The 70,881-nt window shown below is 42.7% G+C and overlaps 20 non-coding genes and 2 pseudogenes across 20 annotated transcripts; 13 read left to right on the forward strand and 9 right to left on the reverse strand.

Annotated features, from left to right (window-relative positions):
* Positions 1-5,103: 5,103 nt before the first annotated feature.
* LOC135049286 (U1 spliceosomal RNA) lies at positions 5,104-5,267 on the forward strand. Its single transcript, XR_010241048.1, has one exon. It is a non-coding gene; the product is annotated as a U1 spliceosomal RNA (small nuclear RNA).
* A 152-nt stretch (positions 5,268-5,419) lies between these two features.
* Positions 5,420-5,582, forward strand: LOC135049388 (U1 spliceosomal RNA). The gene has a single exon (XR_010241145.1). It is a non-coding gene; the product is annotated as a U1 spliceosomal RNA (small nuclear RNA).
* Positions 5,583-6,239: 657 nt separating this feature from the next.
* LOC135049212 (U1 spliceosomal RNA) lies at positions 6,240-6,403 on the forward strand. The gene has a single exon (XR_010240979.1). It is a non-coding gene; the product is annotated as a U1 spliceosomal RNA (small nuclear RNA).
* A 6,732-nt stretch (positions 6,404-13,135) lies between these two features.
* LOC135049255 (U1 spliceosomal RNA) lies at positions 13,136-13,299 on the forward strand. The gene has a single exon (XR_010241020.1). It is a non-coding gene; the product is annotated as a U1 spliceosomal RNA (small nuclear RNA).
* A 152-nt stretch (positions 13,300-13,451) lies between these two features.
* Positions 13,452-13,586, forward strand: LOC135049626 (U1 spliceosomal RNA; annotated as a pseudogene).
* A 702-nt stretch (positions 13,587-14,288) lies between these two features.
* Positions 14,289-14,452, forward strand: LOC135049182 (U1 spliceosomal RNA). Its single transcript, XR_010240949.1, has one exon. It is a non-coding gene; the product is annotated as a U1 spliceosomal RNA (small nuclear RNA).
* A 152-nt stretch (positions 14,453-14,604) lies between these two features.
* LOC135049511 (U1 spliceosomal RNA) lies at positions 14,605-14,767 on the forward strand. The gene has a single exon (XR_010241258.1). It is a non-coding gene; the product is annotated as a U1 spliceosomal RNA (small nuclear RNA).
* Positions 14,768-15,438: 671 nt separating this feature from the next.
* On the forward strand, positions 15,439-15,602 carry LOC135049200 (U1 spliceosomal RNA). The gene has a single exon (XR_010240967.1). It is a non-coding gene; the product is annotated as a U1 spliceosomal RNA (small nuclear RNA).
* A 152-nt stretch (positions 15,603-15,754) lies between these two features.
* On the forward strand, positions 15,755-15,917 carry LOC135049661 (U1 spliceosomal RNA). Its single transcript, XR_010241370.1, has one exon. It is a non-coding gene; the product is annotated as a U1 spliceosomal RNA (small nuclear RNA).
* Positions 15,918-16,588: 671 nt separating this feature from the next.
* LOC135049510 (U1 spliceosomal RNA) lies at positions 16,589-16,752 on the forward strand. The gene has a single exon (XR_010241257.1). It is a non-coding gene; the product is annotated as a U1 spliceosomal RNA (small nuclear RNA).
* A 6,631-nt stretch (positions 16,753-23,383) lies between these two features.
* On the reverse strand, positions 23,384-23,499 carry LOC135049052 (U5 spliceosomal RNA). The gene has a single exon (XR_010240821.1). It is a non-coding gene; the product is annotated as a U5 spliceosomal RNA (small nuclear RNA).
* Positions 23,500-23,785: 286 nt separating this feature from the next.
* On the reverse strand, positions 23,786-23,902 carry LOC135049162 (U5 spliceosomal RNA). Its single transcript, XR_010240929.1, has one exon. It is a non-coding gene; the product is annotated as a U5 spliceosomal RNA (small nuclear RNA).
* A 270-nt stretch (positions 23,903-24,172) lies between these two features.
* On the reverse strand, positions 24,173-24,288 carry LOC135049673 (U5 spliceosomal RNA). Its single transcript, XR_010241378.1, has one exon. It is a non-coding gene; the product is annotated as a U5 spliceosomal RNA (small nuclear RNA).
* Positions 24,289-24,432: 144 nt separating this feature from the next.
* On the forward strand, positions 24,433-24,596 carry LOC135049253 (U1 spliceosomal RNA). Its single transcript, XR_010241018.1, has one exon. It is a non-coding gene; the product is annotated as a U1 spliceosomal RNA (small nuclear RNA).
* Positions 24,597-28,434: 3,838 nt separating this feature from the next.
* LOC135049167 (U5 spliceosomal RNA) lies at positions 28,435-28,547 on the reverse strand. Its single transcript, XR_010240934.1, has one exon. It is a non-coding gene; the product is annotated as a U5 spliceosomal RNA (small nuclear RNA).
* A 275-nt stretch (positions 28,548-28,822) lies between these two features.
* LOC135049129 (U5 spliceosomal RNA) lies at positions 28,823-28,938 on the reverse strand. The gene has a single exon (XR_010240896.1). It is a non-coding gene; the product is annotated as a U5 spliceosomal RNA (small nuclear RNA).
* Positions 28,939-29,213: 275 nt separating this feature from the next.
* On the reverse strand, positions 29,214-29,329 carry LOC135049072 (U5 spliceosomal RNA). The gene has a single exon (XR_010240841.1). It is a non-coding gene; the product is annotated as a U5 spliceosomal RNA (small nuclear RNA).
* Positions 29,330-31,784: 2,455 nt separating this feature from the next.
* Positions 31,785-31,900, reverse strand: LOC135049135 (U5 spliceosomal RNA). The gene has a single exon (XR_010240902.1). It is a non-coding gene; the product is annotated as a U5 spliceosomal RNA (small nuclear RNA).
* A 270-nt stretch (positions 31,901-32,170) lies between these two features.
* On the reverse strand, positions 32,171-32,286 carry LOC135049674 (U5 spliceosomal RNA). The gene has a single exon (XR_010241379.1). It is a non-coding gene; the product is annotated as a U5 spliceosomal RNA (small nuclear RNA).
* A 144-nt stretch (positions 32,287-32,430) lies between these two features.
* On the forward strand, positions 32,431-32,594 carry LOC135049265 (U1 spliceosomal RNA). Its single transcript, XR_010241029.1, has one exon. It is a non-coding gene; the product is annotated as a U1 spliceosomal RNA (small nuclear RNA).
* A 23,630-nt stretch (positions 32,595-56,224) lies between these two features.
* On the forward strand, positions 56,225-56,387 carry LOC135049470 (U1 spliceosomal RNA). The gene has a single exon (XR_010241223.1). It is a non-coding gene; the product is annotated as a U1 spliceosomal RNA (small nuclear RNA).
* A 2,078-nt stretch (positions 56,388-58,465) lies between these two features.
* Positions 58,466-58,644, reverse strand: LOC135049648 (U1 spliceosomal RNA; annotated as a pseudogene).
* Between the last annotated feature and the right edge of the window lie 12,237 nt (positions 58,645-70,881).

Genomic DNA, 70,881 nt, shown 5'->3' on the forward strand with positions numbered 1-70,881 from the left:
CTGATTAACATATTTGTAGGGATGGTTTTTCACCTATTACTAAATTAAACTTGCTTCATTGGAAAGGCAGCAAGATGCATCCTCATTTCAATATCTACTGAAATAATACAGGTTGACACCAGGAAACATTAACGCCACTGCATCCTTGCTGCTTTCTCATGTGGAAGTCTGTTTAATGTGAAAACAAGGTGATATCTAATTAGCACACAGGTAAGGAATTAAGAAAATCTTTATTTAAGGGTAAAGATGTTTCTCACAAAATCATTGCCCCAATGCATCATTGAAATTCAAGCTGGAAAGATGATTTTAATATATCACTTGTACATTTTGTATTGCTCTTCTGGTGACAATGTAGTTTGTTTTTGTCAATTACCATTTTAATAATAGGGTAAAGAAAATTAAGTGGATTTTTGAAAGAAAACAATACTGTCAATATACTATTAAAACAAATTAAAATGGTAAACGTTATTGTACTTTAAGTAAAAATAAAAGCTAAAATATCAATCCCAGTTTTGGATTACTTTAATGAACAAAAAAAAATGCATATAGCAAAGGATAGTTTCAATCTGCCTACCTCTGGGTTATGGGCCCAGCATGCTTCCATTGCAGTACTCTGCTGCACATGTAAGTGCAAGAGATCCTGAAGCACTCACTCATCATGCGAAAGTACCAATGTGTTTCTTCATTGGTTGCTGGAAGAAACATCTTACAAAAACTCTCCAGATTATTGACTTTTTAAAGTTTTTCTAGGAAACGTTCTAGATGAATGCTTATTAGTCTTTGTCAGTATATTCTTTTTGCAAAGTGTCTCTGTGGCGCAATCGGTTAGTGTGTTCAGCTATTAATCAAAAGGTTGGTGGTTCAATCCCACCCAGGGACGTAATTGACCTTGTGATCAGATTTTGGTGATATTTAAGTAGACAAGTCAAAATTGCAAACCCCCTCTTATGGTGTAGGGTACCTGGCCTTCTCTGATGTAATCAGAGTTAGATTTGATTAAGTGATTTTATAAAAAAACAGCTAGGAAGCACAATTTAGCAGTGGGTTGCAGAGAAAAAGAAAAATGCTGGCAGAAAAATACAATTGAGTGATTAAACAGCTCTTCATTTTCTGGCTTTATTTTTATGATAACAAATTTGTTCTCTGAAAAGTGTCCACAAAGCCAAGTATCTGATTAACATCTTTGTAGGGATGGTTTTTCACCTATTACTAAATTAAACTTGCTTCATTGGAAAGGCAGCAAGATGCATCCTCATTTCAATATCTACGGAAATAATACAGGTTGACACCATGAAACATTAACGCCACTGCATCTTTGCTGTTTTCTCATGTGGAAGTCTGTTTAATGTGAAAACAAGGTGATATCTAATTAGCACACAGGTAAGGAATTAAGAAAATCTTTATTTAAGGGTGAAGATGTTTCTCACAAAATCGTTGCCCCAATGCATCATTGAAATCCAAGCTGGAAAGATGATTTTAATATATCACTTGTACATTTTGTATTGCTCTTCTGGTGACAATGTAGTTTGTTTTTGTCAATTACCATTTTAATAATCGGGTAAAGAAAATTAAGTGGATTTTTGAAAGAAAACAATACTGTCAATATACTATTAAAACAAATTAAAATGGTAAAAGTTATTGTACTTTAAGTAAAAATAAAAGAGCAAAAATATCAATCCCAGTTTTGGTTTACTTTAATTAACAAAAAAAAAATGCATATAGCAGAGGATAGTTTCAATCTGCCTACCTCTGGGTTATGGACCCAGCGAGCTTCCATTACAGTACTCTGCTGCACATGTAATTGCAAGAGATCCTGAAGCACTCACTCATCATGGGAAAGTACCAATGTGTTTCTTCATTGGTTGATGGAAGAAACATCTTACAAAAACTCTCCAGATTATTGACTATTTAAAGTTTTTCTAGGAAACGTTCTAGATGAATGCTTATTAGCCTTTGTCAGTATGTACTTTTGCAAAGTGTCGCTGTGGCGCAATCAGTTAGTGTGTACGGCTATTAATCAAAAGGTCGGTGGTTCAATCCCACCCAGGGACGTAATTGACCTTGTTATCAGATTTTGGTGATCTTTAAGTAGACAAGTCAAAATTTCAAAAACCCCTGTTATGGTGTAGGGTACCTGGCCTTCTCTGATGTAATCAGAGTTAGATTTGATTCAGTGATTTTATAAAAACAGCTAGGAAGCACAATTTAGCAGTGGTTTGCAGAGAAAAAGAAATATGCTGGCAAAAAAATCCAATTGAGTGATTAAACAGCTCTTCATTTTCTGGCTTTATTTTTATGCTAACAAATTTGTTCTCTGAAAAGTGTCCACAAAGCCAAGTATCTGATTAACATCTTTGTAGGGATGGTTTTTCACCTATTACTAAATTAAACTTGCTTCATTGGAAAGGCAGCAAGATGCATCCTCATTTCAATATCTACTGAAATAATACAGGTTGACACCAGGAAACATTAACGCCACTGCATCCTTGCTGCTTTCTCATGTGGAAGTCTGTTTAATGTGAAAACAAGGTGATATCTAATTAGCACACAGGTAAGGAATTAAGAAAATCTTTATTTAAGGGTGAAGATGTTTCTCACAAAATCGTTGCCCCAATGCATCATTGAAATTCAAGCTGGAAAGATGATTTTAATATATCACTTGTACATTTTGTATTGCTCTTCTGGTGACAATGTAGTTTGTTTTTGTCAATTACCATTTTAATAATAGGGTAAAGAAAATTAAGTGGATTTTTGAAAGAAAACAATACTGTCAATATACTATTAAAACAAATTAAAATGGTAAAAGTTATTGTACTTTAAGTAAAAATAAAAGAGCAAAAATATCAATCCCAGTTTTGGATTACTTTAATTAACAAAAAAAAATGCATATAGCAGAGGATAGTTTCAATCTGCCTACCTCTGGGTTATGGGCCCAGCATGCTTCCATTGCAGTACTCTGCTGCACATGTAAGTGCAAGAGATCCTGAAGCACTCACTCATCATGGGAAAGTACCAATGCGTTTCTTCATTGGTTGATGGAAGAAACATCTTACAAAATCTCTCCAGATTATTGACTTTTTAAAGTTTTCTAGGAAACGTTCTAGATGAATGCTTATTAGCCTTTGTCAGTATGTACTTTTGCAAAGTGTCTCTGTGGTGCAATCGGTTAGTGTGTTTGGTTATTAACCAAAGGGTTGGTGGTTCAATCCCACCCAGGGATGTTATTGACCTTGTCATCAGATTTTGGTGATCTTTAAGTAGACAAGTCAAAATTTCAAACCCCCTCTTATGGTGTAGGGTACCTGACCTACTCTGATGTAATCAGAGTTAGATTTGATTAAGTGATTTTATCAAAAAACAGCTAGGAAGCACAATTTAGCAGTGGGTTGCAGAGAAAATGAAATATGCTGGCAGAAAAATCCAATTGAGTGATTAAACAGCTCTTCATTTTCTGGCTTTATTTTTATGCTAACAAATTTGTTCTCTGAAAAGTGTCCACAAAGCCAAGTATCGGATTAACATCTTTGTAGGGATGGTTTTTCACCTATTACTAAATTAAACTTGCTTCATTGGAAAGGCAGCAAGATGCATCCTCATTTCAATATCTACTGAAATAATACAGGTTGACACCAGGAAACATTAACGCCACTGCATCCTTGCTGCTTTCTCATGTGGAAGTCTGTTTAATGTGAAAACAAGGTGATATCTAATTAGCACACAGGTAAGGAATTAAGAAAATCTTTACTTAAGGGTGAAGATGTTTCTCACAAAATCGTTGCCCCAATGCATCATTGAAATTCAAGCTGGAAAGATGATTTTAATATATCACTTGTACATTTTGTATTGCTCTTCTGGTGACAATGTAGTTTGTTTTTGTCAATTACCATTTTAATAATCGGGTAAAGAAAATTAAGTGGATTTTTGAAAGAAAACAATACTGTCAATATACTATTAAAACATATTAAAATGGTAAAAGTTATTGTACTTTAAGTAAAAATAAAAGAGAAAAAATATCAATCCCAGTTTTGGATTACTTTAATTAACAAAAAAAAAAATGCATATAGCAGAGGATAGTTTCAATCTGCCTACCTCTGGGTTATGAACCCAGCATGCTTTCATTACAGTACTCTGCTGCACATGTAAGTGCAAGAGATCTTGAAGCACTCACTCATCATGGGAAAGTAACAATGTGTTTCTTCGTTGGTTGATGGAAGAAACATCTTACAAAAACTCTCCAGATTATTGACTTTTTAAAGTTTTTCTAGGAAACGTTCTAGATGAATGCTTATTAGCCTTTGTCAGTATGGACTTTTGCAAAGTGTCTCTGTGGCGCAATTGGTTAGTGTGATTGGTTATTAACCAAAGGGTTGGTGGTTCAATCCCACCCAGGGATGTAATTGACCTTGTTATCAGATTTTGGTGATCTTTAAGTAGACAAGTCAAAATTTCAAAAACCCCTGTTATGGTGTAGGGTACCTGGCCTTCTCTGATGTAATCAGAGTTAGATTTGATTCAGTGATTTTATAAAAACAGCTAGGAAGCACAATTTAGCAGTGGTTTGCAGAGAAAAAGAAATATGCTGGCAAAAAAATCCATTTGAGTGATTAAACAGCTCTTCATTTTCTGGCTTTATTTTTATGCTAACAAATTTGTTCTCTGAAAAGTGTCCACAAAGCCAAGTATCTGATTAACATCTTTGTAGGGATGGTTTTTCACCTATTACTAAATTAAACTTGCTTCATTGGAAAGGCAGCAAGATGCATCCTCATTTCAATATCTACTGAAATAATACAGGTTGACACCAGGAAACATTAACGCCACTGCATCCTTGCCGATGATAACCTCAAGTTGGGTCATTCGGTGCTGCAGAGTCGTACGCACTCTTCCACCCGTTCAAGAGCTTTGGTATAACCCCATGGTTCTTAATGTGACCCCAGCATCCTCTAGGTCGTATGAGAAAATAGGATTTTAATACCTACCGGTAAATCCTTTTCTCTTAGTCTGTAGAGGATGCTGGAGTTCCCTTGTGCTGCCTCAGTTGAATCTCCTTTACTTGACAGAGATGTGCCTGAGCAGCGGCCCTCCCCAGCCCTATCCCAAATCATACTTATTTTGCATAGGAGATACCATGGTCATGAAGATTATTCTCCCAGGGTGAGGTTCATTCATTGCATTCTGGGTATGCTGACCCCTGTGATTTCCCCAAATGTGGGTAACTCGACTGCATTATTTGTGGTAGTGGGGGACTGTGTTTGTGTTTTCCTCTGGTCAGCTCTGGTAAAAGTCAGATTTCTTTGTTTCAGATCTTCCTCTAGCCTTGTTCTTCTTTCGAGAGTTCCCTTGTGCTGCCTCAGTTGGATCTCCTTCACTTGACAGGGGGGTGCCCGAGCAGCGACCCTCCCCAGCTCAAGCCCAACTCCTACTTACCTGCCAGGTGAGATACTATGATCATGAAGGTGTTTCTCCCAGGGCAAGGCTCACCCATTGCACTCTGGGTGTGCTGCCCCTGCGATTTCCCCAAATGTGGGAAACTTGACTGCATAATTTGTGTTTCCCCTGGTCGGCTCTCGTATAATTCAGATCTCTTTGTCTCAGGTCTCTCTCCAGCCTAGTTTGCTGTCTGTTTCCACTTCTTTTTTCTTGAGCCCCTCCCTTTTATACCCTTGTGCACTATCCTGACTTCTCCTCCTGTCTGCTTACTTTGTGCCTTCCAATGCACAATGCAAACTACACACCCTTTTACTTGCCTTACAGAGCAGCTCTGGAGCTGTTACAGTGCCAAGCTGCTGTAAGAAATCAGCTTGAATGCTTCAGGGGCTGGGGCATTGTCAACATGAGCCCCACACCGAAGGAGGGTGGGGGTGTTTAATGCGAACTAAGGGTCATCCAAGCGCCGCAAAAGGCCGCCATGCCCTGCATACCCCTTTTCTCTTTTTTCATATGCAGATGAGGGTTCCAGCCAACTTTGGCCCACTGCTTGGATGACATCACCGTATGCAAATCCATCTTCTGCAGAACTTCCCCCAGGAATGCTTGTACTAGTTGTTGCATTTGGTTTGTTGTTTGGGGGTGCTTCAGTATTAGGCAGCCTTCTGCCCTCCCATGTTCATCTGAAAATATGTGTTCTCCCTGCAGTTGTTGTCTCCAGATGAGAGTTCCCTTGTGCTGCCTCAGTTGAATCTCCTTTACTTGACAGAGATGTGCCTGAGCAGCGGCCCTCCCCAGCCCTATCCCAAATCATACTTATTTTGCATAGGCGATACCATGGTCATGAAGATTGTTCTCCCAGGGTGAGGTTCATTCATTGCATTCTGGGTATGCTGACCCCTGTGATTTCCCCAAATGTGGGAAACTCGACTGCATTATTTGTGGTAGTGGGGGACTGTGTTTGTGCTTTCCTCTGGTCAGCTCTGGTAAAAGTCAGATTTCTTTGTCTCAGATCTTCCTCTAGCCTTGTTCTTCTTTCGAGAGTTCCCTTGTGCTGCCTCAGTTGGATCTCCTTCACTTGACAGGGGGTTCCCGAGCAGCAATCCTCCACAGCTCTGGCCCAACTCCTACTTACCTGCCAGGAGAGATACTATGATCTTCACTGTTAGGGCAATCAGGATGTGGAATTCCCTGCCAGGGAAGGTGGTAATGGCGGACTCTGTAATTGGATTTAAAAAAGGAATGGATACATTTCTGAATGAAAAAGCTATCCAAGGTTATAATACTTAAAATATCAACATGGTTAATCCAGGGGTAACATGAGTTGTAGTAGCTAACTAGTCATAAAACATTATTCAGCAAGTATGTAGAATCATCACAACTTAAAACAGGTTGAACACGATGGGCAATTTGCCTCTATTCAACCTCAAAAACTATGTTACTATATGTTACTATATTACTATGTTACTGTAGTATACAGAACACCACAATGCAATGAGCAGTGATAGTGAGCACTGATGAGGATACTAGAACTGACACTGAGCAGCAAGATGCAGCACTGGACTATTAGTAATGTACTGTAGTATGCTGAGCACAACAATGCAGCACAAGACAATGAGCAGTGATACTGAGCACTGATGAGGATACTACTGAGAACTGACACTGAGCAGGAGAGACACACTACTAGTATTACTGAGCAGCAATAAGTATCCACTGATACTGAGCACTGATATTGAGATTTCCACTGAGAGAACATAGCCACGTCCTCTCCGCTCTCTCTTCAATGCACGAGTAAAAATGGCGGCAACGCGCTGCTCTTTATATGGAATCCGAATCTCGCGAGAATCCGACAGCGGGATGATGACATTTTCCCTTGTTCAGGTTTTCCGAGTCAGGCGGGAACAACCGAGCCTGCCTCGTACCAGTGTAAACCACGTGGAGTTCGTGGGGAATTCGGTTCTCGGAGAACCGAACCCGCTCCTCTCTACCTTATACCCATCAATTTTTTTTATTTTCAATCTAAGCCCCTGCAGTTTTCTGTAAGCATCTGCTTTGCTATGATGATCAACAAGTCACAAGGGCAAACACTCAGGGCTTGAGGCGTAGATCTTAGGACCAGCTGCTACAAGCATGGCAGAGGTGTCACTATCACTGGTGACACCCAGAGAGGTGGCGAGGGAGATTGTAATGCAGTGCGCGCAGATAAGCAGCGCAATGGTAAAAAGGAGGCATGGTTTCATAGGTAGGGGCGTGGCCTGGTGGCCTGAATCTACATTTTGTTGCTCCGGGTGTCCCGGGGGTTGGGGGCTGCACCGGGGACTAGTGTGTGAGCGGTGCTGGCTCCTGCACAGTGACATGGCATGGCCACTAGAGATGTGCACCGGAAATTTTTCGGGTTTTGTGTTTTGGTTTTGGGTTCGGTTCCGCGGCCGTGTTTTGGGTTCGAACGCGTTTTGGCTAAACCTCACCGAATTTTTTTTGTCGGATTCGGGTGTGTTTTGGATTCGGGTGTTTTTTTCAAAAAACCCTAAAAAACAGCTTAAATCATAGAATTTGGGAGTCATTTTGATCCCAAAGTATTATTAACCTCAATAACCATAATTTCCACTCATTTTCAGTCTATTCTTAACACCTCACACCTCACAATATTATTTTTAGTCCTAAAATTTGCACCGAGGTCGCTGGATGACTAAGCTCAGTGACCCAAGTGGCCGACACAAACACCTGGCCCATCTAGGAGTGGCACTGCAGTGTCACGCATGATGGCCCTTCCAAAAAACACTCCCCAAACAGCACATGACGCAAAGAAAAAAAGAGGCGCAATGAGGTAGCTGTGTGACTAAGCTCAGCGACCCAAGTGGCCGACACAAACACCTGGCCCATCTAGGAGTGGCACTGCAGTGTCACGCAGGATGGCCCTTCCAAAAAACACTCCCCAAACAGCACATGACGCAAAGAAAAAAAGAGGCGCAATGAGGTAGCTGTGTGACTAAGCTCAGCGACCCAAGTGGACGACACAAACACCTGGCCCATCTAGGAGTGTCACTGCAGTGTCACGCAGGATGGCCCTTCCAAAAAACACTCCCCAAACAGCACATGACGCAAAGAAAAAAAGAGGCGCAATGAGGTAGCTGTGTGACTAAGCTCAGCGCCCAAGTGGCCGACACAAACACCTGGCCCATCTAGGAGTGGCACTGCAGTGTCACGCAGGATGGCCCTTCCAAAAAACACTCCCCAAACAGCACATGACGCAAAGAAAAATAAAAGAAAAAAGAGGTGCAAGGTGGAATTGCCTTGGGCCCTCCCACCCACCCTTATGTTGTATAAACAGGACATGCACACTTTAACCAACCCATCATTTCAGTGACAGGGTCTGCCACACGACTGTGACTGAAATGACGGGTTGGTTTGGACCCCCACCAAAAAAGAAGCAATTAATCTCTCCTTGCACAAACTGGCTCTATAGAGGCAAGATGTCCACCTCATCATCCTCCGATTCATCACCGTGTACATCCCCCTCCTCACAGATTATCAATTCGTCCCCACTGGAATCCACCATCTCAGCTCCCTGTATACTTTGTGGAGGCAATTGCTGCTGGTCAATGTCTCCACGGAGAAATTGATTATAATTCATTTTAATGAACATCATCTTCTCCACATTTTCTGGAAGTAACCTTGTACGCCGATTGCTGACAAGGTGAGCGGCGGCACTAAACACTCTTTCGGAGTACACACTTGTGGGAGGGCAACTTAGGTAGAATAAAGCCAGTTTGTGCAAGGGCCTCCAAATTGCCTCTTTTTCCTGCCAGTATACGTACGGACTGTCTGACGTGCCTACTTGGATGCGGTCACTCATATAATCCTCCACCATTCTTTCAATGGTGAGAGAATCATATGCAGTGACAGTAGACGACATGTCCGTAATCGTTGGCAGGTCCTTCAGTCCGGACCAGATGTCAGCATCAGCAGTCGCTCCAGACTGCCCTGCATCACCGCCAGCGGGTGGGCTCGGAATTCTGAGCCTTTCCTCGCACCCCCAATTGCGGGAGAATGTGAAGGAGGAGCTGTTGACCGATCAAGTTCCGCTTGACTTGATAATTTTCTCACCAGCAGGTCTTTGAACCCCTGCAGACTTGTGTCTGCCGGAAAGAGAGATACAACGTAGGTTTTAAATCTAGGATCGAGCACGATGGCCAAAATGTAGTGCTCTGATTTCAACAGATTGACCACCCGTGAATCCTGGTTAAGCGAATGAAGGGCTCCATCCACAAGTCCCACATGCCTAGCGGAATCGCTCTGTCTTAGCTCCTCCTTCAATGTCTCCAGCTTCTTCTGCAAAAGCCTGATGACGGGAATGACCTGACTCAGGCTGGCAGTGTCTGAACTGACTTCACGTGTGGCAAGTTCAAAAGGTTGCAGAACCTTGCACAACGTTGAAATCATTCTCCACTGCGCTTGAGACAGGTGCATTCCACCTCCTATATCGTGGTCAGATGTATAGGCTTGAATGGCCTTTTGCTGCTCCTCCATCCTCTGAAGCATATAGAGGGTTGAATTCCACCTCGTTACCACTTCTTGCTTCAGATGATGGCAGGGCAGGTTCAGGCGTTTTTGGTGTTGCTCCAGTCTTCTGTACGTGGTGCCTGTACGCCGAAAGTGTCCCGCAATTCTTGTTGCCACCGACAGCATCTCTTGCACGCCCCTGTCGTTTTTTAAATAATTCTGCACCACCAAATTCAAGGTATGTGCAAAACATGGGACGTGCTGGAATTTGCCCAGATATAATGCACGCACAATATTGCTGGCGTTGTCCGATGCCACAAATCCACAGGAGAGTCCAATTGGGGTAAGCCATTCTGTGATGATCTTCCTTAGTTGCCGTAAGAGGTTTTCAGCTGTGTGCATATTCTGGAAAGCGGTGATACAAAGCGTAGCCTGCCTAGGAAAGAGTTGGCGTTTGCGAGATGCTGCTACTGGTGCCGCCGCTGCTGTTCTTGCGGCGGGAGTCAATACATCTACCCAGTGGGCTGTCACAGTCATATAGTCCTGAGTCTGCCCTGCTCCACTTGTCCACATGTCCGTGGTTAAGTGGACATTGGGTACAACTGCATTTTTTAGGACACTGGTGAGTCTTTTTCTGAGGTCTGTGTACATTTTCTGTATCGCCTGCCTAGAGAAATGGAACCTAGATGGTATTTGGTACCGGGGACACAGTACCTCAATCAAGTCTATAGTTGGCTCTGAAGTAATGATGGATACCGGAACCACGTTTCTCACTGCCCAGGATGCCAAGGCCTCAGTTATCCGCTTTGCAGCAGGATGACTGCTGTGATATTTCATCTTCCTTGCAAAAGACTGTTGGACAGTCAATTGCTTGGTGGAAGTAGTAAAAGTGGTCTTACGACTTCCCCTCTGGGATGACCATCGACTCCCAGCAGCAACAACAGCAGCGCCAGCAGCAGTAGGCGTTACACTCAAGGATGCATCGGAGGAATCCCAGGCAGGAGAGAACTCGTCAGAATTGTCAGTGACATGGCCTGCAGGACTATTGGCATTCCTGGGGAAGGAGGAAATTGACACTGAGGGAGTTGGTGGGGTGGTTTGCGTGAGCTTGGTTACAAGAGGAAGGGATTTACTGGTCAGTGGACTGCTTCCGCTGTCGCCCAAAGTTTTTGAACTTGTCACTGACTTATGATGAATGCGCTGCAGGTGACGTATAAGGGAGGATGTTCCGAGGTGGTTAACGTCCGTACCCCTACTTATTACAGCTTGACAAAGGCAACACACGGCTTGACACCTGTTGTCCGCATTTCTGTTGAAATACTTCCACACCGAAGAGCTGATTTTTTTGGTATTTTCACCAGGCATGTCAATGGCCATATTCCTCCCACGGACAACAGGTGTCTCGCCGGGTGCCTGACTTAAACAAACCACCTCACCATCAGAATCCTCCTTGTCAATTTCCTCCCCAGCGCCAGCAACACCCATATCCTCCTCATCCTGGTGTACTTCAACACTGACATCTTCAATCTGACTATCAGGAACTGGACTGCGGGTGCTCCTTCCAGCACTTGCAGGGGGCGTGCAAATGGTGGAAGGTGCATGCTCTTCACGTCCAGTGTTGGGAAGGTCAGGCATCGCAACCGACACAATTGGACTCTCCTTGTGGATTTGTGATTTTGAAGAACGCACAGTTCTTTGCTGTGCTTTTGCCAGCTTAAGTCTTTTCATTTTTCTAGCGAGAGGCTGAGTGCTTCCATCCTCATGTGAAGCTGAACCACTAGCCATGAACATAGGCCAGGGCCTCAGCCGTTCCTTGCCACTCCGTGTGGTAAATGGCATATTGGCAAGTTTACGCTTCTCCTCCGACGATTTTTATTTAGATTTTTGAGTCCTTTTTTTACTGATCTTTTGTGTTTTGGATTTTACATGCTCTGTACTATGACATTGGGCATCGGCCTTGGCAGACGACGTTGATGGAATTTCATCGTCTCGGCCATGACTAGTGGCAGCAGCTTCAGCACGAGGTGGAAGTGGATCTTGATCTTTCCCTATTTTTGGAACCTCAACATTTTTGTTCTCCATATTTTAATAGGCACAACTAAAAGGCACCTCAGGTAAACAATGGAGATGGATGGATACTAGTATACTTATGGATGACGAGTGACTGACGACACAGAGGTAGCTACAGCCGTGGACTACCGTACTGCGTCTGCTAGTATAGAGATGATAATTAATGATATAAAAAAAATATATATATAACTACTGTAGGTATATATAATATAATGACGGACCTGGTGGACACTGTCAGCAGACTGCTAAACTACTAGTATGAAGAAGATAGAAAAAAACTTCCACCACAGGTAGGTAGGTATACAATTATGGACGAGCACTGACGACACAGAGATAGCCACAGCCGTGGACTACCGTACTGCGTCTGCTAGTATAGAGATGATAATTAATGATATAAAAAAATATATATATATAACTACTGTAGGTATATATAATATAATGACGGACCTGGTGTAATTCAGATCTCTTTGTCTCAGGTCTCTCTCCAGCCTAGTTTGCTGTCTGTTTCCACTTCTCTTTTCTTGAGCCGCTGCCTTCTATGCCCTTGTGCACTCTCCTGACTTCTCCTGTCTGCTTACTTTGTGCCTTCCAACGCACAATGCAAACTACAGGTAGTGCTGCAGGGCCCACACCCTTTTACCTTGCCTTACAGAGCAGCTCTGGAGCTGTTACAGTGCCCAGCTGCAGCAAGAAATCAGCTTGAATGCTTCAGGTGCTGGGGCATAGCCAACAAGAGCCCCACACCGACGGAGGGTGGAGGTGTTTAATGCAAACTAGGGGTCAGCCAAGCGCCGCAAAAGGCCGCCATGCCCTGCATGCCCCTTTTCTCTTTTCATATGCAGACGAGGGTTGAAGCCAACTTTGACCCACTGCTTGGATGACATCACCATATGCAAATCCATCTGCGGCAGGCCTTCCCCCAGGAATGCTTGCACTAGTTGTTGCATTTGGTTTGTTGTTTGGGGGTGCTTCAGTATTAGGCAGCCTTCTGCCCTCCCATGTTCATCTGAAAATATGTGTTCTCCCTGCAGTTGTTGTCCCCAGATGAGAGTTCCCTTGTGCTGCCTCAGTTGAATCTCCTTTACTTGACAGAGATGTGCCTGAGCAGCGGCCCTCCCCAGCCCTATCCCAAATCATACTTATTTTGCATAGGAGATAACATGGTCATGAAGATTGTTCTCCCAGGGTTAGGTTCATTCATTGCATTCTGGGTATGCTGACCTCTGTGATTTCCCCAAATGTGGGAAACTCAACTGCATTATTTGTGGTAGTGGGGGACTGTGTTTGTGCTTTCCTCTGGTCAGCTCTGGTAAAAGTCAGATTTCTTTGTCTCAGATCTTCCTCTAGCCTTGTTCTTCTTTCAAGAGTTCCCTTGTGCTGCCTCAGTTGGATCTCCTTCACTTAACAGGGGGGTGCCCGAGCAGCGACCCTCCCCAGCTCTAGCCCAACTCCTACTTACCTGCCAGGTTAGATACTATGATCATGAAGTTGCTTCTCCCAGGGCAAGGCTCACCCATTGCACTCTGGGTGTGCTGCCCCTGCGATTTCCCCAAATGTGGGAAACTTGACTGCATAATTTGTGTTTCCCCTAGTCGGCTCTCATATAATTCAGATCTCTTTGTCTCAGGTCTCTCTCCAGCCTAGTTTGCTGTCTGTTTCCACTTCTTTTTTCTTGAGCCCCTCCCTTCTACACCCTTGTGCACTATCCTGACTTCTCCTCCTGTCTGCTTACTTTGTGCCTTCCGATGCACAATGCAAACTACAGGTAGTGCTGCAGGGCCCACACCCTTTTACTTGCCTTACAGAGCAGCTCTGGAGCTGTTACAGTGCCAAGCTGCTGAAAGAAATCAGCTTGAATGCTTCAGGGGCTGGGGCATGGCCAACATGAGCCCCACACCGAAGGAGGGTGGGGGTGTTTAATGCGAACTAAGGGTCATCCAAGCGCCGCAAAAGGCCGCCATGCCCTGCATACCCCTTTTCTCTTTTCATATGCAGATGAGGGTTCCAGCCAACTTTGGCCCACTGCTTGGATGACATCACTGTATGCAAATCCGTCTTCTGCAGACCTTCCCCCTGGAATGCTTGAACTAGTTGTTGCATTTGGTTTGTTGTTTGGGGGTGCTTCAGTATTAGGCAGCCTTCTGCCCTCCCATGTTCATCTGAAAATATGTGTTCTCCCGGCAGTTGTTGTCCCCAGATGAGAGTTCCTTTGTGCTGCCTCAGTTGAATCTCCTTTACTTGACAGAGATGTGCCTGAGCAGCGGCCCTCCCCAGCCCTTTCCCAAATCATACTTATTTTGCATAGGAGATACCATGGTCATAAAGATTGTTCTCCCAGGGTGAGGTTCATTCATTGCATTCTGGGTATGCTGACCCCTGTGATTTCCCCAAATGTGGGAAACTCAACTGCATTATTTGTGGTAGTGGGGGACTGTGTTTGTGTTTTCCTCTGGTCAGCTCTGGTAAAAGTCAGATTTCTTTGTCTCAGATCTTCCTCTAGCCTTGTTCTTCTTTCGAGAGTTCCATTGTGCTGCCTCAGTTTGATCTCCTTCACTTGACAGGGGGGTACCCAAGCAGCGACCCTCCCCAGCTCTAGCCCAACTCCTACATACCTGCCAGGTGAGATACTATGATCATGAAGGTGCTTCTCCCAGGGCAAGGCTCACCCATTGCACTCTGGGTGTGCTGCTCCTGCGATTTCCCCAAATGTGGGAAACTTGACTGCATAATTTGTGTTTCCCCTGGTCGGCTCTCGTATAATTCAGATCTCTTTGTCTCAGGTCTCTCTCCAGCCTAGTTTGCTGTCTGTTTCCACTTCTCTTTTCTTGAGCCGCTGCCTTCTATGCCCTTGTGCACTCTCCTGACTTCTCCTGTCTGCTTACTTTGTGCCTTCCAACGCACAATGCAAACTACAGGTAGTGCTGCAGGGCCCACACCCTTTTACTTGCCTTTCAGAGCAGCTCTGGAGCTGTTACAGTGCCCAGCTGCTGCAAGAAATCAGCTTGAATGCTTCAGGGGCTGGGGCATAGCCAACATGAGCCCCACACCGACGGAGGGTGGAGGTGTTTAATGCGAACTAAGGGTCATCCAAGTGCCGCAAAAGGCCGCCATGCCCTGCATACCCCTTTTCTCTTTTCATATGCAGATGAGGGTTCCAGCCAACTTTGGCCCACTGCTTGGATGACATCACCGTATGCAAATCCGTCTTCTGCAGACCTTTTCCCAGGAATGCTTGTACTAGTTGTTGCATTTGGTTTGTTGTTTGGGGGTGCTTCAGTATTAGGCAGCCTTCTGCTCTCCCATGTTCATCTGAAAATATGTGTTCTCCCTGCAGTTGTTGTCCCCAGATGAGAGTTCCCTTGTGCTGCCTCAGTTGAATCTCCTTTACTTGACAGAGATGTGCCTGAGCAGCGGCCCTCCCCAGCCCTATCCCAATTCATACTTATTTTGCATAGGAGATACCATTGTCATGAAGATTGTTCTCCCAGGGTGAGGTTCATTCATTGCATTCTGGGTATGCTGACCCCTGTGATTTCCCCAAATGTGGGAAACTCGACTGCATTATTTGTGGTAGTGGGGGACTGTGTTTGTGCTTTCCTCTGGTCAGCTCTGGTAAAAGTCAGATTTCTTTGTCTCAGATCTTCCTCTAGCCTTGTTCTTTTTTCGAGAGTTTCCTTGTGCTGCCTCAGTTGGAGCTCCTTCACTTGACAGGGGGGTGCCCGAACAGCGACCCTCCCCAGCTCTAGCCCAACTCCTACTTACCTGCCAGGTGAGATACTATGATCAGGAAGGTGCTTCTCCCAGGGCAAGGCTCACCCAATGCACTCTGGGTGTGCTGCTCCAACGATTTCCCCAAATGTGGGACACTTGATTACATAATTTGTGTTTCCTCTGGTCGGCTCTCGTATAATTCAGATCTCTTTGTCTCAGGTCTCTCTCCAGCCTAGTTTGCTGTCTGTTTCCACTTCTCTTTTCTTGAGCCGCTCCCTTCTATGCCCTTGTGCACTATCCTGACTTCTCCCGTCTGCTTACTTTGTGCCTTCCAAAGCACAATGCAAACTACAGGTAGTGCTGCAGGGCCCACACCCTTTTACTTGCTTTACAGAGCAGCTCTGGAGCTGTTACAGTGCCCAGCTGCTGCAAGAAATCAGCTTGAATGCTTCAGGGGCTGGGGCATAGCCAACATGAGCCCCACACCGAAGGAAGGTGGAGGTGTTTAATGCGAACTAGGGGTCATCCAAGCGCCGCAAAAGGCCGCCATGCCCTGCACACCCCATTTTTATTTTCATATGCAGACGAGGGTTGAAGCCAACTTTGACCCACTGCTTGGATGACATCACCATATGCAAATCCATCTGCTGCAGGCCTTCCCCCAGGAATGCTTGCACTAGTAGTTGCATTTGGTTTGTTGTTTGGGGGTGCTTCAGTATTAGGCAGCCTTCTGCCCTCCCATGTTCATCTGAAAATATGTGTTCTCCCTGCAGTTGTTGTCCCCAGATGAGAGTTCCCTTGTGTTGCCTCAGTTGAATCTCCTTTACTTGACAGAGATGTGCCTGAGCAGCGGCCCTCCCCAGCCCTATCCCAAATCATACTTATTTTGCATAGGAGATACCATGGTCATGAAGATTGTTCTCCCAGGGTGAGGTTCATTCATTGCACTCTGGGTATGCTGACCCCTGTGATTTCCCCAAATGTGGGAAACTCGACTGCATTATTTGTGGTAGTGGGGGACTGTGTTTTTGCTTTCCTCTGGTCAGCTCTGGTAAAAGTCAGATTTCTTTGTCTCAGATCTTCCTCTAGCCTTGTTCTTCTTTCGAGAGTTCCCTTGTGCTGCCTCAGTTGGATCTCCTTCACTTGACAGGGGGTGCCCGAGCAGCAATCCTCCACAGCTCTAGCCCAACTCCTACTTACCTGCCAGGTGAGATACTATGATCTTCACTGTTAGGGCAATCAGGATGTGGAATTCCCTGCCAGGGAAGGTGGTAATGGCGGACTCTGTAATTGGATTTAAAAAAGGAATGGATACATTTCTGAATGAAAAAGCTATCCAAGGTTATAATACTTAAAATATCAACATGGTTAATCCGGGGGTAACATGAGTTATAGTAGTTAACTAGTCATAAAACATTATTCAGCAAGTATGTAGAATCATCACAACTTAAAACAGGTTGAACACGATGGGCAATTTGCCTCTATTCAACCTCAAAAACTATGTTACTATATGTTACTATATTACTATGTTACTGTAGTATACAGAACACCACAATGTAATGAGCAGTGATAGTGAGCACTGATGAGGATACTAGAACTGACACTGAGCAGCAAGATGCAGCACTGGACTATTAGTAATGTACTGTAGTATGCTGAGCACCACAATGCAGCACAAGACAATGAGCAGTGATACTGAGCACTGATGAGGATACTACTGAGAACTGACACTGAGCAGGAGAGACACACTACTAGTATTACTGAGCAGCAATAAGTAACCACTGATACTGAGCACTGATATTGAGATTTCCACTGAGAGAACATAGCCACGTCCTCTCCGCTCTCTCTTCAATGCACGAGTAAAAATGGCGGCAACGCGCAGCTCTTTATATGGAATCCGAATCTCGCGAGAATCCGACAGCGGGATGATGACATTTTCCCTTGTTCAGGTTTTCCGAGTCAGGCGGGAACAACCGAGCCTGCCTCGGACCAGTGTAAACCACGTGGAGTTCGTCGGGAATTCGGTTCTCGGAGAACCGAACCCGCTCCTCTCTACCTTATACCCATCAATTTTTTTATTTTCAATCTAAGCCCCTGCAGTTTTCTGTAAGCATCTGCTTCGCTATGATGATCAACAAGTCACAAGGGCAAACACTCAGGGCTTGAGGCGTAGATCTTAGGACCAGCTGCTACAAGCATGGCAGAGGTGTCACTATCACTGGTGACACCCAGAGAGGTGGCGAGGGAGATTGTAATGCAGTGCGCGCAGATAAGCAGTGCAATGGTAAAAAGGAGGCATGGTTTCATAGGTAGGGGCGTGGCCTGGTGGCCTGAATCTACATTTTGTTGCTCCGGGTGTCCCGGGGGTTGGGGGCTGCACCCGGGGACTAGTGTGTGTGCGGTGCTGGCTCCTGCACAGTGACAGTGCATGGCCACCGAGCATGACGCCTCCATTCTTGACCATGCTGTAATTGCAGTCGCACTGCAGTTCAGCGTGATCATATAAAATGGTGTAGCCTCCTGCTGGTGCAGACTGTATGTGCGCGCAGGAAGCCGCCACCATTTTTGTGATCACAGCGGCTGAATGTGATGTCATACAGCCGCTGTGACCACGCCCCCTGTGTCTCCTCCGTTGCAGACCCCATTTTGAAGCCTTGCCCCCGCACCGCTCCATCCCTGACTTGGAAATGGAGTGTTGCTGACCCCCCTCTCCCCCCCCCCCCCCGCCCCGATTGACAGGCAGAGGCGATCGCATTCTCTGCGGGGTGCCGCAGAAAATGCAGGCACATGCGTATGCTCTTAGCAATTTTTGCAGTTGGATCGCTTATTGTGATTGCAATCCAACCTGAATCAGGCCCTATTACCTATCACAATGCGCTGCGGGCAGTACAAAATTGGGTTAATATAGGAGTAAAACTCCCAGACCTGTGCTCCTTAACTGTACCTGGTGGCTAGTGGAGCGGCTGCCCAGTAATCAGTGTCCACGCCAGTGCGCACACGGTCCACCCCCTACGGCCACGCTCCCCTTCATCAGCGGCCTCGTGATCCGGAAGGGCGGTGTGTGTGTGTCTGACCTTAGGAAGAAACTGGAGCCTCCGCTGCAGTGACCCAGCAACCAGGGCACGGGAGTATACAGCGCCGCTGGGAGTGATGAAGCTGCAGTAAAGATGTCTATTAGACCTAGCCTGCTGCAGCCCTTGTAGATTCTCATAAAACAAGTTCTTCTTTTCTTGTCAAAATTAATAGCTAAGAATAGGCTGCTTGAGGCAGGCCCCTGTTAAGAGGCCTGCTACTGAAGGCACCAACTACAAACTGAGCTCCCTGTTCATGGAAGCGGGGTTATAGAGGAGAATGCACTGAGCATCTTGGGAACAGTCAAAAGCTTTGAGCCGGTTGGTGCCTCAGATCAAGATCCTACTCTACACCCCAATGTGAATCCTTGTGGAGTCCAGTGTACCCCACAGAAGAAATTAATGTGTCACACCCATTGGCAGCAACCTTAGAATAGCTGCTGACGGGCACAATTGAGAAAGGAAGGGGGGGGGGGACATTTGAATCCAGCACATAGATGCAATTCAAATATGTAATTTGTACCTTCCTATTTTAAAATATAATGGATGAACCTCACCCTGTGAGAACAATCTTCATGATCAAGAGATCTCATATGCAAAATAAGTATGAGTTGGGATAGGGCTGGGGAGGGTGGCTGCTCGGGCAGCCCCTCCCCCGTCAAGTTAAGGAGATTCAACTGAGGACGCACAAGGGAACTCTCGTCTGGGGACAACAACTGCAGGGAGACCACATCTGTTCAGATGAACATGGGAGGGTGGAAGGCTGCCTAATATTGAAGCACCATCAAATATCAAACCATATGCAACAACTAGTACAAGCATTCCAGGGGGAAGGTCTGCAGAAGACGGATTTGCATACGGTGATGTCATCCAAGCAGTGGACCAAAGTTGGCTGGAACCCTCATCTGCATATGAAAAGAGAAAAGGGGCATGCAGGGCATGGCGGCCTTTTGCGGTGCTTGGATGACCCCTAGTTCGCATTAAACACCCCCACCCTCCTTTGGTGTGGGGCTCATGTTGGCCATGCCCCATCCCCTGAAGCATTCAAGCTGATTTCTTGCAGCAGCTGGGCACTGTAACAGCTCCAGAGCTGTTCTGTAAGGCAAGTAAAAGGGTGTGGGCCCTGCAGCACCACCTGTAGTTCGCATTGTGCGTTGGAAGGCACAAAGTAAGCAGACGGGAGGAGAAGTCAGGATAGTGCGCAAGGGCATCCTTTTCTCTTAGTCCGTAGAGGATGCTGGGGTCACATTAAGAACCATGGGGTATAGACGGGATCCGCAAGAGACATGGGCACTTTAAGACTTTCAAAGGGTGTGAACTGGCTCCTCCCTCTATGCCCCTCCTCCAGACTCCAGTTATAGGAACTGAGCCCAGGGAGACGGACATTTCGAGGAAAGGATTTATTGTTAAACTAAGGTGAGCATCTTACCAGCTCACACCTTAAGCATGCCGCAGAACGTGGCATTCAACAGAACACAAGCCAACGGCATGAACAATTGCAGCAAAAAGCTGACCAGAACCATAACACAACATGTGTATAACCACAAGTAATAACTGCAGACACAGTATGGACTGGGACGGGTGCCCAGCATCCTCTACGGACTAAGAGAAAAGGATTTACCGGTAGGTATTAAAATCCTATTTTCTCATACGACCTAGAGGATGCTGGGGTCACATTAAGAACCATGGGGTTATACCAAAGCTCTTGAACGGGTGGGAGAGTGCGTACGACTCTGCAGCACCGAATGACCCAACTTGAGGTTATCATCAGCCAAGGTATCAAACTTGTAAAACTTAGCAAAAGTGTTTACTAAATAGCTGCTCGGCAAAATTGCAATGCCGAGACTCCCCGACCAGCTGCCCAGGATGAACCCACCTTTCTAGTAGAATGGGTCTTCACCTATTTCAGTAACGGCAATCCTGCTGTGGAATGAGCATGCTGAATCTTACCACAGATCCAGCGCATAATGGTCTACATGGAAGCAGGACACCCAATCCTGTTGGGAGCATACAGGACAAACAGAGCCTCTGTTTTCCTAATCTGAACCGTTCTGGTGACATAAATTTTCAAAGTTCTGACCACAGCCAGAGACTTTGACTCAACGAAGGTGTCAGTGGCCAAAGGCACCATGTGGAAAGATGAACCACCTTCGGCAGAAATTGTTGACGTGTCCTCAATTCTGCTCTATCTTCATGAAAGATCAAATAAAGGCTCTTGTGATACTGCATGGTTTGTACTGTTTTCCATGTGCTCCCAGATCTTTCAAGCAAGTAGCATGGTCAAGAAAGTTCTGTTTGAAAAGTAACAACATTTACTGTCATTGTTATAGAATTTGGGAGAAAAAACAAGAAGAAATCTGCACTGTTGACGCACTGGACAGAATGAATGAATCATAAAATATAACCTTTATTAAGTATGTATTAAAATTGGATAAATATTAATATTATTATCCCAAACTGCAGTGAAACATAAAGGTTAAAATCACAGAACTAACATACATGTGCATAAGAAGAATAAAGAGATGTGAAAAAAAGGTTTAAAAAGCGTGTCCGTGTGTGATTATTTTTGAAGGCACAACCCTGGCGGGGTTGTTTATATAGATATATATGTTGCTAATAATCACTTTCTAGCGTAATGTTATTAAATAGCTGTTAGTATCTATGTCGTCAGGTACCACTGGGTCGTATCCTATATACTCCCTTCACTCAATAGGGGTTACCTCCCGGGAAGCCATCCCCATTGGCGAATTTGTGGGGGTGATTGAGTATAACCGGTAAGCTAACCTCCAATTTGTGGGGTGCTTAGGTAGATGGGGATCACTTATTTCTCTGTGTCCCCTAAGACTATATTCCTAAATTCAATACCATAGGGGGATAGCTTTCTATATCGGATAAGGAATCACTTGATAGGGAAATCTCTATGCATCATGGAAAGATCATATTTATTAATATCCAAACTAAAAAAATGATGAATAGCTTTAATTTAGCTGTTTAGATATAGTTAATTGGCGAGATATACCAACAGGTGCGGTTGCCTTAAGGAATATGGCAATTCCAATATAAATAGCAGCCCTCCTTCATATAATCAGCCAGATCTTATTAAATCTGGTCCAGATATAGCCGTTCAGATATACTTAATTGACAACATATATCAATCGGTGGGGTTGCCTTAAGGAATATAGCAATTCCAATTCTCATATAAATAGCAACCTTCCTTCATATATTCAGCCAGATCTTATTTAATCTGATCTAGGCGTAGGCAATAATGCTTTCCTTAGAGGTATAGCCACCTCAATTCTTATTAGGAAGCAAAGTGTCTGTCATAATGGTTTATCCAATTCATCTAAGAAATAATATATTCCATGTGTCAGAGATTCATTACTCTCTATTTACACTGTTAAAGAGTTAATTCTTATTATGTTACAGTGTAATGAAATTATCATATAGGGAGATGTGGCAATTCCATGTGCTATATATATAATAACCCTTAGTGGTCCAGATTCCACAATGAGGAATTTTCTTATAAACCGCTGAAACACACAGCTGTTTGACTGACTTCCAAATATATCTATCTCACTTTGTAACAGTCTTATGATAGAGAAACTGTTACATATTCGGTCACTTAGTTATCTAAAGGTAAACAGACTCAGTGTGAGGGTAATATAATATATCAAATGCGCTGTCAATAATCGTGGTAACTGGTGTAATAATGTGGTATATTGAGTATGCTAGTAAGGCATATAACTGCTCTCCAGCCTTTAAGTGTTACCAATCAATTTGTTACACTGTAAAGGATTTATGGTGTCCTGTTAGGACATGCAGCTGCTAGGCTGACTCAAAGATTTATCCATTTGTAACAATTATGTAACAGTTATATACATGTTACTGGTATTACATAGAAATAGTATGACACAGGCCAGCAGTCCCATGTGTCTAGATTCCACAATAGGAGATTTTCTTTGTCTTATAAACTGCTGGAACACACAGCTGCTAGACTGACTTCAAATATATATATTACTTTGTAACAGTCTTATAGTAAAGAGACTGTTACACACTGTCATTTAGTTATCTCAAGGTTAGCAGATTCTGTGTGAGGATAGTGTTCTGTTAGAACATGCAGCTGCTAGGCTGACTCATAGAAAATGTATCCATTTGTAACAAATGACACATACAGCATTAAATTAATATCTATAGCAGCCCATGTGACATCTCTACTCTTATCATAATTGTCTGGTTATTGCCAATCTGGACAGCAGGAGTGATATATATTCACTAGTCCCAATATCCCATCATATAAATATACCCACACTGATATACTTTCTTATCAAGAGTTATTAGTAGCTATCTGTATGCACTTTAGACATTGTAATTGCTAAGTGACATCATATCTAGTGTATTCCTTTCTTATAGCTCAGCTTCTATTCCCTATTAGTGGAGACTAACAGCTAACATCATAATCATATATTTTTGTTTTATAACATTTCACATGAGTCAAATACACGAGGACACGCCGTGCCCTACACGCGTGTTTCACTGCATCTATGGCAACTTACATTAAAGCTAACAAGAAAGCACACTCGTTCTGTCTTTAAACAGATAAAAGAAACCCCAATAATATGGGGCATGCAAAAATTTAGATAAAACTCAGTTTTGCTCCTCTCCACGGAAATCTTTAGTAAAAGGCGAAAGATTTGTTCGTTCTGAAGAGAAACCAGAGCATGACCAAGATTCCACCTGTCGCCTGAGTGCCATGCCAGCAGTCCTCATTCAGCTCAAAGTGAGCACCCAATATGAAAGAAAGAAAGCAGATTTCTCACCAGGCTTCCCCTTGCTATAAGCATGGTTTGTACTCTTTTCCATGTGCTCCCAGATCTTTCAAGCAATTAGTATGGTCAAGAAAGTTCTGCTTGAAAAGAAACAGACATTTACTGTCATTGTTATACAAATAAACTTACATTAAAGCCAACAAGAAAGCTCACTCGTTCTGTCTTTAAACTGATAAAAGAAACCCCAATAATATGGGGCATGCAAAAATTGAGATAAAACTCAGTTTTGCTCCTCTCCACGGATAATCTTTAATAAAAGGCGAAAGATTTGTTCATTCTGAAGAGAAACCAGAGCATGACCAAGATTCCACCTGTCGCCTGAGTGCCATGCCAGCAGTCCTCATTCAGATCAAAGTGAGCGCCCAATTTGAAAGAAAGCAGATTTCTCACCTGGCTTCTCCTTGCTATAAGCATGGTTTGTACTGTATTCCATGTGCTCCCAGATCTTTCAAGCAAGTAGCATGGTCAAGAAAGTTCTGTTTGAAAAGAAACAAACATTTACTGTAATTTCTATGCAAATGAGCTTTCATTAAAGCACACTCATTCTATCTTTAAACCGATAAAAGAAACCCCAAAAAGATGGGGCATGCAAAAATTGAGGTAAAACTCAGTTTTGCTCCTCTCCACGGAAATCTTTAGTAAAAGGCGAAAGATTTGTTCGTTCTGAAGAGAAACCAGAGCATGACCAAGATTTTCATCTGAAAATATGTGTTCTCCCTGCAGTTGTTGTCCCCAGATGAGAGTTCCCTTGTGCTGCCTCAGTTGAATCTCCTTTACTTGACAGAGATGTGCCTGAGCAGCGGCCCTCCCCAGCCCTATCCCAAATCATACTTATTTTGCATAGGAGATACCATGGTCATGAAGATTGTTCTCCCAGGGTGAGGTTCATTCATTGCATTCTGGGTATGCTGACCCCTGTGATTTCCCCAAATGTGGGAAACTCGACTGCATTATTTGTGGTAGTGGGGGACTGTGTTTGTGCTTTCCTCTGGTCAGCTCTGGTAAAAGTCAGATTTCTTTGTCTCAGATCTTCCTCTAGCCTTGTTCTTCTTTCGAGAGTTCCCTTGTGCTGCCTCAGTTGGATCTCCTTCACTTGACAGGGTGTGCCCGAGCAGCAATCCTCCACAGCTCTAGCCCAACTCCTACTTACCTGCCAGGTGAGATACTATGATCTTCACTGTTAGGGCAATCAGGATGTGGAATTCCCTGCCAGGGAAGGTGGTAATGGCGGACTCTGTAATTGGATTTAAAAAAGGAATGGATACATTTCTGAATGAAAAAGCTATCCAAGGTTATAATACTTAAAATATCAACATGGTTAATCCGGGGGTAACATGAGTTATAGTAGCTAACTAGTCATAAAACATTATTCAGCAAGTATGTAGAATCATCACAACTTAAAACAGGTTGAACACGATGGGCAATTTGCCTCTATTCAACCTCAAAAACTATGTTACTATATGTTACTATATTACTATGTTACTGTAGTATACAGAAAACCAAAATGCAATGAACAGTGATAGTGAGCACTGATGAGGATACTAGAACTGACACTGAGCAGCAAGATGCAGCACTGGACTATTAGTAATGTACTGTAGTATGCTGAGCACCACAATGCAGCACAAGACAATGAGCAGTGATCTGAGCACTGATGAGGATACTACTGAGAACTGACACTGAGCAGGAGAGACACACTACTAGTATTACTGAGCAGCAATAAGTAACCACTGATACTGAGCACTGCTATTGAGATTTCCACTGAGAGAACATAGCCACGTCCATTCCGCTCTCTCTTCAATGCACGAGTAAAAATGGCGGCAACGCGCAGCTCTTTATATGGAATCCGAATCTCGCGAGAATCCGACAGCGGGATGATGACATTTTCCCTTGTTCAGGTTTTCCGAGTCAGGCGGGAACAACCGAGCCTGCCTCGGACCAGTGTAAACCACGTGGAGTTCGTGGGGAATTCGGTTCTCGGAGAACCGAACCCGCTCCTCTCTACCTTATACCCATCAATTTTTTTATTTTCAATCTAAGCCCCTGCAGTTTTCTGTAAGCATCTGCTTCGCTATGATGATCAACAAGTCACAAGGGCAAACACTCAGGGCTTGAGGCGTAGATCTTAGGACCAGCTGCTACAAGCATGGCAGAGGTGTCACTATTACTGGTGACACCCAGAGAGGTGGCGAGGGAGATTGTAATGCAGTGCGCGCAGATAAGCAGCGCAATGGTAAAAAGGAGGCATGGTTTCATAGGTAGGGACGTGGCCTGGTGGCCTGAATCTACATTTTGTTGCTCCGGGTGTCCCGGGGGTTGGGGACTGCACCCGGGGACTAGTGTGTGAGCGGTGCTGGCTCCTGCACAGTGAAAAGGCATGGCCACCCAGCATGACGCCTCCCTTCTTGACCATGCTGTAATTGCAGTCGCACTGCAGTTCAGCGTGATCATAAAAAATGGTGTAGCCTCCTGCTGGTGCAGACTGTATGTGCGCGCAGGAAGCCGCCACCATTTTTGTGATCACAGCGGCTGAATGTGATGTCATACAGCCGCTGTGACCACGCCCCCTGTGTCTCCTCCATTGCAGACCCCATTTTGAAGCCTTGCACCCGCACCGCTCCATCCCTCACTTGGAAATGGAGTGTTGCTGACCCACCTATCCCCCCCCCCCCGCCCCGATTGACAGGCAGAGGCGATCGCATTCTCTGCGGGGTGCCGCAGAAAATGCAGGCACATGCGTATGCTCTTAGCAATTTTTGCAGTTGGATCGCTTATTGTGATTGCAATCCAACCTGAATCAGGCCCTATTACCTATCACAATGCGCTGCGGGCAGTACAAAATTGGGTTAATATAGGAGAAAAACCCCCAGACCTGTGCTCCTTAACTGTACCTGGTGGCTAGTGGAGCGGCTGCCCAGTAATCAGTGTCCACGCCAGTGCGCACACGGTCCACCCCCTACGGCCACGCTCCCCTTCAACAGCGGCCTCGTGATCCGGAAGGGTGGTGTGTGTGTGACTGACCTTAGGATGAAACCGGAGCCTCCGCTGCAGTGACCCAGCAACCAGGGCACGGGAGTATACAGCGTCGTTGGGAGTGATGAAGCTGCAGTAAAGATGTCTATTAGACCTAGCCTGCTGCAGCCCTTGTAGATTCTCATAAAACAAGTTCTTCTTTTCTTGTCAAAATTTATAGCTAAGAATAGGCTGCCTGAGGCAGGCCCCTGTTAAGTGGCCTGCTACTGAAGGCACCAACTACAAACTGAGCTCCCTGTTCATGGAAGCGGGGTTATAGAGGAGAATGCACTGAGCATCTTGGGAACAGTCAAAAGCTTTGAGCCGGTTGGTGCCTCAGATCAAGATCCTACTCTACACCCCAATGTGAATCCTTGTGGAGTCCAGTGTACCCCACAGAAGAAATTAATGTGTCACACCCATTGGCAGCAACCTTAGAATAGCTGCTGACGGGCACAATTGAGAATGGAAGGGGGGGGGGACATTTGAATCCAGCACATAAATGCAATTCAAATATGTAATTTGTACCTTCCTATTTTAAAATATAATGGATGAACCTCACCCTGTGAGAACAATCTTCATGATCAAGAAATCTCATATGCAAAATAAGTATGAGTTGGGATAGGGCTGGGGAGGGTGTCTGCTCTGGCAGCCCCTCCCCCGTCAAGTTAAGGAGATTCAACTGAGGAAGCACAAGGGAACTCTCGTCTGGGGACAACAACTGCAGGGAGACCACATCTTTTCAGATGAACATGGGAGGGCGGAAGGCTGCCTAATACTGAAGCACCATCAAATATCAAACCATATGCAACATCTAGTACAAGCATTCCTGGGGGAAGGTCTGCAGCAGACGGATTTGCATACAGTGATGTTATCCAAGCAGTGGGCCAAAGTTGGCTGGAACCCTCATCTGCATATGAAAAGAGAAAAGGGGCGTGCAGGGCATGGCGGCCTTTTGCAGTGCTTGGATGACCCCTAGTTCTCATTAAACACCCCCACCCTCCTTTGGTGTGGGGCTCATGTTGGCCATGCCCCATCCCCTGAAGCATTCAAGCTGATTTCTTGCAGCAGCTGGGCACTGTAACAGCTCCAGAGCTGTTCTGTAAGGCAAGTAAAAGGGTGTGGGCCCTGCAGCACCACCTGTAGTTCGCATTGTGCGTTGGAAGGCACAAAGTAAGCAGACGGGAGGAGAAGTCAGGATAGTGCGCAAGGGCATCCTTTTCTCTTAGTCCGTAGAGGATGCTGGGGTCACATTAAGAACCATGGGGTATAGACGGGATCCGCAAGAGACATGGGCACTTTAAGACTATCAAAGGGTGTGAACTGGCTCCTCCCTCTATGCCCCTCCTCCAGACTCCAGTTATAGGAACTGTGCCCAGGGAGACGGACATTTCGAGGAAAGGATTTATTGTTAAACTAAGGTGAGCATCTTACCAGCTCACACCTTAAGCATGCCGCAGAACGTGGCATTCAACAGAACACAAGCCAACGGCATGAACAATTGCAGCGTGGCCTAAGTAAAAGGGGGTGTGACTTCGCGGGAGGACCCGCGATCGCGAGTCACGCCCCCGTTTTCGGCACTGAGGGGGCATGCCCAGCGCTCTGTGAGCCGCTGGCATGCCACCTCTCCCTCTGACTTCAGTGAATAGACGCTGTGCGCATGCGCACAGCGTCTATTCACCGCTGCTCTGCTAAGCAGGGCAGCGACAGACAGAGCCTCCCAACTGTCCTCCCCACCGCGGGACACTGCGGCCCGCAGGTGGGACAGCGGGACAGTCCCCAAAAAACGGGACTGTCCCGCGAAAATCGGGACAGTTGGGAGGTATGATATGGGGCATGCAAAAATTGAGATAAAACTCAGTTTTGCTCCTCTCCACGGAAATCTTTAATAAAAGGCGAAATATTTGTTAGTTCTGAAGAGAAACCAGAGCATGACCAAGATTCCACCTGTCGCCTGAGTGCCATGCCAGCAGTTCTCATTCAGCTGAAAGTGAGCACCCAATTTGAATGAAAGAAAGCAGATTTCTCACCAGGCTTACCCTTGCTATAAACATGGTTTGTACTCTTTTCCATGTGCTCCCAGATCTTTCAAGCAATTAGTGTGGTCAAGAAAGTTCTGTTTGAAAAGAAACAAACATTTACTGTAATTTCTATGCAAATGAGCTTACATTAAAGCACACTCGTTCTATCTTTAAACAGATAAAATAAAACCCCAATAAGATGGGGCAAGGAAAAAATGAGATAAAACTCAGTTTTGCTCCTCTCCACGGAAATCTTTAGTAAAAGGTGAAAGATTTGTTCGTTCTGAAGAGAAACCAGAGCATGACCAAGATTCCACCTGTCGCCTGAGTGCCATGCCAGCAGTTCTTATTCAGCTCAAAGTGAGCACCCAATTTGAAAGAAAGAAAGCAGATTTCTCACCAGGCTTCCCCTAGCTATAAACATGGTTTGTATTTTTTTCCATGTGTTCCCAGATCTTTCAAGCAATTAGTATAGTCAAGAAAGTTCTGTTTGAAAAGAAACAAACATTTACTGTCATTTCTATGCAAATGAGCTTACATTAAAGCACACTCGTTCTATCTTTAAACCGATAAAATAAAACCCCAATAAGATGGGGCATGCAAAATTTGAGATAAAACTCAGTTTTGCTCCTCTCCACGGAAATCTTTAGTAAAAGGCGAAAGATTTGTTCGTTCTGAAGAGAAACCAGAGCATGACCAAGATTCCACCTGTCGCCTGAGTGCCATGCCAGCCAGGGCCGGCTCCAGGCCTACTAGCACCCTGAGCGAGAAAATGTAAAAGTGCCCCCCCCCCATGCGCGCGCCGAAGGCGCGCGCGCCCTTGGAAAAGTGGGCGTGGCCTCTTGAAAAAGTGGGCGTGGTCTCGTCCCCCAGCAGTGCCAGCTACACATGACATGCCCTCCAGCAGTGCCAGCTACACGTGCTAGTGTTCACTTTTTAGGGCAGGTTGCTGATCACAGGGAGGGCACATTTTTAAGTTAGGTGGGCAAAATGATGTACATACTGTAATGCTTGTTGTTCCCATTTCCACACGCTAAAGCATGGACAGTGCGCGCGTAAGGCGCGCAGCAAAAATTTAGGGGAGTTACTTCGTGGGGAAGGTGCGTAGCCACATTATAGTGGCAATTCACATTACACCACACAGTAGTGCAGCTAATACACATTGCACCAGGTAGAACCTCCTATAAGAGCACGTTAGACACATTGCGCCAGGTAGAGCACTGAGACACACTGCCCAGCCACAGACGCCTAGCGGGAACACTACATGATATGCCCCCCAGCAGTGCCAGCTACACATGACATGCCCCCCAGCAGTGCCAGCTACACGTGACATGCCCCCCAGCAGTGCCAGCTACATAAATGGCCACACAGTTCCAGATGGATAAATGCCCCCACAGCGCAGATATGCCCCCACAGTGCCACATACATTAATGCCCTCACAGTGCAAGATATGCCCCCACAGTGCAAGAAATGTCCCCACAGTGCAAGAAATGCCCCCACAGTGCAAGAAATGCCCCCACGGTGCCAGATACATAAATGCCCCCACGGTGCCAGATACATAAATGCCCCCACGGTGCCAGATACATAAATGCCCCCACGGTGCCTGATACATAAATGCCCCCACGGTGCCAGATACATAAATGCCCCCACGGTGCCAGATACATAAATGCCCCCACGGTGCCAGATACATAAATGTCCCCACGGTGCCTGATACATAAATGCCCCCACGGTGCATGATACATAAATGCCCCCACGGTGCATGATACATAAATGCCCCCACGGTGCCTGATACATAAATGCCCCCACGGTGCCTGATACATAAATGCCCCCACAGAGCCAGATAAATGCCCCCACAGTGCCAGATATGTCCCCACAGTGCCAGATATGCCCCCACAGTGCCAGATATGCCCCCACGGTGCCAGAAATGCCCCCACAGTGCCAGATAAATGCCCCCAGTGCCAGATAAATGCCCCCACAGTGCCAGATAAATGCCCCCACAGTGCCAGAAATGCCCCCACAGTGCCAGAAATGCCCCCACAGTGCCAGAAATGCCCCCACAGTGCCAGATATGCCCCCACAGTGCCAGATATGCCCCCACAGTGCCTGATATGTCCCCACAGTGCCAGAAATGCCCCCACAGTGCCAGAAATGCCCCCACAGTGCCAGATAAATGCCCCCACAGAGCCAGATAAATGCCCCCACAGAGCCAGATAAATGCCCCCACAGAGCCAGATAAATGCCCCCACAGTGCCAGAAATGCCCCCACAGTGCCAGAAATGCCCACACAGTGCCAGAAATGCCCCCACAGTGCCAGAAATGTCCCCACAGTGCCTGATATGCCCCCACAGGGCCAGATATGTCCCCACAGTGCCAAATATGCCCCCACAGAGCCAGATATGCAATGCCCCCACAGTGCCAGAAATGCCCCCACAGTGCCAGAAATGCCCCCCACAGAGCCAGAAATGCCCCCACAGTGCCAGAAATGCCCCCACATAACCAAAAATGCCCCCTGTGTGCCAGAAATGCCCCCACAGTGCGGATCTCCCCCCCCCAAAAAAAAAAATACCTGCGGCGCTGGGGAGGAGTACTGCTGTCCGCCTGTGTGGGAGCGCTGGCGGGCGGGCGGGAGGCCGGGCGAGTGAGCCTGAGCCTGGGTCCGGGCTGGCGGGCAGGTGGGCGGCCACTTGTGCAGGCGGGCTATGCGCGGCGCCGGCGTCTGACGTTAGATACCGGCGCCGCGCAGCGCGCATACACAGCGCGACCGCCAAATGCTGCAGCAGCACACACACAGGGCCGGCTCCAGCATCGAATATGGCGGCGCCAGCGCGTGGCGCCCATTAAGGGTGGCGCCCTGCGCGGCCGCTCTATTCGAACATGCCTAGAGCCGGCCCTGATGCCAGCAGTCCTCATTCAGCTCAAAGTGAGCACCCAATTTGAAAGAAAGAAAGCAGATTTCTCACCAGGCTTCCCCTTGCTATAAGCATGGTTTGTACTCTTTTCCATGTGCTCCCAGATCTTTCAAGCAATTAGTATGGTCAAGAAAGTTCTGCTTGAAAAGAAACAGACATTTACTGTCATTGTTATACAAATAAACTTACATTAAAGCTAACAAGAAAGCACACTCGTTCTGTCTTTAAACTGATAAAAGAAACCCCAATAATATGGGGCATGCAAAAATTGAGATAAAACTCAGTTTTGCTCCTCTCCACGGAAATCTTTAATAAAAGGCGAAATATTTGTTAGTTCTGAAGAGAAACCAGAGCATGACCAAGATTCCACCTGTCACCTGAGTGCCATGCCAGCAGTCCTCATTCAGATCAAAGTGAGCGCCCAATTTGAAAGAAAGCAGATTTCTCACCTGGCTTCTCCTTGCTATAAGCATGGTTTGTACTGTATTCCATGTGCTCCCAGATCTTTCAAGCAAGTAGCATGGTCAAGAAAGTTCTGTTTGAAAAGAAACAAACATTTACTGTAATTTCTATGCAAATGAGCTTTCATTAAAGCACACTCATTCTATCTTTAAACCGATAAAAGAAACCCCAAAAAGATGGGGCATGCAAAAATTGAGGTAAAACTCAGTTTTGCTCCTCTCCACGGAAATCTTTAGTAAAAGGCGAAAGATTTGTTCGTTCTGAAGAGAAACCAGAGCATGACCAAGATTTTCATCTGAAAATATGTGTTCTCCCTGCAGTTGTTGTCCCCAGATGAGAGTTCCCTTGTGCTGCCTCAGTTGAATCTCCTTTACTTGACAGAGATGTGCCTGAGCAGCGGCCCTCCCCAGCCCTATCCCAAATCATACTTATTTTGCATAGGAGATACCATGGTCATGAAGATTGTTCTCCCAGGGTGAGGTTCATTCATTGCATTCTGGGTATGCTGACCCCTGTGATTTCCCCAAATGTGGGAAACTCGACTGCATTATTTGTGGTAGTGGGGGACTGTGTTTGTGCTTTCCTCTGGTCAGCTCTGGTAAAAGTCAGATTTCTTTGTCTCAGATCTTCCTCTAGCCTTGTTCTTCTTTCGAGAGTTCCCTTGTGCTGCCTCAGTTGGATCTCCTTCACTTGACAGGGGGTGCCCGAGCAGCAATCCTCCACAGCTCTAGCCCAACTCCTACTTACCTGCCAGGTGAGATACTATGATCTTCACTGTTAGGGCAATCAGGATGTGGAATTCCCTGCCAGGGAAGGTGGTAATGGTGGACTCTGTAATTGGATTTAAAAAAGGAATGGATACATTTCTGAATGAAAAAGCTATCCAAGGTTATAATACTTAAAATATCAACATGGTTAATCCGGGGGTAACATGAGTTATAGTAGCTAACTAGTCATAAAACATTATTCAGCAAGTATGTAGAATCATCACAACTTAAAACAGGTTGAACACGATGGGCAATTTGCCTCTATTCAACCTCAAAAACTATGTTACTATATGTTACTATATTACTATGTTACTGTAGTATACAGAAAACCAAAATGCAATGAACAGTGATAGTGAGCACTGATGAGGATACTAGAACTGACACTGAGCAGCAAGATGCAGCACTGGACTATTAGTAATGTACTGTAGTATGCTGAGCACCACAATGCAGCACAAGACAATGAGCAGTGATACTGAGCACTGATGAGGATACTACTGAGAACTGACACTGAGCAGGAGAGACACACTACTAGTATTACTGAGCAGCAATAAGTAACCACTGATACTGAGCACTGATATTGAGATTTCCACTGAGAGAACATAGCCACGTCCATTCCGCTCTATCTTCAATGCACGAGTAAAAATGGCGGCAACGCGCAGCTCTTTATATGGAATCCGAATCTCGCGAGAATCCGACAGCGGGATGATGACATTTTCCCTTTTTCAGGTTTTCCGAGTCAGGCGGGAACAACCGAGCCTGCCTCGGACCAGTGTAAACAACGTGGAGTTCGTGGGGAATTCGGTTCTCGGAGAACCGAACCCGCTCCTCTCTACCTTATACCTATCAATTTTTTTATTTTCAATCTAAGCCCCTGCAGTTTTCTGTAAGCATCTGCTTCGCTATGATGATCAACAAGTCACAAGGGCAAACACTCAGGGCTTGAGGCGTAGATCTTAGGACCAGCTGCTACAAGCATGGCAGAGGTGTCACTATCACTGGTGACACCCAGAGAGGTGGCGAGGGAGATTGTAATGCAGTGCGCGCAGATAAGCAGCGCAATGGTAAAAAGGAGGCATGGTTTCATAGGTAGGGGCGTGGCCTGGTGGCCTGAATCTACATTTTGTTGCTCCGGGTGTCCCGGGGGTTGGGGGCTGCACCCGGGGACTAGTGTGTGAGCGGTGCTGGCTCCTGCACAGTGAAAGGGCATGGCCACCCAGCATGACGCCTCCCTTCTTGACCATGCTGTAATTGCAGTCGCACTGCAGTTCAGCGTGATCATAAAAAATGATGTAGCCTCCTGCTGGTGCAGACTGTATGTGCGCGCAGGAAGCCGCCACCATTTTTGTGATCACAGCGGCTGAATGTGATGTCATACAGCCGCTGTGACCACGCCCCCTGTGTCTCCTCCGTTGCAGACCCCATTTTGAAGCCTTGCCCCCGCACCGCTCCATCCCTGACTTGGAAATGGAGTGTTGCTGACCCACCTATCCCCCCCCCCCCCGCCCCGATTGACAGGCAGAGGCGATCGCATTCTCTGCGGGGTGCCACAGAAAATGCAGGCACATGCGTATGCTCTTAGCAATTTTTGCAGTTGGATCGCTTATTGTGATTGCAATCCAACCTGAATCAGGCCCTATTACCTATCACAATGCGCTGCGGGCAGTACAAAATTGGGTTAATATAGGAGAAAAACCCCCAGACCTGTGCTCCTTAACTGTACCTGGTGGCTAGTGGAGCGGCTGCCCAGTAATCAGTGTCCACGCCAGTGCGCACACGGTCCACCCCCTACGGCCACGCTCCCCTTCATCAGCGGCCTCGTGATCCGGAAGGGTGGTGTGTGTGTGACTGACCTTAGGATGAAACCGGAGCCTCCGCTGCAGTGACCCAGCAACCAGGGCATGGGAGTATACAGCGCCGCTGGGAGTGATGAAGCTGCAGTAAAGATGTCTATTAGACCTAGCCTGCTGCAGCCCTTGTAGATTCTCATAAAACAAGTTCTTCTTTTCTTGTCAAAATTTATAGCTAAGAATAGGCTGCCTGAGGCAGGCCCCTGTTAAGTGGCCTGCTACTGAAGGCACCAACTACAAACTGAGCTCCCTGTTCATGGAAGCGGGGTTATAGAGGAGAATGCACTGAGCATCTTGGGAACAGTCAAAAGCTTTGAGCCGGTTGGTGCCTCAGATCAAGATCCTACTCTACACCCCAATGTGAATCCTTGTGGAGTCCAGTGTACCCCACAGAAGAAATTAATGTGTCACACCCATTGGCAGCAACCTTAGAATAGCTGCTGACGGGCACAATTGAGAATGGAAGGGGGGGGGGGGGACATTTGAATCCAGCACATAAATGCAATTCAAATATGTAATTTGTACCTTCCTATTTTAAAATATAATGGATGAACCTCACCATGTGAGAACAATCTTCATGATCAAGAGATCTCATATGCAAAATAAGTATGAGTTGGGATAGGGCTGGGGAGGGTGGCTGCTCGGGCAGCCCCTCCCCCGTCAAGTTAAGGAGATTCAACTGAGGAAGCACAAGGGAACTCTCGTCTGGGGACAACAACTGCAGGGAGACCACATCTTTTCAGATGAACATGGGAGGGCGGAAGGCTGCCTAATACTGAAGCACCATCAAATATCAAACCATATGCAACATCAAGTACAAGCATTCCTGGGGGAAGGTCTGCAGCAGACGGATTTGCATACAGTGATGTTATCCAAGCAGTGGGCCAAAGTTGGCTGGAACCCTCATCTGCATATGAAAAGAGAAAAGGGGCGTGCAGGGCATGGCGGCCTTTTGCAGTGCTTGGATGACCCCTAGTTCTCATTAAACACCCACACCCTCCTTTGGTGTGGGGCTCATGTTGGCCATGCCCCATCCCCTGAAGCATTCAAGCTGATTTCTTGCAGCAGCTGGGCACTGTAACAGCTCCAGAGCTGTTCTGTAAGGCAAGTAAAAGGGTGTGGGCCCTGCAGCACCACCTGTAGTTCGCATTGTGCGTTGGAAGGCACAAAGTAAGCAGACGGGAGGAGAAGTCAGGATAGTGCGCAAGGGCATCCTTTTCTCTTAGTCCGTAGAGGATGCTGGGGTCACATTAAGAACCATGGGGTATAGACGGGATCCGCAAGAGACATGGGCACTTTAAGACTATCAAAGGGTGTGAACTGGCTCCTCCCTCTATGCCCCTCCTCCAGACTCCAGTTATAGGAACTGTGCCCAGGGAGACGGACATTTCGAGGAAAGGATTTATTGTTAAACTAAGGTGAGCATCTTACCAGCTCACACCTTAAGCATGCCGCAGAACGTGGCATTCAACAGAACACAAGCCAACGGCATGAACAATTGCAGCAAAAAGCTGACCAGAACCATAACACAACATGTGTATAACCACAAGTAATAACTGCAGACACAGTATGGACTGGGACGGGTGCCCAGCATCCTCTACAGACTAAGAGAAAAGGATTTACCGGTAGGTATTAAAATCCTATTTTCTCATACGACCTAGAGGATGCTGGGGTCACATTAAGAACCATGGGGTTATACCAAAGCTCTTGAACGGGTGGAAGAGTGCGTACGACTCTGCAGCACCGAATGACCCAACTTGAGGTTATCATCGGCAAGGATGCAGTGGCGTTAATGTTTCCTGGTGTCAACCTGTATTATTTCAGTAGATATTGAAATGAGGATGCATCTTGCTGCCTTTCCAATGAAGCAAGTTTAATTTAGTAATAGGTGAAAAACCATCCCTACAAAGATGTTAATCAGATACTTGGCTTTGTGGACACTTTTCAGAGAACAAATTAGTTAGCATAAAAATAAAGCCAGAAAATGAAGAGCTGTTTAATCACTCAATTGGATTTTTCTGCCAGCATATTTCATTTTCTCTGCAACCCACTGCTAAATTGTGCTTCCTAGCTGTTTTTTGATAAAATCACTTAATCAAATCTAACTCTGATTACATCAGAGTAGGCCAGGTACCCTACACCATAAGAGGGGGTTTGAAATTTTGACTTGTCTACTTAAAGATCACCAAAATCTGATGACAAGGTCAATAACATCCCTGGGTGGGATTGAACCACCAACCCTTTGGTTAATAACCAAACACACTAACCGATTGCACCACAGAGACACTTTGCAAAAGTACATACTGACAAAGGCTAATAAGCATTCATCTAGAACAATTCCTAGAAAACTTTAAAAAGTCAATAATCTGGAGAGATTTTGTAAGATGTTTCTTCCATCAACCAATGAAGAAACGCATTGGTACTTTCCCATGATGAGTGAGTGCTTCAGGATCTCTTGCACTTACATGTGCAGCAGAGTACTGCAATGGAAGCATGCTGGGCCCATAACCCAGAGGTAGGCAGATTGAAACTATCCTCTGCTATATGCATTTTTTTTTGTTAAAGTAATCCAAAACTGGGATTGATATTTTTGCTCTTTTATTTTTACTTAAAGTACAATAACTTTTACCATTTTAATTTGTTTTAATAGTATATTGACAGTATTGTTTTCTTTCAAAAATCCACTTAATTTTCTTTACCCTATTATTAAAATGGTAATTGACAAAAACAAACTACATTGTCACCAGAAGAGCAATACAAAATGTACAAGTGATATATTAAAATCATCTTTCCAGCTTGAATTTCAATGATGCATTGGGGCAACGATTTTGTGAGAAACATCTTCACCCTTAAATAAAGATTTTCTTAATTCCTTACCTGTGTGCTAATTAGATATCACCTTGTTTTCACATTAAACAGACTTCCACATGAGAAAGCAGCAAGGATGCAGTGGCGTTAATGTTTCCTGGTGTCAACCTGTATTATTTCAGTAGATATTGAAATGAGGATGCATCTTGCTGCCTTTCCAATGAAGCAAGTTTAATTTAGTAATAGGTGAAAAACCATCCCTACAAAGATGTTAATCAGATACTTGGCTTTGTGGACACTTTTCAGAGAACAAATTTGTTAGCATAAAAATAAAGCCAGAAAATGAAGAGCTGTTTAATCACTCAATTGGATTTTTTTGCCAGCATATTTCTTTTTCTCTGCAAACCACTGCTAAATTGTGCTTCCTAGCTGTTTTTATAAAATCACTGAATCAAATCTAACTCTGATTACATCAGAGAAGGCCAGGTACCCTACACCATAACAGGGGTTTTTGAAATTTTGACTTGTCTACTTAAATATCACCAAAATCTGATCACAAGGTCAATTACGTCCCTGGGTGGGATTGAACCACCAACCTTTTGATTAATAGCTGAACACACTAACCGATTGCGCCACAGAGACACTTTGCAAAAAGAATATACTGACAAAGACTAATAAGCATTCATCTAGAACGTTTCCTAGAAAAACTTTAAAAAGTCAATAATCTGGAGAGTTTTTGTAAGATGTTTCTTCCAGCAACCAATGAAGAAACACATTGGTACTTTCGCATGATGAGTGAGGGCTTCAGGATCTCTTGCACTTACATGTGCAGCAGAGTACTGCAATGGAAGCATGCTGGGCCCATAACCCAGAGGTAGGCAGATTGAAACTATCCTTTGCTATATGCATTTTTTTTTTGTTCATTAAAGTAATCCAAAACTGGGATTGATATTTTAGCTTTTATTTTTACTTAAAGTACAATAACTTTTACCATTTTAATTTGTTTTAATAGTATATTGACAGTATTGTTTTCTTTCAAAAATCCACTTAATTTTCTTTACCCTATTATTAAAATGGTAATTGACAAAAACAAACTACATTGTCACCAGAAGAGCAATACAAAATGTACAAGTGATATATTAAAATCATCTTTCCAGCTTGAATTTCAATGATGCATTGGGGCAATGATTTTGTGAGAAACATCTTTACCCTTAAATAAAGATTTTCTTAATTCCTTACCTGTGTGCTAATTAGATATCACCTTGTTTTCACATTAAACAGACTTCCACATGAGAAAGCAGCAAGGATGCAGTGGCGTTAATGTTTCCTGGTGTCAACCTGTATTATTTCAGTAGATATTGAAATGAGGATGCATCTTGCTGCCTTTCCAATGAAGCAAGTTTAATTTAGTAATAGGTGAAAAACCATCCCTACAAATATGTTAATCAGATACTTGGCTTTGTGGACACTTTTCAGAGAACAAATTTGTTATCATAAAAATAAAGCCAGAAAATGAAGAGCTGTTTAATCACTCAATTGTATTTTTCTGCCAGCATTTTTCTTTTTCTCTGCAACCCACTGCTAAATTGTGCTTCCTAGCTGTTTTTTTATAAAATCACAATCAAATCTAACTCTGATTACATCAGAGAAGGCCAGGTACCCTACACTATAAGAAGGGGTTTGCAATTTTGACTTGTCTACTTAAATATCACCAAAATCTGATCACAAGGTCAATTACGTCCCTGGGTGGGATTGAACCACCAACCTTTTGATTAATAGCTGAACACACTAACCGATTGCGCCACAGAGACACTTTGCAAAAAGAATATACTGACAAAGACTAATAAGCATTCATCTAGAACGTTTCCTAGAAAAACTTTAAAAAGTCAATAATCTGGAGAGTTTTTGTAAGATGTTTCTTCCAGCAACCAATGAAGAAACACATTGGTACTTTCGCATGATGAGTGAGTGCTTCAGGATCTCTTGCACTTACATGTGCAGCAGAGTACTGCAATGGAAGCATGCTGGGCCCATAACCCAGAGGTAGGCAGATTGAAACTATCCTTTGCTATATGCATTTTTTTTTTGTTCATTAAAGTAATCCAAAACTGGGATTGATATTTTAGCTTTTATTTTTACTTAAAGTACAATAACTTTTACCATTTTAATTTGTTTTAATAGTATATTGACAGTATTGTTTTCTTTCAAAAATCCACTTAATTTTCTTTACCCTATTATTAAAATGGTAATTGACAAAAACAAACTACATTGTCACCAGAAGAGCAATACAAAATGTACAAGTGATATATTAAAATCATCTTTCCAGCTTGAATTTCAATGATGCATTGGGGCAATGATTTTGTGAGAAACATCTTTACCCTTAAATAAAGATTTTCTTAATTCCTTACCTGTGTGCTAATTAGATATCACCTTGTTTTCACATTAAACAGACTTCCACATGAGAAAGCAGCAAGGATGCAGTGGCGTTAATGTTTCCTGGTGTCAACCTGTATTATTTCAGTAGATATTGAAATGAGGATGCATCTTGCTGCCTTTCCAATGAAGCAAGTTTAATTTAGTAATAGGTGAAAAACCATCCCTACAAATATGTTAATCAGATACTTGGCTTTGTGGACACTTTTCAGAGAACAAATTAGTTAGCATAAAAATAAAGCCAGAAAATGAAGAGCTGTTTAATCACTCAATTGGATTTTTCTGCCAGCATATTTCTTTTTCTCTGCAACCCACTGCTAAATTGTGCTTCCTAGCTGTTTTTATAAAATCACTGAATCAAATCTAACTCTGATTACATCAGAGAAGGCCAGGTACCCTACACCATAACAGGGGGTTTGAAATTTTGACTTGTCTGCTTAAAGATCACCAAAATCTGATAACAAGGTCAATTAAGTCCCTGGGTGGGATTGAACCACCAACCTTTTGGTTAATAGCCTTACACACTAACTGATTGCGCCACAGCGACACTTTGCAAAAGTACTTACTGACAAAGGCTAATAAGCATTCATCTAGAACGATTCCTAGAAACATTTTAAAAAGTCAATAATGTGGAGAGTTTTTGTAAGATGTTTCTTCCATCAACCAATGAAGAAACACATTGGTACTTTCCCATGATGAGTGAGTGCTTCAGGATCTCTTGCACTTACATGTGCAGCAGAGTACTGTAATGGAAGCATGCTGGGTCCATAACCCAGAGGTAGGCAGATTGAAACTATCCTCTGCTATATGCATTTTTTTTTGTTCATTAAAGTAATCCAAAACTGGGATTGATATTTTAGCTTTTATTTTTACTTAAAGTACAATAACTTTTACCATTTTAATTTGTTTTAATAGTATATTGACAGTATTGTTTTCTTTCAAAAATCCAATTAATTTTCTTTACCCGATTATTAAAATGGTAACTGACAAAAACAAACTACATTGTCACCAGAAGAGCAATACAAAATGTACAAGTGATATATTAAAATCATCTTTCCAGCTTGAATTTCAATGATGCATTGGGGCAACGATTTTGTGAGAAACATCTTCACCCTTAAATAAAGATTTTCTTAATTCCTTACCTGTGTGCTAATTAGATATCACCTTGTTTTCACATTAAACAGACTTCCACATGAGAAAGCAGCAAGGATGCAGTGGCGTTAATGTTTCCTGGTGTCAACCTGTATTATTTCAGTAGATATTGAAATGAGGATGCATCTTGCTGCCTTTCCAATGAAGCAAGTTTAATTTAGTAATAGGTGAAAAACCATCCCTACAAAGGTGTTAATCAGAGACTTGGCTTTGTGGACACTTTTCAGAGAACAAATTTGTTATCATAAAAATAAAGCCAGAAAATGAAGAGCTGTTTAATCACTCAATTGTATTTTTCTGCCAGCATTTTTCTTTTTCTCTGCAACCCACTGCTAAATTGTGCTTCCTAGCTGTTTTTTTATAAAATCACTTAATCAAATCTAACTCTGATTACATCAGAGAAGGCCAGGTACCCTACACCATAAGAGGGGGTTTGCAATTTTGACTTGTCTACTTAAATATCACCAAAATCTGATCACAAGGTCAATTACGTCCCTGGGTGGGATTGAACCACCAACCTTTTGATTAATAGCTGAACACACTAACCGATTGCGCCACAGAGACACTTTGCAAAAAGAATATACTGACAAAGACTAATAAGCATTCATCTAGAACGTTTCCTAGAAAAACTTTAAAAAGTCAATAATCTGGAGAGTTTTTGTAAGATGTTTCTTCCAGCAACCAATGAAGAAACACATTGGTACTTTCGCATGATGAGTGAGGGCTTCAGGATCTCTTGCACTTACATGTGCAGCAGAGTACTGCAATGGAAGCATGCTGGGCCCATAACCCAGAGGTAGGCAGATTGAAACTATCCTTTGCTATATGCATTTTTTTTTTGTTCATTAAAGTAATCCAAAACTGGGATTGATATTTTAGCTTTTATTTTTACTTAAAGTACAATAACTTTTACCATTTTAATTTGTTTTAATAGTATATTGACAGTATTGTTTTCTTTCAAAAATCCAATTAATTTTCTTTACCCTATTATTAAAATGGTAATTGACAAAAACAAACTACATTGTCACCAGAAGAGCAATACAAAATGTACAAGTGATATATTAAAATCATCTTTCCAGCTTGAATTTCAATGATGCATTGGGGCAATGATTTTGTGAGAAACATCTTTACCCTTAAATAAAGATTTTCTTAATTCCTTACCTGTGTGCTAATTAGATATCACCTTGTTTTCACATTAAACAGACTTCCACATGAGAAAGCAGCAAGGATGCAGTGGCGTTAATGTTTCCTGGTGTCAACCTGTATTATTTCAGTAGATATTGAAATGAGGATGCATCTTGCTGCCTTTCCAATGAAGCAAGTTTAATTTAGTAATAGGTGAAAAACCATCCCTACAAATATGTTAATCAGATACTTGGCTTTGTGGACACTTTTCAGAGAACAAATTAGTTAGCATAAAAATAAAGCCAGAAAATGAAGAGCTGTTTAATCACTCAATTGGATTTTTCTGCCAGCATATTTCTTTTTCTCTGCAACCCACTGCTAAATTGTGCTTCCTAGCTGTTTTTATAAAATCACTGAATCAAATCTAACTCTGATTACATCAGAGAAGGCCAGGTACCCTACACCATAACAGGGGGTTTGAAATTTTGACTTGTCTGCTTAAAGATCACCAAAATCTGATAACAAGGTCAATTAAGTCCCTGGGTGGGATTGAACCACCAACCTTTTGGTTAATAGCCTTACACACTAACTGATTGCGCCACAGCGACACTTTGCAAAAGTACTTACTGACAAAGGCTAATAAGCATTCATCTAGAACGATTCATAGAAACATTTTAAAAAGTCAATAATGTGGAGAGTTTTTGTAAGATGTTTCTTCCATCAACCAATGAAGAAACACATTGGTACTTTCCCATGATGAGTGAGTGCTTCAGGATCTCTTGCACTTACATGTGCAGCAGAGTACTGTAATGGAAGCATGCTGGGTCCATAACCCAGAGGTAGGCAGATTGAAACTATCCTCTGCTATATGCATTTTTTTTTGTTCATTAAAGTAATCCAAAACTGGGATTGATATTTTAGCTTTTATTTTTACTTAAAGTACAATAACTTTTACCATTTTAATTTGTTTTAATAGTATATTGACAGTATTGTTTTCTTTCAAAAATCCAATTAATTTTCTTTACCCGATTATTAAAATGGTAACTGACAAAAACAAACTACATTGTCACCAGAAGAGCAATACAAAATGTACAAGTGATATATTAAAATCATCTTTCCAGCTTGAATTTCAATGATGCATTGGGGCAACGATTTTGTGAGAAACATCTTCACCCTTAAATAAAGATTTTCTTAATTCCTTACCTGTGTGCTAATTAGATATCACCTTGTTTTCACATTAAACAGACTTCCACATGAGAAAGCAGCAAGGATGCAGTGGCGTTAATGTTTCCTGGTGTCAACCTGTATTATTTCAGTAGATATTGAAATGAGGATGCATCTTGCTGCCTTTCCAATGAAGCAAGTTTAATTTAGTAATAGGTGAAAAACCATCCCTACAAAGGTGTTAATCAGAGACTTGGCTTTGTGGACACTTTTCAGAGAACAAATTTGTTATCATAAAAATAAAGCCAGAAAATGAAGAGCTGTTTAATCACTCAATTGGATTTTTCTGCCAGCATTTTTCTTTTTCTCTGCAACCCACTGCTAAATTGTGCTTCCTAGCTGTTTTTTTTATAAAATCACTTAATCAAATCTAACTCTGATTACATCAGAGAAGGCCAGGTACCCTACACCATAAGAGGGGTTTTGCAATTTTGACTTGTCTACTTAAATATTACCAAAATCTGATCACAAGGTCAATTACGTCCCTGGGTGGGATTGAACCACCAACCTTCTGATTAATAGCTGAACACACTAACCGATTGCGCCACAGAGACACTTTGCAAAAAGTACATACTGACAAAGACTAATAAGCATTCATCTAGAACGTTTCCTAGAAAAACTTTAAAAAGTCAATAATCTGGAGAGTTTTTGTAAGATGTTTCTTCCAGCAACCAATGAAGAAACACATTGGTACTTTCGCATGATGAGTGAGTGCTTCAGGATCTCTTGCACTTACATGTGCAGCAGAGTACTGCACTGGAAGCATGCTGGGCCCATAACCCAGAGGTAGGCAGATTGAAACTATCCTTTGCTATATGCATTTTTTTTTTGTTCATTAAAGTAATCCAAAACTGGGATTGATATTTTAGCTTTTATTTTTACTTAAAGTACAATAACTTTTACCATTTTAATTTGTTTTAATAGTATATTGACAGTATTGTTTTCTTTCAAAAATCCAATTAATTTTCTTTACCCGATTTTTAAAATGGTAATTGACAAAAACAAACTACATTGTCACCAGAAGAGCAATACAAAATGTACAAGTGATATATTAAAATCATCTTTCCAGCTTGAATTTCAATGATGCATTGGGGCAACGATTTTGTGAGAAACATCTTCACCCTTAAATAAAGATTTTCTTAATTCCTTACCTGTGTGCTAATTAGATATCACCTTGTTTTCACATTAAACAGACTTCCACATGAGAAAACAGCAAAGATGCAGTGGCGTTAATGTTTCCTGGTGTCAACCTGTATTATTTCCGTAGATATTGAAATGAGGATGCATCTTGCTGCCTTTCCAATGAAGCAAGTTTAATTTAGTAATAGGTGAAAAACCATCCCTACAAAAATGTTAATCAGATACTTGGCTTTGTGGACACTTTTCAGAGAACAAATTTGTTATCATAAAAATAAAGCCAGAAAATGAAGAGCTGTTTAATCACTCAATTGGATTTTTCTGCCAGCATTTTTCTTTTTCTCTGCAACCCACTGCTAAATTGTGCTTCCTAGCTGTTTTTTTTATAAAATCACTTAATCAAATCTAACTCTGATTACATCAGAGAAGGCCAGGTACCCTACACCATAAGAGGGGGTTTGCAATTTTGACTTGTCTACTTAAATATCACCAAAATCTGATCACAAGGTCAATTATGTCCCTGGGTGGGATTGAACCACCAACTTTTTGATTAATAGCTGAACACACTAACCAATTGCGCCACAGAGACACTTTGCAAAAAGTACATACTGACAAAGACTAATAAGCATTCATCTAGAACGTTTCCTAAAAAAACTTTAAAAAGTCAATAATCTGGAGAGTTTTTGTAAGATGTTTCTTCCAGCAACCAACGAAGAAACACATTGGTACTTTCGCATGATGAGTGAGTGCTTCAGGATCTCTTGCACTTACATGTGCAGCAGAGTACTGCAATGGAAGCATGCTGGGCCCATAACCCAGAGGTAGGCAGATTGAAACTATCCTTTGCTATATGCATTTTTTTTTGTTCATTAAAGTAATCCAAAACTGGGATTGATATTTTAGCTTTTATTTTTACTTAAAGTACAATAACTTTTACCATTTTAATTTGTTTTAATAGTATATTGACAGTATTGTTTTCTTTCAAAAATCCAATTAATTTTCTTTACCCGATTATTAAAATGGTAATTGACAAAAACAAACTACATTGTCACCAGAAGAGCAATACAAAATGTACAAGTGATACATTAAAATCATCTTTCCAGCTTGAATTTCAATGATGCATTGGGGCAACTATTACGTGAGAAACATCTTCACCCTTAAATAAAGATTTTCTTAATTCCTTACCTGTGTGCTAATTAGATATCACCTTGTTTTCACATTAAACAGACTTCCACATGAGAAAGCAGCAAGGATGCAGTGGCGTTAATGTTTCCTGGTGTCAACCTGTATTATTTCAGTAGATATTGAAATGAGGATGCATCTTGCTGCCTTTCCAATGAAGCAAGTTTAATTTAGTAATAGATGAAAAACCATCCCTACAAATATGTTAATCAGATACTTGGCTTTGTGGACACTTTTCAGAGAACAAATTAGTTAGCATAAAAATAAAGCCAGAAAATGAAGAGCTGTTTAATCACTCAATTGGATTTTTCTGCCAGCATATTTCTTTTTCTCTGCAACCCACTGCTAAATTGTGCTTCCTAGCTGTTTTTATAAAATCACTGAATCAAATCTAACTACATCAGAGAAGGCCAGGTACCCTACACCATAACAGGGGGTTTGAAATTTTGACTTGTCTACTTAAAGATCACCAAAATCTGATAACAAGGTCAATTAAGTCCCTGGGTGGGATTGAACCACCAACCTTTTGGTTAATAGCCTTACACACTAACTGATTGCGCCACAGCGACACTTTGCAAAAGTACATACTGACAAAGGCTAATAAGCATTCATCTAGAACGTTTCCTATAAAAACTTTAAATAGTCAATAATCTGGAGAGTTTTTGTAAGATGTTTCTTCCATCAACCAATGAAGAAACACATTGGTACTTTCCCATGATGAGTGAGTGCTTCAGGATCTTTTGCACTTACATGTGCAGCAGAGTACTGTAATGGAAGCATGCTGGGTCCATAACCCAGAGGTAGGCAGATTGAAACTATCCTCTGCTATATGCATTTTTTTTTGTTAATTAACGTAATCCAAAACTGGGATTGATATTTTTGCTCTTTTATTTTTACTTAAAGTACAATAACTTTTACCATTTTAATTTGTTTTAATAGTATATTGACAGTATTGTTTTCTTTCAAAAATCCACTTAATTTTCTTTACCCGATTATTAAAATGGTAATTGACAAAAACAAACTACATTGTCACCAGAAGAGCAATACAAAATGTACAAGTGATATATTAAAATCATCTTTCCAGCTTGAATTTCAATGATGCATTGGGGCAACGATTTTGTGAGAAACATCTTCACCCTTAAATAAAGATTTTCTTAATTCCTTACCTGTGTGCTAATTAGATATCACCTTGTTTTCACATTAAACAGACTTCCACATGAGAAAACAGTAAAGATGCAGTGGCGTTAATGTTTCCTTGTGTCAACCTGTATTATTTCCGTAGATATTGAAATGAGGATGCATCTTGCTGCCTTTCCAATGAAGCAAGTTTAATTTAGTAATAGGTGAAAAACCATCCCTACAAAGATGTTAATCAGATACTTGGCTTTGTGGACACTTTTCAGAGAACAAATTTGTTATCATAAAAATAAAGCCAGAAAATGAAGAGCTGTTTAATCACTCAATTGGATTTTTCTGCCAGCATTATTCTTTTTCTCTGCAACCCACTGCTAAATTGTGCTTCCTAGCTGTTTTTTTATAAAATCACTTAATCAAATCTAACTCTGATTACATCAGAGAAGGCCAGGTACCCTACACCATAACAGGGGGTTTGCAATTTTGACTTGTCTACTTAAATATCACCAAAATCTGATCACAAGGTCAATTATGTCCCTGGGAGGGATTGAACCACCAACCTTTTGATTAATAGCTGAACACACTAACCGATTGCGCCACAGAGACACTTTGTAAAAAGTACATACTGACAAAGACTAATAAGCATTCATCTAGAACGTTTCCTAGAAAAACTTTAAAAAATCAATAATCTGGAGAGTTTTTGTAAGATGTTTCTTCCAGCAACCAATGAAGAAACACATTGGTACTTTCGCATGATGAGTGAGTGCTTCAGGATCTCTTGCACTTACATGTGCAGCAGAGTACTGCAATGAAAGCATGCTGGGCCCATAACCCAGAGGTAGGCAGATTGAAACTATCCTTTGCTATATGCATTTTTTTTTTTTTGTTCATTAAAGTAATCCAAAACTGGGATTGATATTTTAGCTTTTATTTTTACTTAAAGTACAATAACTTTTACCATTTTAATTTGTTTTAATAGTATATTGACAGTATTGTTTTCTTTCAAAAATCCACTTAATTTTCTTTACCCTATTATTAAAATGGTAATTGACAAAAACAAACTACATTGTCACCAGAAGAGCAATACAAAATGTACAAGTGATATATTAAAATCATCTTTCCAGCTTGAATTTCAATGATGCATTGGGGCAACGATTTTGTGAGAAACATCTTCACCCTTAAATAAAGATTTTCTTAATTCCTTACCTGTGTGCTAATTAGATATCACCTTGTTTTCACATTAAACAGACTTCCACATGAGAAAGCAGCAAGGATGCAGTGGCGTTAATGTTTCCTGGTGTCAACCTGTATTATTTCAGTAGATATTGAAATGAGGATGCATCTTGCTGCCTTTCCAATGAAGCAAGTTTAATTTAGTAATAGGTGAAAAACCATCCCTACAAATATGTTAATCAGATACTTGGCTTTGTGGACACTTTTCAGAGAACAAATTAGTTAGCATAAAAATAAAGCCAGAAAATGAAGAGCTGTTTAATCACTCAATTGGATTTTTCTGCCAGCATATTTCTTTTTCTCTGCAACCCACTGCTAAATTGTGCTTCCTAGCTGTTTTTATAAAATCACTGAATCAAATCTAACTCTGATTACATCAGAGAAGGCCAGGTACCCTACACCATAACAGGGGGTTTGAAATTTTGACTTGTCTACTTAAAGATCACCAAAATCTGATAACAAGATCAATTAAGTCCCTGGGTGGGATTGAACCACCAACTTTTTGGTTAATAGCCTTACACACTAACTGATTGCGCCACAGTGACACTTTGCAAAAGTACTTACTGACAAAGGCTAATAAGCATTCATCTAGAACGATTCCTAGAAACATTTTAAAAAGTCAATAATGTGGAGAGTTTTTGTAAGATGTTTCTTCCATCAACCAATGAAGAAACACATTGGTACTTTCCCATGATGAGTGAGTGCTTCAGGATCTCTTGCACTTACATGTGCAGCAGAGTACTGTAATGGAAGCATGCTGGGTCCATAACCCAGAGGTAGGCAGATTGAAACTATCCTCTGCTATATGCATTTTTTTTTTGTTAATTAAAGTAATCCAAAACTGGGATTGATATTTTTGCTCTTTTATTTTTACTTAAAGTACATTAACTTTTACCATTTTAATTTGTTTTAATAGTATATTGACAGTATTGTTTTCTTTCAAAAATCCAATTAATTTTCTTTACCCGATTATTAAAATGGTAATTGACAAAAGCAAACTACATTGTCACCAGAAGAGCAATACAAAATGTACAAGTGATATATTAAAATCATCTTTCCAGCTTGAATTTCAATGATGCATTGGGGCAACGATTTTGTGAGAAACATCTTCACCCTTAAATAAAGATTTTCTTAATTCCTTACCTGTGTGCTAATTAGATATCACCTTGTTTTCACATTAAACAGACTTCCACATGAGAAAGCAGCAAGGATGCAGTGGCGTTAATGTTTCCTGGTGTCAACCTGTATTATTTCAGTAGATATTGAAATGAGGATGCATCTTGCTGCCTTTCCAATGAAGCAAGTTTAATTTAGTAATAGGTGAAAAACCATCCCTACAAAGATGTTAATTAGATACTTGGCTTTGTGGACACTTTTCAGAGAACAAATTTGTTAGCATAAAAATAAAGCCAGAAAATGAAGAGCTGTTTAATCACTCAATTGGATTTTTTTGCCAGCATATTTCTTTTTCTCTGCAACCCACTGCTAAATTGTGCTTCCTAGCTGTTTTTATAAAATCACTGAATCAAATCTAACTCTGATTACATCAGAGAAGGCCAGGTACCCTACACCATAACAGGGGTTTTCGAAATTTTGACTTGTCTACTTAAAGATCAACAAAATCTGATAACAAGGTCAATTACGTCCCTGGGTGGGATTGAACCACCAACCATTTTGGTTAATAGCCGTACACACTAACTGATTGCGCCACAGCGACACTTTGCAAAAGTACTTACTGACAAAGGCTAATAAGCATTCATCTAGAATGTTTCCTAGAAAAACTTTAAAAAGTCAATAATCTGGAGAGTTTTTGTAAGATGTTTCTTCCATCAACCAACGAAGAAACACATTGGTACTTTCCCATGATGAGTGAGTGCTTCAGGATCTCTTGCACTTACATGTGCAGCAGAGTACTGCATTGGAAACATGCTGGGCCCATAACCCAGAGGTAGGCAGAATGAAACTATCCTCTGCTATATGCATTTTTTATTGTTAATTAAAGTAATCCAAAACTGGGATTGATATTTTTGCTCTTTTATTTTTACTTAAAGTACAATAACTTTTACCATTTTAATTTGTTTTAATAGTATATTGACAGTATTGTTTTCTTTCAAAAATCCACTTAATTTTCTTTACCCTATTATTATAATGGTAATTGACAAAAACAAACTACATTGTCACCAGAAGAGCAATACAAAATGTACAAGTGATATATTAAAATCATCTTTCCAGCTTGAATTTCAATGATGCATTGGGGCAACGATTTTGTGAGAAACATCTTCACCCTTAAATAAAGATTTTCTTAATTCCTTACCTGTGTGCTAATTAGATATCACCTTGTTTTCACATTAAACAGACTTCCACATGAGAAAACAGCAAAGATGCAGTGGCGTTAATGTTTCCTGGTGTCAACCTGTATTATTTCCGTAGATATTGAAATGAGGATGCATCTTGCTGCCTTTCCAATGAAGCAAGTTTAATTTAGTAATAGGTTAAAAACCATCCCTACAAAGATGTTAATCAGATACTTGGCTTTGTGGACACTTTTCAGAGAACAAATTAGTTAGCATAAAAATAAAGCCAGAAAATGAAGAGCTGTTTAATCACTCAATTGGATTTTTCTGCCAGCATATTTCTTTTTCTCTGCAACCCACTGCTAAATTGTGCTTCCTAGCTGTTTTTTTATAAAATCACTTAATCAAATCTAACTCTGATTACATCAGAGAAGGCCAGGTACCCTACACCATAAGAGGGGGTTTGAAATTTTGACTTGTCTACTTAAAGATCACCAAAATCTGATAACAAGGTCAATTACATCCCTGGGTGGTATTGAACCACCAACCCTTTGATTAATAACCAAACACACTAACTGATTGCGCCACAGAGACACTTTGCAAACTTACATACTGACAAAGGCTAATAAGCATTCATCTAGAACGTTTCCTAGAAAAACTTTAAAAAGTCAATAATCTGGAGAGTTTTTGTAAGATGTTTCTTCCATCAACCAACGAAGAAACACATTGGTACTTTCCCATGATGAGTGAGTGCTTCAGGATCTCTTGCACTTACATGTGCAGCAGAGTACTGCATTGGAAACATGCTGGGCCCATAACCCAGAGGTAGGCAGATTGAAACTATCCTCTGCTATATGCATTTTTTATTGTTAATTAAAGTAATCCAAAACTGGGATTGATATTTTTGCTCTTTTATTTTTACTAAAAGTACAATAACTTTTACCATTTTAATTTGTTTTAATAGTATATTGACAGTATTGTTTTCTTTCAAAAATCCACTTAATTTTCTTTACCCTATTATTATAATGGTAATTGACAAAAACAAACTACATTGTCACCAGAAGAGCAATACAAAATGTACAAGTGATATATTAAAATCATCTTTCCAGCTTGAATTTCAATGATGCATTGGGGCAACGATTTTGTGAGAAACACCTTCACCCTTAAATAAAGATTTTCTTAATTCCTTACCTGTGTGCTAATTAGATATCACCTTGTTTTCACATTAAACAGACTTCCACATGCGAAAGCAGCAAGGATGCAGTGGCGTTAATGTTTCCTGGTGTCAACCTGTATTATTTCAGTAGACATTGAAATGAGGATGCATCTTGCTGCCTTTCCAATGAAGCAAGTTTAATTTAGTAATAGGTGAAAAACCATCCCTACAAAGATGTTAATCAGAGACTTGGCTTTGTGGACACTTTTCAGAGAACAAATTTGTTAGCATAAAAATAAAGCCAGAAAATGAAGAGCTGTTTAATCACTCAATTGGATTTTTTTGCCAGCATATTTCTTTTTCTCTGCAACTCACTGCTAAATTGTGCTTCCTAGCTGTTTTTATAAAATCACTGAATCAAATCTAACTCTGATTACATCAGAGAAGGCCAGGTACCCTACACCATAACAGGGGGTTTGAAATTTTGACTTGTCTACTTAAAGATCACCAAAATCTGATAACAAGGTCAATTAAGTCCCTGGGTGGGATTGAACCACCAACCTTTTGGTTAATAGCCTCACACACTAACTGATTGCGCCACAGCAACACTTTGCAAAAGTACTTACTGACAAAGACTAATACGCATTCATCTAGAACGATTCCTAGAAACATTTTAAAAAGTCAATAATGTGGAGAGTTTTTGTAAGATGTTTCTTCCATCAACCAATGAAGAAACACATTGGTACTTTCCCATGATGAGTGAGTGCTTCAGGATCTCTTGCACTTACATGTGCAGCAGAGTACTGTAATGGAAGCATGCTGGGTCCATAACCCAGAGGTAGGCAGATTGAAACTATCCTCTGTTATATGCATTTTTTTTGTTAATTAAAGTAATCCAAAACTGGGATTGATATTTTTGCTCTTTTATTTTTACTTAAAGTACAATAACTTTTACCATTTTAATTTGTTTTAATAGTATATTGACAGTATTGTTTTCTTTCAAAAATCCAATTAATTTTCTTTACCCGATTATTAAAATGGTAATTGACAAAAGCAAACTACATTGTCACCAGAAGAGCAATACAAAATGTACAAGTGATATATTAAAATCATCTTTCCAGCTTGAATTTCAATGATGCATTGGGGCAACGATTTTGTGAGAAAAATCTTCACCCTTAAATAAAGATTTTCTTAATTCCTTACCTGTGTGCTAATTAGATATCACCTTGTTTTCACATTAAACAGACTTCCACATGAGAAAGCAGCAAGGATGCAGTGGCGTTAATGTTTCCTGGTGTCAACCTGTATTATTTCAGTAGATATTGAAATGAGGATGCATCTTGCTGCCTTTCCAATGAAGCAAGTTTAATTTAGTAATAGGTGAAAAACCATCCCTACAAAGATGTTAATCAGATACTTGGCTTTGTGGACACTTTTCAGAGAACAAATTTGTTAGCATAAAAATAAAGCCAGAAAATGAAGAGCTGTTTAATCACTCAATTGGATTTTTTTGCCAGCATATTTCTTTTTCTCTGCAACCCACTGCTAAATTGTGCTTCCTAGCTGTTTTTATAAAATCACTGAATCAAATCTAACTCTGATTACATCAGAGAAGGCCAGGTACCCTACACCATAACAGCGGTTTTCGAAATTTTGACTTGTCTACTTAAAGATCAACAAAATCTGATAACAAGGTCAATTATGTCCCTGGGTGGGGTTGAACCAACAACCTTTTGGTTAATAGCCATACACACTAACTGATTGAGCCACAGCGACACTTTGCAAAAGTACTTACTGACAAAGGCTAATAAGCATTCATCTAGAACGTTTCCTATAAAAACTTTAAATAGTCAATAATCTGGAGAGTTTTTGTAAGATGTTTCTTCCATCAACCAATGAAGAAACACATTGGTACTTTCCCATGATGAGTGAGTGCTTCAGGATCTCTTGCACTTACATGTGCAGCAGAGTACTGTAATGGAAGCATGCTGGGTCCATAACCCAGAGGTAGGCAGATTGAAACTATCCTCTGCTATATGCCTTTTTTTTGTTAATTAAAGTAATCCAAAACTGGGATTGATATTTGTGCTCTTTTATTTTTACTTAAAGTACAATAACTTTTACCATTTTAATTTGTTTTAATAGTATATTGACAGTATTGTTTTCTTTCAAAAATCCAATTAATTTTCTTTACCCGATTATTAAAATGGTAATTGACAAAAACAAACTACATTGTCACCAGAAGAGCAATACAAAATGTACAAGTGATATATTAAAATCATCTTTCCAGCTTGAATTTCAATGATGCATTGGGGCAACGATTTTGTGAGAAACATCTTCACCCTTAAATAAAGATTTTCTTAATTCCTTACCTGTGTGCTAATTAGATATCACCTTGTTTTCACATTAAACAGACTTCCACATGAGAAAACAGCAAAGATGCAGTGGCGTTAATGTTTCCTGGTGTCAACCTGTATTATTTCCGTAGATATTGAAATGAGGATGCATCTTGCTGCCTTTCCAATGAAGCAAGTTTAATTTAGTAATAGGTGAAAAACCATCCCTACAAAGATGTTAATCAGACACTTGGCTTTGTGGACACTTTTCAGAGAACAAATTAGTTAGCATAAAAATAAAGCTAGAAAATGAAGAGCAGTTTAATCACTCAATTGGATTTTTCTGCCAGCATATTTCTTTTTCTCTGCAACCCACTGCTAAATTGTGCTTCCTAGCTGTTTTTTTATAAAATCACTTAATCAAATCTAACTCTGATTACATCAGAGAAGGCCAGGTACCCTACACCATAAGAGGGGGTTTGAAATTTTGACTAGTCTACTTAAAGATCACCAAAATCTGATAACAAGGTCAATTACATCCCTGGGTGGGATTGAACCACCAACCCTTTGATTAATAACCAAACACACTAACCGATTGCGCCACAGAGACACTTTGCAAACTTACATACTGACAAAGGCTAATAAGCATTCATCTAGAACGTTTCCTAGAAAAACTTTAAAAAGTCAATAATCTGGAGAGTTTTTGTAAGATGTTTCTTCCATCAACCAACGAAGAAACACATTGGTACTTTCCCATGATGAGTGAGTGCTTCAGGATCTCTTGCACTTACATGTGCAGCAGAGTACTGCATTGGAAACATGCTGGGCCCATAACCCAGAGGTAGGCAGATTGAAACTATCCTCTGCTATATGCATTTTTTATTGTTAATTAAAGTAATCCAAAACTGGGATTGATATTTTTGCTCTTTTATTTTTACTTTAAAGTACAATAACTTTTACCATTTTAATTTGTTTTAATAGTATATTGACAGTATTGTTTTCTTTCAAAAATCCACTTAATTTTCTTTACCCTATTTTTATAATGGTAATTGACAAAAACAAACTACATTGTCACCAGAAGAGCAATACAAAATGTACAAGTGATATATTAAAATCATCTTTCCAGCTTGAATTTCAATGATGCATTGGGGCAACGATTTTGTGAGAAACATCTTCACCCTTAAATAAAGATTTTCTTAATTCCTTACCTGTGTGCTAATTAGATATCACCTTGTTTTCACATTAAACAGACTTCCACATGCGAAAGCAGCAAGGATGCAGTGGCGTTAATGTTTCCTGGTGTCAACCTGTATTATTTCAGTAGACATTGAAATGAGGATGCATCTTGCTGCCTTTCCAATGAAGCAAGTTTAATTTAGTAATAGGTGAAAAACCATCCAAGAGCTGTTTAATCACTCAATTGGATTTTTTTGCCAGCATATTTCTTTTTCTCTGCAACCCACTGCTAAATTGTGCTTCCTAGCTGTTTTTATAAAATCACTGAATCAAATCTAACTCTGATTACATCAGAGAAGTCTAAATACCTAACACCATAACAGGGGGTTTGAAATTTTGACTTGTCTACTTAAAGATCACCAAAATCTGATAACAAAGTCAATTACATCCCTGGGTGGGATTGAACCACCAACCTTTTGGTTAATAGCCATACACACTAACTGATTGCGCCACAGCGACACTTTGCAAAATTACATACTGACAAAGGCTAATAAACAATCATCTAGAACGTTTCCTAGAAAAACTTTAAAAAGTCAATAATCTGGAGTGTTTTTGTAAGATGTTTCTGCCATCAACCAATGAAGAAACACATTGGTACTTTCCCATGATGAGTGAGTGCTTCAGGATCTCTTGCACTTACATGTGCAGCAGAGTACTGCAATGGAAGCATGCTGGGCCCATAACCCAGAGGTAGAAAGATTGAAACTATCCTCTGCTATATGCATTTTTTTTGTTAATTAAAGTAATCCAAAACTGGGATTGATATTTTTGCTCTTTTATTTTTACTTAAAGTACAATAACTTTTACCATTTTAATTTGTTTTAATAGTATATTGACAGTATTGTTTTCTTTCAAAAATTCACTTAATTTTCTTTTCTGTGTGCTAATTAGATATCACCTTGTTTTCACATTAAATAGACTTCCACATGAGAAAGCAGCAAGGATGCAGTGGCGTTAATGTTTCCTGGTGGTAGTGGGGTACTGTGTTTGTGCTTTCCTCTGGTCAGCTCTGGTAAAAGTCAGATTTCTTTGTCTCAGATCTTCCTCTAGCCTTGTTCTTCTTTCGAGAGTTCCCTTGTGCTGCCTCAGTTGGATCTCCTTCACTTGACAGGGGGGTACCCGAGCAGCGACCCTCCCCAGCACTAGCCCAACTCCTACTTACCTGCCAGGTGAGATACTATGATCAGGAAGGTGCTTCTCCCAGGGAAAGGCTCACCCATTGCACTCTGGGTGTGCTGCTCCTGCGATTTCCCCAAATGTGGGAAACTTGACTGCATAATTTGTGTTTCCCCTGGTCGGCTCTCGTATAATTCAGATCTCTTTGTCTCAGGTCTCTCTCCAGCCTAGTTTGCTGTCTGTTTCCACTTCTCTTTTCTTAAACCGCTCCCTTCTATTCCCTTGTGCACCTTAATTAAATCTAACTCTGATTACGTCAGAGAAGGCCAGGTACCCTACACCATAAGAGGGGGTTTGAAATTTTGACTTGTCTACTTAAAGATCACCAAAATCTGATCACAAGGTCAATTACATCACTGGGTGGGAACCTTTTGGTTAATAGCCCATGTAAGTGCAAGAGATCCTGAAGCACTCACTCATCATGGGAATGTACCAATGTGTTTCTTACAAAAATTCTCCAGATTATTGACTTTTTAAAGTTTTTCTAGGAAACGTTCTAGATGAATGCTTATTAGCCTTTGTCAGTATGTACTTTTGCAAAGTGTCGCTGTGGCGCAATCAGTTAGTGTGTATGGCTATTAACCTAAAGGTTGGTGATTCAATCCCACCCAGGGACGTAATAGACCTTGTTATCAGATTTTGGTGATCTTTAAGTAGACAAGTCAAAATTTCAAACCCCCTCTTATGGTGTAGGGTACCCGGCCTTCTCTGATGTAATCAGAATTAGATTTGATTAAGTGATTTTATAAAAAACAGCTAGGAAGCACAATTTAGCAGTGGGTTGCAGAGAAAAAAAATTATGCTGGCAGAAAAGTCCAATTGAGTGATTAAACAGCTCATTTTCTGATTTTATGTTTATGCTAACAAATTTGCTCTCTGAAAAGTGTCCACAAAGCCAAGTCTCTGATTAACACCTTTGTAGGAATGGTTTTTCACCTATTACTGAATTAAACTTGCTTCATTGGAAAGGCAGCAAGATGCATCCTCATTTCAATGTCTACTGAAATAATACAGGTTGACACCAGGAAACATAAACGTCACTGCATCCTTGCTGCTTCCTCATGGGGAAGTCTGTTTAATGTGAAAACAAGGTGATATCTAATCAGCACACAGGTAAGGAATTAAGAAAATCTTTCTTTATGGGTGAAGATGTTTCTCACAAAATTGTTGCACCAAGGCATCATTGAAATTCAAGCTGGAAAGATGATTTTAATATATCACTTGTACATTTTGTACTGCTCTTCTGGTGACAATGTAGATTGTTTTTGTCAATTACCATTTTAATAATCGGGTAAAGAAAATTAATTGGATTTTTGAAAGAAAACAATACTGTCAATATACTATTAAAACAAATTAAAACAGTAAAAGTTATTGTACTTTAAGTAAAAATAAAAGAGCCAAAATATCAATCCCAGTTTTGGATTACTTTAATTAACAAAAAAAATGCATATAGCAGAGGACAGTTGCAATCTGCCTACCTCTGGGTTATAGGCCCAGCATGCTTCCATTGTAGTCCTTTGCTGCACATGTAAGTGCAAGAGATCCTGAAGCACTCACTCATCATGGGGAAGTACCAATGTGTTTCTTCATTGGTTGATGGAAGGAACATCTTACAAAAACTCTCCAGATTATTGACTTTTTAAAGTTTTTCTAGGAAACGTTCTAGATGAATGCTTATTAACCTTTGTCAGTATGTACTTTTGCAAAGTGTCTCTGAGGCGCAAACAGTTAGCGTGTTCAGTTGTTAACCAAAAGGTTGGTGGTTCAATCCCACCTAGGGACGTAATTGACCTCATTATCAGATTTTGGTGATCTTTAAGCAGACAAGTAAAAATTTCAAACCACCTCTTATGGTGTAGGGTACCTGGCCTTCTCTGATGTAATCAGAGTTAGATTTGATTAAGTGATTTTATAAAAAAAACAGCCACGAAGCACAATTTAGCAGTGGGTTGCAGAGAAAAAGAAATATGCTGGCAGAAAAATCCAATTGAGTGATTAAACAGCTCTTCATTTTCTGGCTTTATTTTTATGCTAACAAATTTGTGCTCTGAAAAGTGTCCACAAAGCCAAGTATCTGATTAACACCTTTGTAGGGATGGTTTTTCACCTATTATTAAATTAAACTTGCTTCATTGGAAAGGCAGCAAGTGATGTCATCCAAGCAGTGGGTCAAAGTTGGCTTCAAACCTCGTCTGCTTATGAAAAGAGAAAAGGGGTATGCAGGGCATGGCGGCCTTTTGCGGTGCTTGGATGACCCCTAGTTCGCATTAAATAATGCAGTCGAGTTTCCCACATTTGGGGAAATCACAGGGGTCAGCATACCCAGAATGCAATGAATGAACCGCACCCTGGGAGAACAGTCTTCATGACCATGGTATCTCCTATGCAAAATAAGTATGATTTGGGATAGGGCTGGGGAGGGCCGCTGCTCAGGCACATCTCTGTCAAGTAAAGGAGATTCAACTGAGGCAGCACAAGGGAACTCTCATCTGGGGACAACAACTGCAGGGAGAACACATATTTTCAGATGAACATGGGAGGGCAGAAGGCTGCCTAATACTGAAGCACCCCCAAACAACAAACCAAATGCAACAACTAGTGCAAGCATTCCTGGGGGAAGGCCTGCAGCAGATGGATTTGCATATGGCGATGTCATCCAAGCAGTGGGTCAAAGTTGGCTTCAACCCTCGTCTGCATATGAAAAGAGAAAAGGGGCGTGCAGGGCATGGCGGCCTTTTGCGGCACTTGGATGACCCCTAGTTTGCATTAAACACCTCCACCCTCCGTCGGTGTGGGGCTCATGTTGGCTATGCCCCAGCCCCTGAAGCATTCAAGCTGATTTCTTGCAGCAGCTGGGCACTGTAACAGCTCCAGAGCTGCTCTGTAAGGCAAGTAAAAGGGTGTGGGCCCTGCAGCACTACCTGTAGTTCGCATTGTGCGAGACCCCTAGTTCGCATTAAACACCCCCACCCTCCTTCGGTGTGGGGCTCATGTTGGCCATGCCCCAGCCCCTGAAGCATTCACGCTGATTTCTTGCAGCAGCTGGGCACTGTAACAGCTCAAGAGCTGCTCTGTAAGGCAAGTAAAAGGGTGTGGGCCCTGCAGCACTACCTGTAGTTTGCATTGTGCATTGGAAGGCACAAAGTAAGCAGACGGGAGGAGAAGTCAGGATAGTGCACAAGGGTATAGACGGGAGGGGCTCAAGAAAAAAGAAGTGGAAACAGACAGCAAACTAGGCTTCCAATGCACAATGCAAACTACAGGTAGTGCTGCAGGGCCCACACCCTTTTACTTGCCTTACAGAGCAGCTCTGGAGCTGTTTAATCACTCAATTGGATTTTTCTGCCAGCATAATTTTTCTCTTACGTCCTAGAGGATGCTGGGGACTCCGTAAGGACCATGGGGGATAGACGGGCTCCGCAGGAGACATGGGCACTTAAAGAAAGACTTTAGATCTGGGTGTGCACTGGCTCCTCCCTCTATGCCCCTCCTCCAGACCTCAGTTTACTACTGTGCCCAGAGGAGACTGGGTGCTTTTCAGGGAGCTCTCCTGAGTTTCCTGACAGAAAGTATATTTGTTAGATTTTTTTATTTTCAGGGAGCCTGCTGGCAACAGACTCCCTGCATCGAGGGGCGGAGGGGAGAGATGCACACCTACTTCTGTGAGTTGATAGGCTCTGCTTCTTAGGCTACTGTACAGCATTAGCTCCAGAGGGATCGGTACGCAGGTCTCACCCTCGCCGTCCGTCCCAGAGCCGCGCCGCCGTCCCCCTCGCAGAGCCGGAAGATAGAAGCCGGGTGAGTATGAGAAGAAAAGAAGACTTCAGAGGCGGCGGAAGACTTCATGATCTTCACTGAGGTAACGCACAGCAGTAAAGCTGTGCTCCATTGCTCCCATACACCTCACACACGGCAGTCAGTGTAAGGGTGAAGGGCTCAGGGGGGACGCCCTGGGCAGCAATATAGACCTCTCTTTGGCAAAATAAATATATATGCAGCTAGGCACTGTATATATATATAAGAGCCCCCGCCATTTTTTTACTATATTTGAGCGGGACAGAAGCCCGTCGCTGAGGGGGTGGGGCTTCTCCCTCAGCACTCACCAGCACCATTTTCTCCACAGCACCGCTGAGGGGAAGCTCCACGGACTCTCCCCTGCTTATACCACGGTAGAAAGAGGGTCTTAAAGAAGAGGGGGGAACATAATTAGGCGCATATATATATGGAAATACAGCGCTACTGGGTAAACATAAAATTATTGTGTTTTTTTCCTGGGTCATATAGCGCTGGGGTGTGTGCTGGCATACTCTCTCTCTCTGTCTCTCCAAAGGGCCTTGTTGGGGAACTGTCCTCAGATAAGAGGATTCCCTGAGTGTATGGTGTGTCGGTACACGTGTGTCGACATGTCTGAGGTAGAAGGCTCTCCTAGAGAGGAGCAGGAGCAAATTAATGTGGTGTCTCCATCGACAACGCCGACACCTGACTGAATGGATATGTGAAATGTTTTAAGTGCTAATGTAAACTTATTACACAAGAGATTAGACAAAGCAGAAGCTAGGGAACAGTCAGGGAGTCAACCCATGCCTGTCCCTATGTCGCAGGGACCTTCGGGGTCTCAAAAGCGCCCACTATCCCAAATAGTTGACACAGATACCGACACGGATTCTGACTCCAGTGTCGACTACGATGATGCAAAGTTACAGCCAAAATTGGCTAAATGTATTCGATATATGATTATTGCAATAAAAGATGTTTTGCACATCACAGAGTCCCCTGTCCCTGACACGAGGGTACACATCTATAAGGGAAAGAAACCTGAGATAACCTTTCCCCCCTCACATGAGTTGAACGAATTATGTGAAAAAGCTTGGGAATCTCCAGACAAAAAGCTGCAGATTCCCAAAAGGATTCTTATGGCGTATCCTTTCCCGCCAATGGACAGGATACGGTGGGAATCCTCCCCTAGGGTGGATAAAGCATTGACACGCTTATCCAAAAAGGTAGCGCTGCCATCCCAGGATACGGCTACCATCAGGGACCATGCTGACCGCAAGCAGGAGGTTACCCTAAAGTCCATTTACACACATTCTGGTACCTTACTCAGACCGGCAATTGCGTCGGCCGGGGTTGTAGCGCGGTGGCAGCATGGACAGATACCTTATCAGCAGAGATTGAGACCCTAGATAAGGATGCTATGTTATTGACCATAGGGCATATAAAAGATGCTGTCCTATATATAAGAGATGCTCAAAGTGACATTAGTCTACTGGGTTCTAGAATAAACGCTATGTCAATTTCTGCTAGACGAGTCCTATGGACCCGGCAATGGACAGGTGATGCCGACTCAAAAAGGTATATGGAGGTTTTACCTTACAGGGGTGAGGAATTGTTTGGGGAAGGTCTCTCGGACCTAGTCTCCACAGCTACAGCTGGTAAATCAAATTTTTTGCCTTATATTCCCTCACAGCCTAAGAAAGCACCACATTATCAAATGCAGTCCTTTCGATCACAGAGAAACAAGAAAGTACGAGGTGTGTCCTTTCTTGCCAGAGGTAAGGGCAGAGGGAAGAAGCTGCACAACACAGCTAGTTCCCAGGAACAGAAGTCCTCCCCGGCCTCTACAAAATCCACCGCATGACGCTGGGGCTCCGCTAAAGGAGTCCGCCCAGTTGGGGGCACGTCTTCGAGTTTTCAGCCACATCTGGGTTCATTCGCAGGTGGATCCCTAGGCAATAGAAATTGTTTCTCAGGGTTACAAGCTGAAATTCGAAGAGGTGCCTCCTCGCCGGTTTTTCAAATCGGCCCTACCATCTTCTCCCCAGGAAAGGGAGATAGTGTTAAATGCAATTCACAAATTGTATCTTCAACAGGTGGTGGTCAAGGTTCCCCTGCTTCAACAAGGAAATGGAAATTATTCGACCCTGTTTGTAGTCCCAAAACCGGACGGTTTGGTCAGACCCATATTAAATTTAAAATCCCTGAACCTATACTTGAAAAGGTTCAAGTTCAAGATGGAATCGCTAAGAGCGGTCATCGCCAGCCTAGAAGGGGGGGATTTTATGATATCTCTGGACATAAAGGATGCATACCTTCATGTACTCATTTATCCACCTCATCAGGCGTACCTAAGATTTGCGGTACAGTATTGTCATTACCAATTTCAGACGTTGCCGTTTGGTCTCTCCAGAATTTTCTCCGAGAATTTTCACCAAGGTAATGACGGAAATTATGGTGCTCCTGCGAAAGCAAGGTGTCACAATTATCCCGTACTTGAACGATCTCCTCATAAAAGCGAGATCAAGAGAGCAGTTGCTGAACAGCGTATAACTTTCACTGAAGGTGTTACAGCAACACGGCTGGATTCTCAATATCCCGAAGTCGCAGTTGGTTCCTACGACTCGTCTGACTTTGCTTGGGCATTATTCTGGATACGGACCAGAAAAGGGTTTATCTTCCGATAGAAAAGGCCCAGGAACTCATGACTCTGGTCAGGAACCTATTGAAACCAAAACAGGTGTCAGTGCATCACTGCACTCGAGTCCTGGGAATGATGGTGGCATCATACGAGGCCATTCCCTTCGGCAGGTTCCATGCGAGGATCTTGCAATGGGACCTACTGGACAAGTGGTCCGGGTCACATCTACAGATTCATCAGTTGATCACCCTGTCCCCCAGGGCCAGGGTATCTCTCCTGTGGTGGCTGCAGAGTGCTCACCTTCTAGAGGGCCGCAGGTTCGGCATTCAGGACTGGATCCTGGTGACCACGAACGCGAGCCTCCGAGGTTGGGGAGCAGCCACACAGGGAAGAAATTTCCAAGGTCTTTGGTCAAGTCAGGAGACTTGTCTTCACATCAACATCCTGGAGCTAAGGGCCATATACAACGCCCTATGTCAAGCGGAGACCTTACTTCGCGACCAACCAGTTCTGATCCAGTCAGACAACGTCACCGCACTAGTTCATGTAAACCGCCAAGGCGGCACAAGGAGCAGAGTGGCGATGGCGGAAGCCACCAGAATTCTTCGCTGGGCGGAGAATCATGTAAGCTGTCAAAGTCAGAAAAATATCACGATGCACACTGCCATATTTGCACCTCATATGTGTCCCTGCTGCGCATGCGTGCGCTCTCCCGTGCGTGCGCATACTCGCTGTTGCGGGCACCCGCAGGCGCACAGTATGCGCATTTACGGTAGAGATTGTGTGCGTCTAGCGGGCGACTCTTTCGTTACATATTTTCACCATATAATGCATTTTGTAGATTATGGTCCCTTTGATAGAGTCTGAAAGTTTAGTTAATGTAGTATGTTCCTGGACAGAGAGATCCCTCATTGTTTGATACGAAGGGTCAGACAGGAGTAATACAGTGGTGTTTAGTATCCATCGGAAGAGTATTTAATTAGCAATATTCCGGTGTTGGTTTGAAGCGGATCAATCGCTCGTGCGAATAGTTATGGACATAAGAAGTTTATGAACATTTACTGTATTTGCACTTACTTATCCATGCGGCGGGAAACCCAGTTTCCCTCCCACCTGAGCTGTTGGAAATAGTCACAGCCCACCTGTATGAATCAACCTATGACCTTTTGTTATAATGCGAAGACGAATTCCTGTGTCCAATGAACAATGAGATTGTAGGGACCATTGAATTGTATTGTGTGTGGGGCATAAATAGACAGGCCGATCACATCCAGCACTCACTCTTCATCGGTTATCATTGCTGAAAATCGGGAGCTGGATGTCCAGAGGCGCATGCGATCGTTTCCTTTGTGCGTAAGTTTTCTCCGTAATCATATTGTCTTTTCTTGTTATTATGGGCCATATCTTTCTCTCTCTCTCTTCTCTTTCTCTCATTTTCTCTTAAACGTACTTGTATTGTATTTACTGTGTAGTTACCTGGTTAGTTAGTCTATGTTATATTGTAGTGTATGACTTGTATTGTATTAATTCTTTTGCAAGTATAACATTCATAATATATATATTAGGCGTTGGACCCTAAGCACGGTATTTGTGTATTTCTTATAGTGTTAAGTATTCTCAGAGCGTCGGTGACGCTCGAACAGCTTTTGAGTTAATAAGGTTATACAGTGTTGCATTTACACCCTATCTCTACACTAAGGTTTTACAGCAAATTACATTGTTTGTGGTTTAGACATAAAGGTTTAACATTGTGAGCGTCGGCGCCGCTCGTGATCTCCTCGTGGTCTCGAGCGTCCGCTACGCTGATAGCGTAGCATTACGGTAGTCGCTCACCTATAAGTGTGCCCGATACCAACAGCGTATTCTCGTGAGCGTCTGTATCGCTCGAGCAGCCCGCTCCCGATACAGCGTCCGTTACGCTATAGCGAACCATTACGTTAGTCAGCAGCCAATAGCGTGCCTGCCTGTGATCTCTTGGCCGTGAGCGAACGTGACGCTTGAGCGTCTCGACCACGGCTAAGCGATTGTTACGCAACGAGCGTACCCTTACGGTACTCCATACGCAAATAGCGTACAGTGTTCTTAGACCTCACAAAGGGTTTTAAATAAGATAAATATTTAGCTTTATCAATTGGCGGCTCGTCCTGTCCTTCACATATCTCTGCTAGGTAATTTCAGCAGACATTATCCATCAGCAAAGGGCGGGAGATCATATTCTTCGCAGTGCTGACGGGATAAGCGTCTGTTTCGCTTAGTAAAGGGTGCTGAAGGAATCCGGGAACCGGAGGTAAGAACAACACACTAGTGTCTTTTAAAACTGTTTATTTCTATCTTGCGTACGCACACACGCATATCTGCATTTCTTTTTCATTCGTGTATTTTCATATATCACTCTCCTGTTTGCCATTTTATAATTGATAAAACGTGCTAAGAGAGATTTGTCGCTATTTCATAGTTAAAGTGTAAAAGTAATGCGTTAAGGGATAAAGTGTAAAGCACACACGCAGCTCTACCTAAAGGTAAAAGGAGAGATTGGTGTGTTGCACGGTAGACGACTGAGGATCATCTACATTGATAAAACGTGTTAGTTGTGTTACGGTGGACATTGGTTTTGTATACACGTGTCTCTAACAAAAGGCTGAGACTCGCGTACGCAAAGGCCGACGCACGCAGCGTAAATTATGCAACGGAGCGTCTGGGTACGCCCACGTAACTCAAATCACACGATAGTGTTGATTTTTAAATAGCACAATAAGCGATAAATAGCGCAATAAGCGATAAATATCGCAACAGGCGATAAATAGCGCAACAAGCGATAAATAGCGCAACAGGCGATAAATAGCGCAAATCTATTTTAAATCCGAAATTTAAATTAACAGATCCTTCTCCAAATTTACAACACATCTGGTCTAAAGAAAAATTTCTGCGCAGAAATAGAAATAGAAACAAAAGTGTGTATGTGGTGAGTGAGTGTTTGTTTTTACAATTTTGGGGATTGAACCACAGAAATCATCGAGTTCTCGTGAAGTACATACGTGTAAGTGACATACGTGGTGGCTAGGGAGGCATCTCTGGTTAAACATAAAATTTGAGCATTAGAGTGTAGCAGACCAGGAGGTCATACTGTAACAGACCAGGAGGTCAGACCAGGAGGTCGCATAACAGACCAGGAGGTCCAAGTACAGCAGACAAGGAAGTCCGCTATAGAGACAAGGCACAACACCAAGAAGGGTTGGTGCGACACCCATATAGGCCATAAAAAGCTCAGGCTGAAGGAATTCGCAGCTGCTGAATGTCGATTCCACTGGTCGCTCCGTACATAAGATTAGTTGCTTATGTGCTGAACGATTGTACCGCACGTAATTGTGTGCATTAAGTTAGTCTGACCAGTACCATTTGTGTACAAACCCGGTCATAAAACTATTTGTACATTCTGACGTTATTTGTGTAATTTTTTATTTTCTGAAGGGAAGTTCGCTGGTCACTCAGGAATTGTCCAACAACCAATAGTTACTGGAAAGAGTAAGTGTTCTTCGGATATCTCTCGCATGTTCCAGTAAATAGAGGTTCATAGGGGCCCTGGGTCGAGTACGCCAGCGCTATATCAGTGTGTGGGCGTATTGGTCGGCGTGGGCGAGTGAGTGAGGTGCTCGGTAAACTTCACCGTCAACCTATCTTTTAATATTTTGGTTTTTTGTAAGGGTTCGCTGAAGACCCTGAGATAAAGGTCAGAGGTAGAGCAAGCAACACCTGCAAATTATGGGGGCCAGTTGTTCAGGAAGGGGGCGATCAACCTCGGTTCGGGTTGATTCAGTAAACCGACCAGTCGGGTCGGCAAGGTATGTAATGTGTGAAAAATATGGTTTACATACAGAAATTTTATGTGATGAATGGGAGAGAATGACAGTACATGACGGGGAGAAATTCCCAAGAGTAGGTAGCTTCAGCCCAGAAGTGTTAATGAATTTAAGGAGGAGGATATGTCTCATTAAATCAACAAAGAGACAAATCCAACATTATGATTATTTGCAGCTATGGCAACAGGAGGGTGAAATACAGAGAGGATTGGCTCTGGCGGCGGGATCTGGCCCTATCAGGAAACTGATAGCCACGGCCCCGCCACCACCATACATATCAGGAGAGAAATTGGTTGCGGAGAATGACGCATCAGGGGGTAACAAACAGGCACTTAGCAACTGTATAAATGTTAAGGATAATGTTAATAAGTTAACCAATGCAAGCATTAACCCGTGCAAGTTGTACCCTGTTTTGAACTTTCCCCAGGAGTGTGATCAAGAGGACGAATCGGCAACAATATCGGCGCTCTCTCTAGCAGCCACTATATCAGAAACGACAGTAGGCACGGCCCAACCCATAAGATTAGTAACAAAGCCCCCTAGCGGAGGGACAGGTGAGGTCGTATCAACGGGTAAGTACGGCACCTTACACTATGCTGAAACCATTTCACCACAGGCTGTAGAATCTACACAGAATGATGTTAGTAGACTTAATCCTGTTAGGGTAATAGCTGTTCCAAATGGGAAAACTGACACATCAGGAGTCACTCCTATCAGGAACATTGCCATGTATATCCCATTTTCCAGAATGGAATTAAGGACCATAGTGTCTGAATTCCCTGACCCCAGAAAAGACTTAGTTGCTAGCCAAAAATACATCAGAGACCTAGGAAACACTTTAGAGCCCAATAACAAAGACTGGCAGATATTGCTGAGGGCATGTTTACCCTCCAATGTCGACTCAGCTCAATTTTTAGCTGACTGTGGATTGGATCTGGATGTACCTCTTACAGATGTGTACAACAAAGATAACGTAAAAAGAATAAATTTACAGTTAAAGGAGTATTTCCCAGCTGTAGCCAAATGGAATAGAATTTTTTCCATTAAACAAAAAGAGACAGAAACAGCTGCTGATTATTTTCACCGGGCATTATTAGAAATGGCAAAGTACACTGGCATAGAGGACATTAGGACCAATGCAAACCATCAAGAAGTAGCAGTATCTGTGCTAATGGATGGTTTAAAAGAAGCATTAAAGACAAGGGTACAGACCACGCAACCATGTTGGCGAGGTCTGTCAGTGGCTACTTTGAGAGAGGCTGCTATTGATCACGACCGGAATATCACCAGACACAGGGAGTCGCAAGGTGATAAGTTAATGTCAGTAAGTATACAGGCCCTGACCACAAAACAGCCTGTGTTTATATCACCAAACCCTGTGGGTAAGTCAAATGTGGTAACATGTTATTTTTGTCATAAACAGGGACACATAGCACGAGACTGTAGAGCGAAAAATTCGCAAAGATCTTACCAACCCCCTAGACAACGACACGACACACGACATTGGGAGCAAGGTCCGCAGAGACGGAGTTATGAGCCACATGCAGGAGAAACAAAAAGATACCCCCCGAACAGAGACTGGCAAACTCCTGGCAGTTCCCATTTAACCCCTTCACAAGTAGTTGCTGCCAGCGGGATTCAGGGAGGTCACCATACCCAATAGGGGTGTAGCCATACCTGTAATCTGCAGCCAGTAAAATTGATTGCAAGCCTTGGGAGTGAACCTGAAATTGCAATCAATGTAGCTGGTAAATCATTAAACTTTCTTGTAGACACAGGGGCGGCCAAATCAGTGATAAATTCGACAGTGGGCATGAGAACCACTGGTAAGACAATTCCAGCCATAGGGGTAACGGGAGTAGTCCAGCACTACCCTGTTAGCAAACCAGCCGAGATTACAGTAGGGCCTTTACATACCAAGCATTCCTTTTTGCTGGCTGCATCGGCACCGACTAATCTCCTGGGAAGAGACTTATTGTGTAAAATGGGGTGCGTCATTTATTGTACTCCTGAAGGTGTATTCTTGGACATACCTGAGAATCACGCTCAGGAAGTGCGAGACATGTTAGACTCCCCATCAAAATTAATGTCACATACCATTATGACAAATAGGACTCCATCCAAAGTAGAAGAAATGACATCCCAGATACCAGAGTCACTTTGGACTAAAGATGGACAGGACACTGGATTAATGGCAAACGTAGCTCCAGTAGTTGTACAAGTAAAAGATGGTAGGATAGCTCCAAAAATCCCACAGTACCCTCTGAAGCCAGAGGTGGAGTTAGGAGTGTATCCCGTAATAGAGCGCTTGCTACAACAGGGTATTCTGGTAAGAACGTCCAGCACTGCCAATAGTCCCATCTTCCCTGTGAAAAAGAGTGGGGGGAGGGGTTACCGGCTAGTGCAGGATCTAAGGGGGATCAACAAAATAGTTGAGAGTCAGTTCCCCGTAGTGCCAAATCCAGCTGTCATCCTTATGCAAATCCCTCCCACTGCGAAATTTTTCACTGTTATTGACCTCTGCTCCGCTTTCTTTTCGGTACCTCTGCACCCTGACAGCCAATATTTGTTTGCATTCACATACAGAGGAGTCCAATACACATGGACTCGATTACCACAAGGTTTCATAGACAGTCCAAGTATATTTTCCCAGGCTTTGCATGATTGTTTACAGTCTTTCCAACCAGAGAGTGGATCAGTATTAATACAGTACGTGGATGATCTACTACTGTGTTCTGATTCATTGGAAGCATCCCTGAAGGATACGAAACAGCTCCTGTTTCATCTTTCAGACACAGGACACAAGGTTTCCAAAGACAAGTTGCAATTATGCCAAACTAAGGTAAAATATTTGGGACACTGTCTAACACAAGGACTGAGACACCTGACCACTGATAGAATTCAAGCAATTAGAGACATGACTCTGCCAAAAACCCAGCAACAGATCAGAACATTTTTAGGAATGTGTGGGTATTGCCGTAACTGGATCCCAGGGTTTTCCATTCTAGCGTTACCTCTGCAGGAGATGGTCTCCTCAAACAAACCTGATCGGATTTCGCATACAGACGAGTCCGAGATGGCATTTGAGAGACTTAAACAGTGCCTAACGCAGGCACCAGCATTAGGTATGCCAGACTATGGGAAACCCTTTGAGCTGTACGGAACAGAAAGTGCTGGTTGCGCGGCAGGCGTCTTAACCCAAAAGCACGGTGATGCCAGCAGGCCAGTAGCATACTACAGCACTCAGCTAGACACGGTAGCGCGATCCCTCCCCACATGCTTGCGAAGCGTCGCTGCGATAGCATTGCTAGTAACGAAAAGCGAAGATGTAGTGCTAGGTCACAACCTCACAATTCATACACCACATGCAGTGTCAGCCTTGCTAAATTCTGCCCAAACCAGGCACGTCTCATCAGCGCGGTTTACAAGATGGGAATTGGCACTAATGGCCCCCGTAAACATCACCATAAGGAGATGCAGTGCATTAAATCCTGCAACATATCTCCCAGGTGTGCCTGGACAGGCACAAAGGGTGGAGGATGAGAGTGGTGGGGAAGGAGAATTTAACACACAGGAGGACACACATGATTGTATGGAATATTTGACCCAAAATTTTACCGCAAGGCCTGACATCAGTGACAACCCGCTGGAAAATGTAGATCTAACTTTCTACACGGACGGTAGTTGTCACAGACAGTCAGACTCGGGAGACTTGTGTACTGGATACGCAGTCGTAGATGACCAAGGCACCATAGAAGCGGAACCGCTAGGCCCACCTCACTCAGCCCAGGTTGCTGAACTGGTCACCCTAACCAGAGCATGTGAATTGGCTAAGGGCAAATCAGCCAATATCTACACCGACTCTAGATACGCATTCGGGGTAGTCCATGATTTCGGAGCCCTATGGCGCCTCAGAAATTTCATGACGGCAGCTGGTACACCGGTAGCGCATGCAGCTCACATCAAAAGGCTTCTAACAGCGATACAGGAACCCGACAGAGTGGCTGTTATCAAGTGTAAAGCACACACATATAGCCAGGACCCAGTATCACTTGGTAACAGCCGAGCAGACGAAGCAGCTAAGTTAGCAGCTGGTACCCCCAGACAGACAGACACCACACAACTGATGGTATTTAATACCATCAACACACAGAAGTTGTGTGAAATGCAAAATTTGTGTTCCACACAGGAAAAGGCAGTCTGGAAGGCGAAGGGATATGGCCAGGAGTCCTCAGGACTCTGGACGGATGGACAAGGTAAACCGGTGGCCCCCAGAGCATATCTTCCATGTTTAGCTGAGGCAGCTCACGGGCTGACTCATCTGGGCAAGGAAGGAATGTGCAAGTTGGTAAGAGCATATTGG

Source organism: Pseudophryne corroboree, unplaced genomic scaffold, assembly GCF_028390025.1.
Source record: "Pseudophryne corroboree isolate aPseCor3 unplaced genomic scaffold, aPseCor3.hap2 scaffold_99, whole genome shotgun sequence".
Taxonomy (NCBI): Eukaryota; Metazoa; Chordata; class Amphibia; order Anura; family Myobatrachidae; genus Pseudophryne; species Pseudophryne corroboree.